The 60,948-nt window shown below is 41.2% G+C and overlaps 2 protein-coding genes and 1 long non-coding RNA gene across 5 annotated transcripts; all 3 read left to right on the top strand.

Moving 5' to 3' along the window:
* The first annotated feature begins 4,169 nt into the window (after positions 1-4,169).
* Positions 4,170-33,997, top strand: LOC127414174 (calcitonin gene-related peptide 2-like). Of its 2 annotated transcripts, none has more exons than XM_051652099.1 (3): positions 4,170-5,890; positions 32,988-33,173; positions 33,484-33,997. In XM_051652099.1, exons 1-2 carry the CDS (start codon positions 5,673-5,675, stop codon positions 33,145-33,147), a joined length of 378 nt encoding a protein of 125 aa, XP_051508059.1. In that variant the 5' UTR covers positions 4,170-5,672; the 3' UTR covers positions 33,148-33,173; positions 33,484-33,997. The 2 variants fall into 2 exon arrangements, with proteins under 2 accessions (XP_051508059.1, XP_051507975.1); XM_051652015.1 differs by lacking the exons at positions 32,988-33,173; positions 33,484-33,997 and adding an exon at positions 5,992-8,104 and having other exon boundaries at positions 4,170-4,938; positions 5,671-5,890.
* LOC127415741 (uncharacterized) lies at positions 8,232-13,289 on the top strand. Its single transcript, XR_007892991.1, has 3 exons — positions 8,232-9,089; positions 9,205-9,486; positions 9,627-13,289. It is a non-coding gene; the product is annotated as an uncharacterized LOC127415741 (long non-coding RNA).
* Positions 28,897-32,973, top strand: LOC127415549 (calcitonin-1-like). Of its 2 annotated transcripts, XM_051654353.1 has the most exons (5): positions 28,897-28,956; positions 30,089-30,321; positions 30,983-31,074; positions 31,517-31,651; positions 32,254-32,971. In XM_051654353.1, exons 3-5 carry the CDS (start codon positions 30,989-30,991, stop codon positions 32,441-32,443), a joined length of 411 nt encoding a protein of 136 aa, XP_051510313.1. In that variant the 5' UTR covers positions 28,897-28,956; positions 30,089-30,321; positions 30,983-30,988; the 3' UTR covers positions 32,444-32,971. The 2 variants fall into 2 exon arrangements, with proteins under 2 accessions (XP_051510313.1, XP_051510364.1); XM_051654404.1 differs by lacking the exon at positions 28,897-28,956 and having other exon boundaries at positions 30,271-30,321; positions 32,254-32,973.
* Positions 33,998-60,948: the final 26,951 nt, after the last annotated feature.

Here is a 60,948-nt window from a genome sequence, read left to right as displayed (position 1 = left end):
GAAGGAAACCCCACTGAACAAAATGTTGAACTTGACGTGACACAAACTATCTTGTTCCCACAAAAGCAAAATCAAGTATCAGTGTTTGAAGCAGCCTCTACATGAGCAGAAACTTCTGGTAGCCTTGCATCTCCCCTCAAAATATGTTCTGATACTTCACCCACCAGTGGGAAAGCTCATTTCTGTCTGTCACCCAACAATTTAAGCACACCTGAAATGCAGAGGGTAGTAGTTGAGCATGTAGTTAAAAGCAATGATCTGTCATCTTAGTATTATAGCAGCCTAAGGCTCAGGCCTTTCTCTGGCAGAACACCCTGTCCAAGTGCAGAGGTTGATCATGGCACTTGGTGTTCCAGTATTGATTTTACCTAACTGATCCTGCATTCTCAGCCATACATGTGGTTAGAAAGATGGTAGGAAGCCTTTTGCCTCCAGCAGTAAATGTCGTAAAGCATTTAGGGCCTCATTCTAGCCCTAGTGAATACCTAACCCTTCTTGGTTCAGCTTATGCTACTGTTGAAGATGATGACAAGTTTTTTGCCAAGTTTCTTGACACTAACCAAAATTGTGGTGAGAAGCCTTCAGTTTACCTACACAGACTGCAAACTGCTTTGAGTACAGTCGTTAAGAAAGGTGGCATAGCTAGCAGTGACTTGAATAGGCAGTTGTTAAAGCAGTTTTGCAGAGGTTGCTGGAACAACAGCCTAATTGCAACCCTACAACTTGAGCAAAAGAAGAGGGATCGTCCTTCTTTTTCTGAACTTTTACTCCTTTTGTGCACTGAGGAAGATAGACAAGCTGCAAGTCAAACAGAATGAGACAGCATATTGGTATTTCCAAGAACAAAGCATAGTCTAGCTTGCATATGGTAGACAATATTTTTGCTGATGTGAAAGATATGCAGATTTTTACTCCAGAGTCATCTGTTGCTGTTTCAATGAAAATGAAAAAACAGCTGGCAGATCTTCAGGCTCAGGTGGCCAATTTGAAGCATCTCCAAAAGCTGTTCCCAAAGCCAAATCAAACAAACCAACAGAAGCTGAGAAGAAACCTGTACAGCATTTTCTATAGAAGGCCAACAAAAAGCCTAGTCCGTGGTACTGCTTTAACTGTGGCGAGGATGGACACATTGCCTCGTCTTGTTGTAATAAATCTGACCTGGTACTTGTGGAGGCTAAGCGAAAAGAGCTTAGGGAGAAACAAAAACTCTGGGAGGAGCACAACAGTTCTGACACTGCCCCTCATTTATACTAGTGTCTGTTTCTGTTAAGGGACAGACAGGAACAGTGAGTGATCTGAAAAGTTCCAAACTCAACTCAAAATGTAAAGCTGATTGTAAAGTTCATGCTGCAGAAACACGTGGAAAAGAGCTGAAGAGGTTAGTTGGAGAAAAATGTACTGATTCATGGTTTCTGGTATTAAATGTACTGGGTTGCTTGACACAGGGTCCCAGGTTACAACCCTGTCTCTGTCATTTAAAAAAGACCATTTGGTAGAACAACCAATTCAGCCCATCTCCCAGTTGCTTGATGTCAAAGGTGCAAATGGCCAAGCGGTTCCATACCTAGGGTATGTTGAGGTCAGTATAACCTTACCTAAGGATTTTATTAGAACAGAGTTAGAAGTATCAACTTTAGCTCTTGTTGTTCCAGATGTATGTACGAACAGTGAAATACCACTTCTCATAGGAACTAACTTGAGCACTGTAGCTCTAACAGAGGGAAGATCAAGTCAGCTGGCCTTGGGTATAATTAAAGTCTCAAGGCGCTGGAGCTGAGAACTAAACAAAGTTCCACAGGGCACCTTGGCTTGATGATGCTTAGAGGTAAAACCAATGAGGTTCTACCTGCAGGTCAGCGAATTGCACTTGAGTGTTTTGCGAGAGCAAATGTTGTACACACAGAGTATGAAGTTTTGCTTGATCAGCCGACAACATCAGTCTTACCTTTTTTTTTTAAAGCTGTCTGATCACTCTTCCTAAGCAGCAGCCATACAATGTTCCTGTTTGGGTAAGAAACTAAACTGATCATGATATCACACTACCACAAAATTGTGTCATTGCAGAGCTGAACATACCTCAAAGTGTGTTCAAAAACTCTTCTTCTTATGACTTCCTTGGTACTAATGTGGCTGCTGTAGTGTGTTTCCATTCACCTAGCACAGCTACGTACATGTTCTAATCTTGAGATTGATTTTGGTGATTCACCCTAGTCGGAGGAGTGGAAGAATCAAATTGTGACAAAGATCAATGCTTACTCTGATGTCTTTGCCCTTCATGACCTTGATATTGGTCATGCAACTAAGGTGTAGCACATATTAAGCTAAAGGATGAAACCCCCTTTGAGCAGAAGTCAAGACCCATTCATTCTTGTGATTTTGAAGCAGTAAGAAAGCATCTGCAAACACTTCTCAATGTGGGTGTAATCTGTGAGTCTGAATCCCCTTTTTCTTCACCTATAGTGGTAGTCATAAAAAGAATGGTGATGTCAGATTATGTGTTGACTACCGTAAACTGAACTCCCAGACTATCAAGGATGCTTACGTGTTGCCTAATCTTGAAGAGGCTTTTTCCACTCTTACTGGTTCCAAATAGTTCTCGGTAATGGACCTGAAATCAGATTATTACCAAGTTGAAATGGAGGAATGTGATAAAGCCAAGACAGCTTTTGTGTGTCCCCTAGGTTGCCTCATGGGTTCACGAATGCACCAAATGTTTCTTGACGATTTGATTGTGTTCTCCAAGTCTTTGGAGGAATATGAAGCCCAGTTATTGCATGTTCTTGACCGTCTAAGGGAAAATGGCCTGAAATTGTCACCTGAAATTGTCACCAGATAAGTGTAGGTTTTTCCAATCACGGGTGCAGTATCTGAGGCATGTAGTCTCTCGACATGGTGTAGAGATGGACCCAGAAAATGTTACTTTTTTTAAAGACTTGGCCAAAACCTTATAACTTGAAAGAGCTTTGTTCGTTCTTGGGGTTTTCAGGTTATTACAGACGTTTCGTCAAGGATTATTCCAAGATAGAGAAGCCATTGAATAACCTCACAGCAGGATATCCACCTTACAGAAAAGGTTGCCAAGTAGTCAGTAGTAGTAAGTATTTTACCCCAAATGCCTCATTTTCAGGCCGCTGGACTCCTGCTTGTTAGGAGGCATTTGACACTATCATAGAAAAGCTGACCACGTCTCCTGTATTGGCATTTGCTGATCCTAGCTTACCCTATGAGCTCCATACAGATGCCAGCGCTACTGGTCTCGGTGCTGTACACTATCAGCAGCAAGATGGTCAGAACAGGGTGATAGCTTACGCAAGTAGGAGATTGTCTCAAAGTGAAGCACGGTATCCAGCTCACAAGCTGGAGTTTCTTGCTTTAAAGTGGGCTGTTGTTGACAAATCTCAGGACTATCTATATGGAAATACTTTCACAGTTGTCACAGATAACAACCCGTTGACATACATACTCACTTCAGCGAAACTCAATGCAGCAGGTTACCGTTGGTTGGCGGCATTGTTGACTTTTAGTTTTAACATCAGGTACAGGGCTGGAGCACGGACCCAGGATGCTGATGGGTTATCTAGGGTTCCTCACAGTGTATTGATAAATGACTAAGCTTTCCTGGAAGAGAGTGAGAGAATAGAGCAGTTCACTTCCCATCACAGTGCCAGATTGTGTAAACTTGCCTGTTGGTGCTGTTACTGCAGCTTGTAGCATATACCTTTTGCAAGGGGAGCAAGATAACTTACCTCCCATAACCTTGGTCGAGTCCCTTGCTCTTACCTGTAGATCTGTACAGTGATGAGTCACTAAATATTAGTGTGATGATGCCACTTTTAGTGAAGAGGAGTTGGTCAAACAGCAGCAAGCTGATCCTGTAATTTCTCATGTTCTTCAATACATGAAAGCTGGGAGTCAGGTACCAAGTGATGTGAGTGCTGATTCTCTAAACCTGAAGCTTATGCTCAAGGAATGAAAACGTCTTGTGATGAGAGGTGATCTCCTTTACAGGAAATGCCTGTGTGATGATCAAACCATTTATCAATTAGTACTCCCTGAGTCTCTGAGGCCTATGGTTCTTAATTATCTGCATGATGATATGGGACACATGGGTATTGAATGAACTGTTGACTTGGTATGCTCAAGGTTTTATTGGACAAAAATGGTTGTTAATGTGGAGAATAAAATAAAAACTTGTGGGCGATGTGTTAGGAGGAAAACACAACCCGAAAAATCAGCCGCGCTTGTGAATATCTGTACATCCAGGCCAATGGAATTGGTTTGTATGGATTTTATTTTATTAGAGCCTGATAGACACAGTACTAAAGATATATTGGTCATAACCGATCATTTTACGAGATATGCTGTGGCTATACCGACCAAAGATCAAAAGGGTACCACAGTGGCAAAGGGTCTTTGGGATAATTTTCTTGTCCATTATGGTTTCCCAGAGCGCCTGCACAGTGAGCAGGGGCAGGATTTTGAGTCCCACACCATAAAAGAGCTTTGTGCATTGGCTGATATCACAAAAGCCAGAACAAGTCTTTATTACCCAAGAGGCAATCCAGTGGAGCATTTTAACCATATGCTTCTTAACATGCTAGGTACTCTGGGCGAAAAAGACAAAACACATTGGCGAGACTTTGTTAACCCTTACCAGCCGGAGCGTTCAAATTTGGGAGCAATTATTCCCCTGGTTCCTGTCTCAGTATCTTCGCCGTCCAATCACCGATTTTATTTCTGAAAACTGCCAGATGCTCATGACAATATAAGCTAAAAGCACATATGATTGGATAAGGGGTTACTGGGCGAGAATATTAAATGTATCGTCATCAGCGTCATCCTCAATTTGCCTGAGCGGAGCCAGAGAGGATACGCCGCGAGATTACCTCCAGTGTTGGACTTACTGCTTCAAATTGAAAACTGAGGTGAACTTTCGAGGTAAGACAAGTTATTTAACATGTGTTGTCAATATTATCTATTGAAAGTCAAAACGTTTTAGTTACGAAGCATTTATTTGTAGGAGTAACGCTAGTTATTTCTGGAAAAAATGACATGACCGTCGGCGTTCATCGGACAGGCAGCTAGCCTCTATTTTTAAGCAAATTTCTGTGAAAATTGCTAAATAAACATTAGCTAGCAATACTATGTATATTTTTAGCTAAATATTAATAACTTTTTTGGCCAATTTTGTCGCTTGTGGAAGATAGTCAAACCTTTTAGTTACGAAGCATTTATTTGCGCTAGCTAATTTTTTTCTGGAAAAATTGACGTGACCGTCATCGGTGAGCCTATTCTTTTTATATAAATGGTTTTTTGGCAGTTTCTGTGAAACTTGCTAAATAAACATTAGTTAGCAATGCTATGTACATTTTTAACTAAATATCAATAACTTTTTTTGCCAATTTTGTTGCTTGTGAAAAATCCGCCTGAAGTAATGTGAGGCAGAGAGCAGATGTTGTTCAGACCTTTTTTTTAACTTTTTTTTTTTTTTACTTTTTTTTATGTTCAGACCTGCCTGCTTGTTGATTTTCCCATGTAATGGGAAAGTGTGAGAGGGCTGTCTGCAGTTGGACATTCTGATCAGCCTGCAAGCCTTTGATGACTATTCAGTGTATGGATTTGTGAAGAACACACTGCTGGCTACCAATTGTGTACTTTTTTCTGTTGTAGAGATGGATAGAGACTACGGCTCCCTGCTCAGCACCCTCAAGAGGAGGAGGCAGCTGACTGCTGATGAGCTTAGGTTCATAGCAGAGGAGGACATGGCTCATGAGGGCATGAGCACACAGGAGGAAGATCTGCTGGACCAGGAACTACTGCAGGAAGATCCAGACCATGAGGAGATGGAGGATGAGATGGAACCTGATCCCCAGCCAAGACCATCAACTGGGTATATATGAATGTGTATGTATTGTTTGTTTCTATTTCTCATATGACTGATACACACAGTAACACTAACACTGTTACTCTTATTATTTTGGGTATGGCTAGCCATTCTCGCACAGGTCCCAAGTCAGCAAGAAAGCGTAAATGCTTCCCTGACTCTGTTTCTTATCCCTCGTACTCTGACATCGATTCACAGGCACCAAAACCTCTTCCATTTAAGCCTAGCCATCCATTCGGTATTGACTTAGGTAGCGTGCGTCAGCCTGTGCGGTCAACCTCCAATATGATGTTGCGAGAAATTTACTTTTTCATGCTGTTTTTTACTCAGGCTGTAGTTGCTGAGATATGCAGCTTTTCAAACCATCAGGGGTGGGAGCTCGTCCTAAACTGTCCATCATATTCCAGCTACCAAGGAGCTTGGATGGAGGTGACCTCTGATGAATTTTACAAATTTCTTGTGTTGCTCATTTACATGGGGTTTTCAATTCTCCCTGATTCCCATTGTCATTGGGGAACCAAGTCACTTCAGGGCTCGTGGGCGAGGGGATTTATATCGCGTGACCGCTACAAGGCACTTTTAGCAGCTCTACATGTTGTAGACCCTACCACAGAGGATAATCAGGATCGCCTTAGGAAGTTGCGTTATCTTATGGACCACCTCAAACAAAAATGCCAGCAGCTCTTTCAGCCTAACCAAAATCTCGCAAAAGATGAACGTATGGTCAAGTCTAAATCTCGGTCAGGATTTAAACAATACATGAAGGGCAAGCCTACTCAGTGGGGTTTTAAATTATGGGTAATTGCAACATCAGACTCGGGGTATACTCTCGACTTTAATGGTTACACAGGTAGTCATGATGGGTGTGTCACTGACTTGGCCACCAAAGTAGTTGAATCATTACTGCAGCCAAGACCAGGGCCACAATGTTTGGTTTTACAACTTTTACACGTCCCCAGCACTTATGGTTAAGTTGTTAGAAATGGGAACTAATGCCTGTGGGACATGCAGGGTGAATCATAAACTGTTTCCTGCAGAATTTAAAGACATCAAAAGATGGGAACACAAGACAGCTCGTGGGGATATGAGGTGGTGTCGGATTGAGGGGAATATACTTGTAATTCAGTGGAAGGACACACGTGCAGTTACATGCCTCTCCAATTTCCACAATGCGAATGGCTCAACCGAAATTACTAGGTTTGTAAAAAATGATGGCGACTGAACAAAAGAAATAGCCCTCCAGCCCACTGTCATCAGCGATTATAACAAAAACATGGGCGGTGTTGATAGGTCAGACCAAATGATAAAATCTTACGACGTCCTACAAAAAGCTCAGTAGTGGTGGAAGACTCTTTTTTTCCACTTCATAGACATTGCCGTCATCAATATTTTCATATTGTTTAAGGAATGGCAATACATTCATGAGGCACCAGTGGATGAGCGTAGACCGGTGAACTTAACCCAGATAGATTTCAGAGAAAACCTGGCTCGTCAGCTGGGAGGTATCGATATTCATGCAAGTTTCCCTTTGCATACATTAAAGCCTGTAGTCCCTCCTTCGTCATTACTCCACACAGCCCATGTCCCTAAATTTGAAGAGTCCTCTAAGAGATGTTGGCTATGCTATCGGAAAAATAAAACTAAAACTAAAACTGTTTTGTGAAGAGGCCTAGGTTGGGCTGTGTTTACTGGTGTTGTCGTCCTTCCCCTCCTCTCTTTTCTCCCTTTCTTCTCTCCACAGGTATTGCAGTTGATAGTATTTATGAATTTATATATATTCTGTTCCTGCACTCTTTATTAAAAATGTATTTACTGTAGATAGTTCGAAAGTTTGATTTTTGTATGTTTTGCTGTGTAATTCATATGTAATTCTAATGTTCAAATTAAATCAAGTGTGTGTTTTATTGAACACATAAAATGTATATTTCAGTGTTTGTGTCCTTCAATTTCAGATGCAGTCTCAATTTATTATTACAGGTGCTCAAAAGGAGTATTTGAGGAGTGGTCATGTGAAATGTATTTTAACATTCTAAATGTTTGTTTTATTCCGTTTTTCCACTAATCACTAGAATGGTCATAACTTTTAAACAGTAGACTATATTTCTAATCTGTCTGCTTATTCTACATTGCCCATAAAATTATGTATATTTCATACACTCTAAGTTTCCCTCTAGCTTGTAATTAAAATGGTTGAAAATGGAGTTGTCTGATGAAGTATGGTGACCGGAGAAGATTTTTGTAAAAATTGCTGTGTGAAATCTTATTGATAAAGGATGAATAGCCTCAAATAATCATACATATATTTATATAATTTGAAAGCACTAGTTCTTCTCTTCAATATGGTATATACAGTTCAGGTGTTTGATGTTACAGTTTTTTACGTTCGCTATGAAATTTTTTCAATACTTTTAACAATTTTCCTAAACTCTTAACACAGTTAGCACAACATCCATCTGTGTAGGCTATACAATTAACATATTTCTTGTTGCTTTGACACAAAATGCATACAGTTAACACATTTAAAATGCTTGAACTTCTTTTACACACATGCTCAACTAAGACCAAATCAATGGATTTTTACTGCCAAATTTACAAATGCTTTCACACTGTATGTCAGAACAGATAACATCATGTTCTAAACATAAGTTATAGGCTAAAGTCAAAGTGAACAGCTGTTCATATTGTGAATTGAAACACAAATATATCCCCTGTTTTGTATTCCATTGCTACTGAGAAACAGCTGACTGAAGTTATGCAAATAAATCACAGCTGATTCCCATCTAGGAAACACACTCAGGTGTTGAGGTTCTTTCAATCGCATGACCATATGGTATACAGTAAAAGAGGACCTCTTTGGGCTGATCTTGTGTGGAAAAGGAACAACATAGAGCAACACAAAGAAAGTAAGAAAAATGCCTGCACGAGGGAGAGGAAGATGAGCACCAGGACAAGGGAGAGGAAGACAAGTACCAGGACAAGGGAGAGGAATGCCTGGACGAGGACAAGGTAGAGGGAGAGGAGTTAGAATGCGTGGTGGCGCTCAAAGAAGGGCCAGAGCTAGGGTAACTGATGAAATAAGAGCTACTATCATAGACCATGTCATAAACCACAGGCTATCGTACAGAGAGGCTGGTGAACGAGTACAGCCAAATCTCAGCCGGGACACAGTGGCATCCATTGTCCAGATTTTTCGAGAAACCAACAGGTAGGATATTGTATAAGGGCTTCTACTACTGCAAAGTGTAAATAATTTTACCATGTATTACAGTGACTGTATGCGTTTGGTCTCTAATATGTAACTGTATTTTGTCTCTCTAAAGATTCAAAGTCTACCTCCCTCAGGGGGCAGAGGAAAGCTCCTAAATGGAGAACAGGAACTTGTTATTGTCAACATGGTGATTGCTGACAATGAAATAAAACTGAAGGACATTCAGTCCAGAGTTGTAGAGGACAACCTCATCTTTGGGAACATTGCAGCAATCAGCATAACATCCATTTCTCAGACTCTAGCTAAACACAGAGTCCGAATGAAACAACTATACAAAGTTCCTTTTGAAAGAAACGGTGAGTGCATCAAAGAACTCCGTCGCCAATACGTCCAGGTAAGGTTATGCAATACAGTCATTACTGTACTATACATAGTGTGTTTTGCAGTAAACTACTCTATAAACCTGGAGTACAGTAGGACATACAGTAGGTATACAGCAAAGCATTTATACATACTGTGTCTGATTACTTTCAGAGAGTCATGGATTTGGAGGCCAATCAAGTCCCACATGAAATGATCTAGGTTGACGAGGCTGGCTTCAATTTGGCGAAAAGGCGTCGGCGCAGAAGAAACATAATTGGCAAAAGGACCACAGTTACCGTGCCGGGCCAGAGAGGAGCCAACATCACCATGTGCGCCGCAATCTCCAACAACGGTGCACTCCTGCATAAATGTGAGATTGGCCCCTACAACACCGACCGCCTTCTCCTGTTTTTAGAAGACCTGCATGAAAGACTGGTGCCAGAGATAGAAAGGGGACAGGTGGGAGACCACTTGCCAATATATGTGATCACATGGGACAGTGTGGCATTCCACCATTCCCGTGCAGTCACAGCTTGGTTTGACGCCCATCTGAGGATGATGTCCCTTTTCCTTGCCCCTTACTCCCCTTTCCTCAACCCCACTGAGGATTTTTTCTCAGCCTGGAGATGGAAGGTTTTTGACCATCTTCCACAGGAACAAATGTCCCTCCTGGATGCAATGGATGCTGCATGCCAAGACATCACAGCTGAACACTGCCAGGGGTGGATAAGGCATGCCAAAAGATTTTTCCCAAGATGCCTTGCCAGAGAAGATATCAGGTGTGATGTGGATGAGAACATGTGGCCAAATACAGAAGACCGGGCAGATTAGATTCCTTTTTTTCTTTTTTTTTATTCTTCTGTGGCTTTTTCTGTTTGTATATTTTGTATTTTCACATAATAAATGGCAGCTTTATTGCAAATTTTTGTTATCTTGCAGTAATGTCCTGTTGCAAATAAAGCCTTTACTGCAGCAATTGTCTTCTTTTTTTCATAAACGATACATTCTATAAAGCTACTCTGAGATGGGTCATTCATTTTTGTATTGAATTTCTGCAGCAAAAGAAACAAAATGCATGCATTTACTATATACAACAAAACAAAAATGTAGAGAGGCTTCAAAAGAAACTGCAGGTGCAAAACACAATCTATGATCAATACAATATACTGTCTATTGTATAAGGGCAGACCTGACACATAAAATAATACAGTTTCTGTAATTCCATCTGATGTTAGTGTTTTTATGACATTGTGCTATGATTGACTAAATGTTCCTGTTGGAAGAGAACATGTGTTAGTGTTTTGGAATAATTATTTGATTTTGAGACATGTTTGCAGTGTTTTGGTAGACATAGTGTATTGTGTTAGTGTATTATTGTATTTTGAAAATTAGTGTTGGAGTTTAGTTTACAATGTGTGAGTTTGAGCATGAAATTAACCGTTTTGCCAATTGTGTGTTGTAGGTGTGTTGGTGCATTAAGAGTTTAGGAAAATTGTTAAAAGTATTGAAAAAATTGTCATAGCGTTCGTAAAAAACTGTATATGAATATGAATATAATATTAATTTAGATATAAATATCATATTCTGGCACAGAATGGAATTTTCAGAATTTTGGGCTCAGGCTTTAAAGGGTTAAGCCTATCACTCATGCATTTAACTGCACAAGGAATGGGTCAACAGGGTTTAGTCCCTATGAACTGATGTTCAGTAGGCAACCTAGGTTACCATTAGATATTGCTTTAAATTTGCCTGTTCGGGAGAATGAATCTCATTCTCACTCGCAGTATGTGAGAAATCTGAAATCTAGGCTGAAAGAGAGTTACAAAACTGCCATTGAGAATGCCCAGAAGGTAGCTAAAAGGAACAAAGTGCGCTATGATAAACATGACAGAGAGTCCACTCTTGAAATGGGATCGTGTTTTAAATCTTCGGTTGCACAGTAAGAATAAGTTGGCAAATATATGGAAGTTTACTGTGTATACAGTAGTGAAGAGAATGGGAAATCTACCCATTTATGTAGTCCATCCTGTTGGTGAGCAGGGTTCAACTGGAACCCTTCACAGGGATTTGTTGCTTCCCTGTGGTTATCTCTCTGAAGAGGAAGTAGATGTTCCTAAGTCAAAGTCTGTGCATAGGCCTAGGACCAGACAAACCCCTTTTCCAGTAGAAGAGGAAGAAAATATTTCCTCAGATGATGAGTATACTCTTCTTCCTGTAAGTCCTTCAGTTTCCAATGAGAAAAGGTTTACAAAGACCTATGACATCCCAAAAAACAAAGGCACACTTTTTACTCTTCCTGTTGTGAATCAGTCCAATCCTCAGGAAGAGCTTTCTGCTCTTGATTCCTTAAGGTTGTTGAGTGTAGGAGATGACAATTTTTAATGAAAGTGTTGAAATTAGGAATAGGAAGTCTGTTGACCCGGTTGAACAGTCTTCTAGTGAAGAGAATGACTTGTCATTTTGTGCAGAGAAAGCAAATCATTCTTTAGACAATTATGATGTGCCAATGCTGGATTTAGGAGATCCAGGTAATGAATGTAAATGAGTCACAAGTAAATTAAAGTGTAAAAGACCATGTCCATGATGATGTTGTCAGAAGGTCTACAAGGTCACGAAGACCACCTGCTCATTTTCATTATCCTGAGTTGGGAAAACATTTGTCCATACTGTGCTGGAGAGTTTCAACAACACTCTTGGTTTGTTGGGCGGTTATGATAAACCCAAGATTTGGCATATTTAGTTAATGTATTTGGTTCGTTAGTCAAAGCATGAAGGAATTCAAGCTGATTTAAAGAGGGAGGGTGTAACCCATATAAAAAAAAAAATTAAAATATTTAATCAGTTTGTGTTATTTCATATTTGACCAATTGGGGGCGCTTCTGTGTGGTGCATTTGCGTGGAAGCTTTTTTTTTTACTGTTGATCCTGAGAGAGAGAACACTGTGGTGGAGAATGAGTTAAAAAAAAAATCTAAGTAAAAGTGCCATCCATGTAACTTATGCTAAGATCTACCTTGGTTAATGTATTGTTTGGATGTTTCATGTACCATTTCCAGCGGAGAAGCATATTTAAAGGAGTTTTGTTGTGAGCTCCGATTGGTTTTTTATATGAGTGTGAAACCATTTTGGGGAATGAGATGACGAGCCTGTCCACCACAAACTCCACACCCAAGATGGCGTCTTGAAGAAGTGAGGCCGACTGCTTCAAGAGTCACAACATCATTTGAACAACGTAATTTGTGTTTCAAGCAAGGTAATACAGATAAGCCTGTTTGGAACTCACTTTTATTTTCCTTTATTTTCGTAACAGGATAAAAAAGGAAACGTTACTAAAGAACATTTCAAAGACTTTCCTATTGAAAGGACATTGTTATATTTTTCGATTTCAGTCAAGGAAAATTGGAGGGGAAAACATTAATTTTTGTTTATTTATTTAATTTTAAGTCAATGCCCAAACAAAGAATTGTTTATGATAATTATTGTGACATATTTCTAGTTCATGCAGAGGCAAATGTTCTGTTGTGAAATAAATGTCAAAGGTTCCGTACTATACTACTTCTCTTGTATGGTCTGCTCTCCTGCCCCACGAACTTAGAGAAATTGATGTATAGCAGCTTATTCTACATCAGAGGATAGGCACTACATTGTGTATTATTTGAGCTGTTAAGTTGTTTAACTCATTGTTTTTTTGCAGCTGACTAAATCTAAATTTTGACAGACTGAGTAAATCTGTATGAGTTTTTGCTATACTGCACAAATACTGTCCAGAATAAATGTTTTTTTTTTTTCACATGAGATGCCCTTATCTGTCTATCAACAAAGTAAATATCAAAAACCTGCATACAATGTTCCTAGTTTCCATAATAAATATGTGAAGACCTACAACAGTATAACACTTTCAAATTGTTGTATAGTGCACCACAATCACTGAAATAAATGGAAATAAATAAATAATCAATAATTAAAGGAATAAATAAATAGTCTTATCCACTTTATCATTAAACAGAACCTCATAAACATGATAGTGCCTTCAGAGTGGCATAACCCTTTTATCTTAATTGCAACCTATAAAAATTGCATAGCTTGTATTCATAAACTATGTCTTGTGGGAAATGCTGTTTTGAGAGCAAGGCCATAACCATGTCTTTCAAACCATTGGGGTTGTTGAGGTCTAAAAGTAATGGTCCTTTTTGGTCCTTAAAATAGTAAAGGTGCTGAACGCAATAATTTCTGGAACTTCTAAACATCATAAAGGCCCAAAATGTAATAATTTTTGGTTAAAAATATACAGTTTACTGTTTGAAGTTCACACAGTACACTTAATTAAAATATAATTATATAACAGACAATGACTTCATGACTTCATGAAAAAGAGCAAAACAAAAACCATACAAGAACTGAGTGTACAAGTTGAAGCTCTGACCAATGTCATTAACTCCCTGAAACAAGCAAAAACAATCTGAACATGCATGTCACTCTTTCAAGTCCTGTCACACGATGCCACAATGCTATGGGATCATCTTGACAGAGGAACAACAATGCACAGTGAGAAAAATACTCTATGAAGAATTACTGGCATTTGCACATAATGATGAAGATATGGGCTACATTCCAAACTTACAAATGACCATCAATTTCACAGATGATATTCCTGTTCAGAGATCATACACCTTAGATCCGAAGCACCTGTATGAAGAAGTAAAAGAATACATACAGGATCTTCTTGCAAAAGGGTGGACTGTCAAGTCCAAATCACCTTATTCAGCAGTGATCTGTGTCCATAAAAAGGATGGGATGCTACAACTTTGCATCAACTACAGGTTGTTGAACAAGAAAACAGTTCCTGACAGACACCCCCTTCCTAGAATTCAAGACTGCACAGATTCCCTGGGTAGATACATTTGGTTCTCGATCTTGGACCATGGCAAAGCCTACCACCAAGGTTTCATAGCTGAGGGATCATGACACATAACAGCCTTCATTACTCCATGGGGTCTCCTATGAATGGGGACGGATTCCCTTTGGTTTGACCAATGTGTCTGCTGCATTTCAAAGAAATATGGAGGAAATGTTGGATACACTGAGAGATGAAGGCTGCATCCCATAGCTGGATGACGTCCTGTGCTCTGCTAAAACATTTGAAGGACATGTTGAAGGACTGCGGGAAGTATTACAAGTCCTCCAGTGACATGGCGTAAAACTGAGGCCGACCAAGTATGAGATGTTTTAGAAGGTAGTGCGGTATGTTGGACGACTAGTCTCTGCCGACCGAGTTTGTATTGATCCAAAAGACCTAGATTGCATGCATTAAGAACCAAGACACCTACCACTGTTGGGGAGATTCACAAGATGCTGGGTTTTCTGAGCTACTATCGTTTGTATGTCCAGGACTTTTCTCAAATTGCCAAGCCAATCTATGACCTATCGCAAGTGAAGAAGAGCACAACAGAAACAGTCCACGGAAGAACAAAGAAGGGAGGAGGGAAAAGTGTCCAGTTACCATCTCGGACCCCAGTAGAGTGGACTGAGGAACACCAAAGAACCATGTGTTGACTGATTGATGCAATAACCTTGTCAGTTCTTACTTTAACCTGCCTATTACACTCCATACAGATGGCAGAAGGGAAGACTAAGAGTTATTGGATGTGGGTCGAGAACTCTGACCTCTGCCAAACAAAATTACAGACTAATATGAAACTGGAGTCCCTCGCACTGAAGTGGGCTGTCTGTGAGAAGTTTAGAGACTACTTGTTCTTTGTACCCCACTTCACAGCCTACACAGATAACAACCCTCTGATGTACACCACAAGCACAGTTCCCTATCTGTCACTCACTCGACGTTGGTGTGCACGAGACTTGGGAGCACGAGACACCTCTGGTCTTTGATAAAAGGCCAATGAAAATTGGCGAGTGGTATTTGCATGCCACTCCCCCGAACATACGGGTATAAAAGGAGCTGGTATGCAACCACTCATTCAGATTTTCTCTTTGGAGCTGAACGGTCATGCTCGCTGAGCTGAATACTACTGTTCATTCACCTGCTGGATCTGACGGCGCATTTCAGCGGCTTCTCCCTCCTCTGCACTGGTGCACTGCAGAGAATGCCCCTGGGCGCTTCGGCAGAAAAACTAGAGAGTATATTTTCTGAAAGAGCATTTTTCCCCTCTAAAAGAGTATATATTTCTCTAAAAGAGCGCACACATGGAACGTCTTTTTAAAGATGCTTTTCCGATTGTGTGTTATTCCTGGTTGTGCTCGTTATCTCTCGCCTTCTAACGGTCACGATCACTGTCTTTTGTGTCTGGGCACTGCTCACGTGGAGACAGCGTTCGTGGATGGTCACGTTCTCATTGCGAGAATATGTCCATGGCAACGTTGCGGTCGTGGCTCGCCTTCGTAAGAAAGCGAGCCACCCCAGAGGCTCCCGCCTCGGTCCTTTTACCCACGGGTTTGAGGCCAGTGCGGCTAGCACTGGGGGCGATTTGGGGACCCCAATGGGACCGCCTCCGCCGGATATCCCCCCGCGGACCTCCCATTCCCCAGCACGCTCGTCTGCCCCGATCGGGCTTCCGTGTGAGTCCGCCGGCTTGTCTCACGGCGAGTTCGACCTCTTATTCGGAGCCCGCGAAAGTGATGAGCTCTCGAGCGCAGCATCGGAGAGCGGGCTCGTCCAGTCGGAAGCCTCAGCTGGGCTCCTCCCTTCGGGGTCGATCGCCCAGTCACAGGCTGACGCGGAGATGACGACATGCTTTCCCGGACAGCCGCGAGCGTCGGTTAGAGTGGATTTCACCGCTCTTCCCTGAACCCTCGCGGCTCTGTAATTGGTTCCTGGGCTCACGGCGCCGCTCAAAGCCACGCCCCGCCCCGTTCCTTTCTTCCCAGAAGTGCATGAAGAGCTGACAAGGTCGCGGGAGGCACTTTTTACTGCCCGGTCCTGATCTTTTCAGCTTCCCCGCTCTCACTACCCTCGATGGTGGGGCGGCCAAGGGTTATTCGGCAAACCCCCGGTGGATAAAGGCGCTCGCGGTGCACCTATGCCCGCAGAGCGCCGCCACCTGGTGCAGGTGCCTAAAGCCCCCGTCCAAGGCCTGTAGGTTTACGTCATCTCTAACGGTCAAAGCCTACGTTGCTGCTGGACAAGCCGCCTCCGCCCTGCACGCCATGGCTCTCCTGCAAGTCTGCCAAGGTGCTAAAGGAACTGCACGAGGGTAGTTCCGCCCCGGGATTGATGCAGGAACTGCGCTCGGCAACCGACCTCGCTCTCCGAGCGACGGAGGTCACGGCGCGGTCTCTCGGGCGGACGATGGCCACACTAGTGGTCCAGGAGCGCCACCTTTGGCTCAATCTGGTCGAGATGGGTGAGGCCGACAGGACACGATTCCTTGCTGCCCCCATTTCCCAGGCGGGCCTATTCGGCGACACCGTTGAGGACTTTGCCCAGCAGTTCTCGATGGTAGAGCAGTAGATGGATGCTAGCCGGCTTATCCTGCCCCGGCGCGGCTCAAGATCCCGCACCCCATCTACTCATCGCCGAGGGCATCCCCCTGCGGTGACTGCACCGGCTCCACCGCAGCCCGCCCCTTCGGCCCGGCCCCGACGTGGAGCCCACCGCAGGAAGCCGACGCCACCCGTCTCACAGCCGGCACCGAAGAACCCACGGAGGTCTTCGAAGTGCCCCTGAGACGGGCGACCCAGGGACAAAGAAACCTGCTGCTCTGGAGCTGGTAAGCAGATCTTCGTCTTTTTGTTACCTTTTGCATTTAATTGCGCTGCATGCCCAAGTGGCTGCAGTACTCAAGAGCTCAGCAAGAGTGGTTTCCTTGTTCCCTGGGTCACATATCCGGTGTGTACGGCTGGCATCATGACCACCGTCCACCACTCCATTTGGCAAGTTGGCGCTCCAGCGGTGGTCTCCCGCCCTGAGCGCCCAGCTGTGGCACAGATCCGCCCCCGATGTGACAGTCTCCATGGGTCACGAGGACAGGCCTCTTCCTCCCCCGTCCCAGGCTGTTCCGGGGGTGGTCACAAGGAGCCAGGTAAGTGCTTTGATGTCTTCTGACTCAGCATGGCCACGATGTGGTGTGGCACCTCGAGCTCCGCCCCGCCGCGAGGCCCCACGTGCCGGTACATCCGATGACGTTGTCCCTTTGGTCCCCCTTGCGCGGAACTTGGACGCATGGCTTGCGCTTTCCAGTCCGTCACGAGGGCTGGTCCGGACCGTCCGACTCGGCTGCGCGATTCACTTCGCCGGGCATCTGCCCAGGTCCAGCGGTGTCCACTTCACCTTGGTGAAAGATGGAAACGCTGCTACCTTGCGCGGAGATCGCTACCCTCCTACGGAAGGACGCGATAGATCCTGTCCCTCCAGCCAAGATGAAGAAAGGGTTTTTCAGCCCCTACTTCATTGTACCGAAAAAAGGCGGTGGGTTGCGGCCAATCTTGGACCTGCGAGTACTGAACCGGGCTTTACACAGACTCCCGTTCAAGATGCTGACGCAAAGACGCATTCTAGCGAGCATCCGGCATCAAGATTGGTTCGTGGCGGTAGACCCGAAGGATGCGTACTTTCACGTCTCGATCCTTCCTCGACACAGACCCTTCCTGCGGTTCGCGTTCGAGGGTCAGGCGTATCAGTACAAAGTCCTCCCTTTCGGCCTGTCCCTGTCTCCTCGCGTCTTTACGAAGATCGCAGAGGCTGCCCTTGCCCCGTTAAGGGAGGTGGGCATTCGCATTCTCAACTATCTCGACGAATGGCTAATCTTAGCTCACTCTCGAGACGTGTTATGCGCACACAGGGACCTGGTGCTCTCACACCTCAGCCGACTAGGGCTTCAGGTCAACTGGGAAAAGAGCAAGCTCCTCCCGGTTCAGAGCATCTCTTTTCTCGGTTTGGAGTTGGACTCAGTCTCCTTGACGGCGCACCTTACGAACGAGCGCGCCCAGTCGGTGCTGGTCTGTTTGAAGGCGTTCAAACAGAAAACAGCAGTTCCACTGAAACTTTTTCAGAGGCTCCTGGGGCATATGGCATCCTCAGCGGTGGCCACCCCGCTCGGGTTGATGCATATGAGGCCGCTTCAGCACTGGCTCCAGACTCGAGTCCCTAGATGGGCATGGTGCCACGGGACACACCGCGTGGCCATTACGTCGGTCTGTCACCGTCTTTTCAGTCCTTGGACTGACCTCTCGTTTCTACGAGCAGGTGTTCCCCTAAAACTGGTCTCCAGGCACGTCGTGGTCACGACAGTCACCTCCAAAATGGGCTGGGGCGCTGTTGGCAACGGGCATGCAGCCGCCGGCCTCTAGACGGGTCCGCGGCTGCGTTGGCACATCAACTGCCTCGAGTTACTGACAATTCTGCTCGCCCTGCGGAGGTTCCGGCCGTTGATCCAGGGCAAGCACGTGCTAGTTCGGACAGACAGCACGGCAGCGGTAGCATATGTCAACCGCCAAGGCGGTCTGCGCTCCCGTTGTATGTCACAACTTGCCCGCCGTCTCCTCCAACGGAGTTAGCAGCACCAAGTCGCTGCAAGCCACTCATATCCCGGGCAACCTCAACACTTCGGCAGACGCGCCGTAACAGCAGGTTACCCTCAAGGGAGAGTGGAGACTCCACCTTCAGGTGGTCCAGCTGATTTGGAGTCGATTCGGTCAGGCACAGGTGCACCTGTTCGCCTACCAAGAATCCTCCCACTGCCCGCACTGGTACGCCCTCACCGAGGCCTTCCTCGGCATAGACGCGCTGGCACACAGCTGGTCCCCTGGCATTCGCAAATATGCGTTTTCCCCCAGTGAGCCTGCTCGCACAGACCCTGTGCAAGGTCAGGGAGGACGAGGAGAAGGTCGACCTGGTAAGCACCCTACTGGCCCGCCTAGACGTGGTGCTCGGACCTCATGCTCCTCTTGACAGCTCCCCCCAGGCAAATTCCCCTGAGGAAGGACCTTCTTTCTCAGGGAAGGGGCACCATCCGGCACCCGCGCCCAGACCTCTGGAATCTCCATGTCTGGCCCCTGGACGGGACACGGAAGACCTAAGCTGTCTCCCACCTGCGGTGGTAGACACGTTCACTCAGGCCAGGGCTCCCTCTACGAGGCGCCTGTATGCCTTTAAGTGGCGTCTGTTCGCTAAGTGGTGTTCTTCCCGTCAGGAAGACCCCCAGAGGTGCGCAATCAGATCAGTGCTTTCCTCCCTGCAAGAGAGGTTGGAAGGGAGGCTGTCCCCTTCCACCTTGAAGGTGTACGTTGCTGCCATAGCAGCACACCACGACGCAGTCGACGGTAAGTCCTTAGGGAAGCGTGATCTGATATCAGGTTCCTAAGAGGCGCCAGGAGGCTGAATCCCTCCAGGCCGCGCCTTGTTCCCTCATCGGACCTCTGTAGTTTTTCAGGGTCTACAGAGAGCCCCCTTTGAGCCTTGCAGTCAGCCGGGCTTAAGGCACTCTCCTTGAAGACTGCCCTCCTGACTGCGCTCACTTCCATCAAGAGGGTAGGTGACCTGCAAGCGTTCTCTGTCAGCGAAACGTGCCTGGAGTTCGGTCCGGGCTATTCTCACGTGATCCTGAGACCCCCGACCGGGCTATGTGCCCAAGGTTCCCACCACTCCTTTTAGGGACCAGGTGGTGAACCTGCAAGCACTGACCCAGGAGGAGGCAGACCCAGCCCTGTCGTTGCTGTGCCCTGTGCGCGCTTTACGCATCTATTTGGATTGCACGCAGAGCTTTAGAATCTCTGAGCAGCTCTTTGTCTGCTTTGGTGCACAGCGGAAAGGAAGCACTGTCTCCAAGCAGAGGATCGCCCACTGGCTCATTGATGCCATAACTATGGCATATCTCGCCCAAAACATGCCGCCCCCGGTAGGGCTACGAGCCCATTCTACCCGTGGTGTAGCGGCTTCTTGGGCCCTGGCCAGAGGTGCCTCTCTAACAGACATTTGCAGAGCAGCGGGCTGGGCAACACCCAACACCTTTGCGAGGTTCTACAACCTCCGGGTGGAACCGGTTTCATCCCAGGTAGTGGCATGCAACACAAGCGGATAAGCCCGGGATAGCTGGCCGGGTGTATCGCTTGCACATAGCGCCTTCCAACCTCCTTTTGAGCTGAAGACGTGCGCTGTTAATTCCCAGTAGTGTTCACAAAAGTTGTTCCCTGGTTGACTTCCTCCGAGCCCTGTGGCAGTCGAGTTTTCGGAGAGACTCGCTGCCGGCCCAGTACACGCGCTAACTAAGAGCCCGGTTCTGGGGTAGGTGCTCCGCATGTGGCGGTTCCCTGTAAGGCTAACCCCATGCGATCTATATCTTCCACTAGTTCGTTCCCCTACTGGCAAACTGCGTCTTCCTTGGGCAGAGCCCCTCAGTCTCCATGTTGTAGTAACTCCTCCCCCATTGGGCAGGATCTACCTTGAAGGCTCTCCACATGGTTGGAAAGACCATGTGATGTATTCTTCCACTTAAATATCCCCCTCTCTCTTGGGGCGAGGTGTGGTCTCCGCGGTGTCCTCCCCTTGGGAGGGACACCCCACGACTAGACCTGGTGGCCCAGTCAGATAGTCCCCCTCTTTTTTAGGGAGTGGAAAAAGAGAAGGGGAAAGAGGCCACGACTGCGTTAAGCCTGTCTCTATCTCTGGGTAGTCGACTTGTCCCCAAAAAGGGCCGTTCGACACTCATAACTGTGTTGGGGGAGGTTATGTGTCAACCTGGTGCGCTGGCTATGAGGCACACAGCAAGTCTGCCCACCACACACCGCCAGTTCACGTAACACAGTTCAGCCTTGTGGCGTTTTGTATAGGGACCCCTAGTGTCACTACATCGACACCAACGTCGAGTGAGTGACAGATAGGGAACGTCATGGTTACTGGTGTAACCTCCGTTCCCTGATGGAGGGAATGAGATGTTGGTCCCTCCTGCCACAACGCTGAACTACCCGCTGAAATGGCCGGACCTTATATCGGCTCCTCAGCGTAAAACCTGAATGAGTGGTTGCATACCAGCTCCTTTTATACCCGTATGTTCGGGGGAGTGGCATGCAAATACCACTCGCCAATTTTCATTGGCCTTTTATCAAAGACCAGAGGTGTCTCGGGCTCCCAAGAGTGACCCCTAGTGTCACTACATCGACACCAACGTCTCGTTCCCTCCATCAGGGAACGGAGGTTACACCAGTAACCATGACGCTAAACTCAATGCAGTGGGCTACAGATGGGTCGGAGAGGTCTCAGACTTCAGATTTGACATCAAGTATCGACCTAGAAAGGTTAATGTAGACACCGACACTTGATCCACTTGATATAAATAAATACTGTACATCACGGAATGCATGGAAGAACAATCCAGTGAAGCAGTCAAGGCCATCTGGGAAGTGAGTAGAGCTGCCGAGCAACAAGATGTTGCCTGGGTCGCAGTCCTCAACCTGTCACAGAAGAACTCACCTGAATACAGTACCTGGGAATGCCTGGAACAGATAGACCTTGATGAGTTGAGAAAAGCTCAAAGAACAGACCCCGCTATTGCAGAAATCATCAAGCTGAATGCGTCCAATGGAACCCTCACAAGTAATAAGACAAGGAGAAGAAGGTGCAGTCAAAAAGCTGATGCACAAATGGTGAAATTTGCACTTGGATAGAGGACTCTTGTGTCATAAAACAACACACAAATGTCTGTTCATTTTGCCTGCAAAATACAAACAAACAGTCTTCAAGCACCTGCAGGACAACATGGGCCATGTTGGCATAGTAAGGGTCCTCAGCCTTGCAAGATTCTTCTGGCCATTCATGAAAAGGGACATAGAGGCCTACGTCACTAGACAGTGTCCATGTATAAAGCAGAAGAAGTCAGTCTTACACACAAGGGCTCCAATGGGCAGCATAACCACCAGTTCACCCTTTGAGCTTGTGTCTATTGATTATTTGCATCTGGAATGTAGCAGAGGTGGCTATAAGTACATTCTTGTCATTGTAGATCATTTTACAATGTTTGCTTAATCCTATGGGACCAAAAATAAGTCAGGAGAAACTGCGGCAGAGTGGATCTTCAATTACTCTATCCCCGGTTTGTTTTTTTCCAGCCAAATTACACCACGACCAAGGTTGAGAGTTTGAAAACAAACTCTTTAAGACACTGCAATAGTTTGCTGGAATGGGACAATCTAGAACTTCCCACATTATCTACAGAGCAATTCAGCTGAACGATTTAACAGGACGTTGTTACAGATGCTGAGGACATTGAAAGAAAAGGAAAACAGTGACACAAAGCAACAGGTTACTCACCCTTTTACTTTCTGTACAGACATCATCCACGACTGCCAAATGACCTGTTGTTCCAACTAGAGAGGGAAGTAAAACTCCAAGAGGTTATGCAGAGAAATGGGCTGAGAGAATGACAGAGGCATTCCGAATTGATTCTGAAAACTAGCAAAAACTAAAGTGCATGTGGGAAGAAGTACTACAGTATGACCAGCACTTGGAAGGAGTTTTCCTTCAGCCTGGCGACCGAGTACTCGTGAGAAATCTAAGTGAGAGGGGAGTACCAGGAAAATTTAGGTCATACTGGGAGAAGACTGTCTACACTGTGACAGTCCATTGTACAGAATGGTAGCAGAGACAGACAGTTCAAAACCTAGAGTCTTACACCGAAATCTTTTGCATCAGGTCAATGACCTACCTGTTGATGTTCCAACAACAGCACCTAAAATAAACAGCATAAACTGTTTTTTAAGCATAAACAGACAAAACAACAAGACAAACAAGCACAAGACAGTGACACTGATGGAGATGAAAGTGATGGGCATTACTGATGAACCTGAAGAGAGACAAGAACTGGAGTATCTTGTAACAGAGCAAGAACTGTCAGAAGTTGAGAGTAATCAGGCTCATGGACCAGCCAGCTCTGAACGAGAAGGGAGTTCAAGGAGACCTACCTTGACCCCCAATACTGACAGTCACACAGGCCAGGTTAGGAGATCCACACGTGATAGACAGCCAGCCCAGAGGATTACGTATCATACTTTACCTCAGCATACAGTGCAGCCATTACATACATTAAACAGTTTAGGACCTTATGGGATGGGTCAGATACAATTTTGAGGAACGTCACCTTGCCACTTTCCATCTCACCTCATTGCACCTACCACATTCCACCGCCATTTCAAACAGTTCTACATACACTACTTATACCTGTGATTGGGTACTGAAAAAGATACATTGAGTTTGAGTTTCCATAATGAATGTAATGTTATGTCAGGAGCCATTTTTATTTTGTCAGTGTAATTGCTATATTTTTCAAGGATTCTTTACCATTGCAGCCACAAGGGGGTGCTTTTTACAGACGTTAGGGCACGCAAACCCTCAGCCCTCAGATACTGACAAGCCAGGCCTGAGGGAAGCCACGAATTTGACCTCATCTTTATTTCTCCTGATTATTCAGGTATGATAAATGTAAAAGTCTGAAAATACAACACTTTTCATGTAAAAACATGTTAAGCTTTATTTACTTTGGATTTTATGTCAAAGAATTCGTTAGTTTAAAAAACATGTCAAGTGTTCTAGATCTGTGTTCCCCCCGTTGTAATGAGTGTAATTGTCTGTTAAAAAAAGTAATTCCATATTGAATAGGCCAAGTTTTTGTTTATAACCCGTAAAACGTCTCCACATGTGTTTAAAATGTATATGAATAATACATTTCAGGTACGTTTTACAAGTTTTTTTTTTTTTTTGTAAAAAAATAAATGTTATGTTTAATGTCCGTCTGCAGTGCTAATAGTGTTAATGTTATCTGGTGACATGAAATGTTAAATTGTTTTACACACTGAACACATTACATTAAGTATTTTTTTTTACTGAAATCTTTAATCAAATCAAATCAAATCAAACTAAATCAAATTAAAGGGCTAACTCTGTGGTTTATCGTTTATCTTTAGTACACTGAGTGAATTATAAAACATAACCCTCAGAAAATGGTGATATCTTAATAGTAAAAGAGTATACAGTCAAAAATGGATTATTGTTTTATTGTTTTATTTTATAAACAGTATGTATATGTGTTTATGTGTGATAACAAATGTGATTATTATTCATAAAATGACGAAATTGTAAAGAAAGTGATAGTAAATGTAAGTGAACTGTAAAGAAACAGATATTCAGTAATTATGAAATATGCTTTTATTGTAAAGAAGACATATTTTTCACATTAAGAGAAAGATAAAGAAAAATTAAGTGGGATTGTAAAGATGCTGACAAGACATGCCTGAGCAAAGCCACTAATATTGCCTCATCTTTATTTTTCCTGATTATTCAGGCAAATTTTATCTGCCACTCAGGTCCAATGTCTGGGACCTGTAACATCTTGTCAGTTATTCGGTAAAATAAGAAGCTCATTTGTCACCTGATGAGAACACAGGAGCCCACCTCAGCGAATGAATGATTTTTTCTGTCAAGTTGGATCCATTATCCTGCTGCTGTAATCATAAACTCTGCAGGGAGTCCCAACGGTCAAGTGATTAACAAACTCCTGCTGACAGAAGTGGATGTGCGCTTGGTCTCCCTCATCCTGGCCAGCAATTATGTTAATGAAGCTCACATCTGAAAATCACTGGAAAAATTGGCAAGTGTGGCACTGGAGTTAGGAGATTGTTGTCCAAAGTCTGTATTAATTAAAGTCCTAAAGAAAATACAACCCCAATTCTGAGAAAGTTGAGACAGTATGGAAAATGTTCATAAAAAGGAGAATTTATAGTAAAAAAAGGACTTAAATATTGATCTGTTTCTCACCCACACTTGTCATATCACTTCTGAAGACATTGATTTAACCACTGGAGTCTTATGGATTACTTTTATGCTGACTTCTGTGATTTTTGGAGTTTAAAAGTTTTTGACACCCATTCACTTGCATTGTATGGACCAACAGAACTGAGAAATTCTTCTAAAAATCTTCATTTGAGTTCAGCAGATGAAAGAAAGTCATACACATCTGGGATGGCATAAGGGTAAGTAAACAATGAGAGAATTTTCATTTTTGGTGAACTATTTCTTGAAGTAATCCCATATTAATCTTTTCATGAATCACATGATCTGCTTAACATGTCTACAGATCCCCTTGTTATCTTAAAAGTAGTGGGATATTCCATGTTGTTGATGCTCCATCCATTGGTGTCTTGGGCCTTGTTATCCTATGAGTTTTCTACTGAGCCATTCCATTGGCATGGCTAGATAAATTCAACAGGTCTCAGAGGATTTCAATGTTTGTGATATATAATTAGGACATCTGCAACATGCAATATGTACACAAAAGAAACATCTTATTATGGATGTGGTACTGGAGCTGAGGAAAAATTAGTGAACAGATTCATCAGTACAAGTAAGTGATAAGGATAAACAGCACCTTATGAAATTAATAACTTTCCTGTAATTCTGTTTAAAGATGAGGTCTGAAATGTAATTAGTAATAGAGGCCACATTGTATCAGAAATAGCTTTTTGCATGCTGCATTCTTTAATGTTGCACATAAGCAGTTTTGAGTAGACCCAGCTCATGCCCATCAGAGGTGTCTCAGCTATTCTTTTTTTAGTCCTGTGACTTGGTAGCATGCCAGTCCAAGTCAAATGATGCCATTGATTTTTAATGTAGTCTAAATAAAAGGATGGTGTGTGTGTGTGTTGAGTAAAGCACACAGATGAGATTATGATGAACTCTAACTTGCTAAGGAGGGTTGATTAATGAGCAACACTCAGTGATTAAATCTCATTTCCTTAATGTCTAGGGATGAACTGTGCTGGCTCCTCTCTGACCATTTAGTGCTACCCTTTGTCTCAAAGAGGTTTGTGAATTGTGTTTGGTTTTCCTCTCAGAGCCATTATAAATCTCACCTAATCCCTGTGCTGTTCCCTCTGCAGGTGTTCAAACAGCCATGTTGTCCAAAAAAGCTACAGATGTTTGATGTGTCAAAACTTTACTGCACCATGATTATAGCTGCAGTGTTCTATGTTGTTTCTCACTGTATGAATTTCACTTGAAATCTTGACAGTTTTGAAATAAATCTCAGGCAGGTGCATACAGTAGGTAGATGCAGCTCATGAGCAGAGAGACAAATGTAATCCAAAGGGCATCGCCTTCTGCTTTGAAACAAAATGATTATCTGTCTTTTGCAATAACTTACACTAGGCTGAGTTGAATGAGTGATGTTAAAGCATGACCAAATTTGAAAGGTTACAGTATTGACTCAAAAGTTCCATGCAGGAAATAAAAATTTGCCGGCTAACTTTGTTTGCTTACTCACTGATCTATGGACGTGGTAAGTCTCAGCAAAGTGTTCCGCTAACGGAAATGACCCTTCATTAGACTGAAGGAGTCCATCAAGCTCGCAAGTGCAGTTTGCGTCTGTAGTGGAGCTATAAGTAGGGGTCCCTGGTCCTGTCAGGTCGCCCAGATTTACTGATTCCGTCATTGGCGTGGCTTTGGGTTCGATTGCACTAAAAGGCTCATCCAGACTAATGGGGTTCCTATGTGACACAAACACAGTCTCTCAGTGGAGATGGTTTATTAGACCAATAAAGAAGTGGAGTCAGATGATGCCTCAAGACAAAGAGTTCAGTAATTGGGACTGAGATAGAAGGCTTGTTATGGTCATAAACTCTTTGATTTGGACAAAGGGTCACACCAACACGGAAATCCAAATAAGGACAAGAGCAATGATGCTATTGATCACCCACATTATTACAGGATACACAGTGAAAATGGTATTTGAGTTTGTTCCCAGCTTTTAAACTGTGACTACTCTAAGATCACCCATCAGCATTTGTCTTGCACATAATTTGAAAGTGATTAACCCTATGTTTACTTTAAGCATGTTTTCTTTATAATGCAACTGTGTTAACAGTTTGTATGTGTGGATGTGCTCTAATTCCAGTTTCCTGAACAATGATCACAAGCATAATACCAGAAAATTATAGCCTAATTAAAGCATTAAGCAGTAGGGCTGGGCGATAGGACGATGTAGGCCTAATCGGATGTCGACGATGTCTTACAAAGATCACGATGCTGATTCTGAATAGACATGATCGACAATATTGGGAAATGGCAAAACCATGGATCTGAGAAGTCGGCAAATATATTAAACAGTGACCAGGGTATGAAACTAGCATCCACCACCAGCCAAATGCGACGAGGCTGAATCCAGTTCGCCGGCTTCTTGTCCAAATTTATTTCATGTGTGGGTAATTTTGCTCATCTACCCGCAACAGGCGGGCGACCTGCTGCAAGATGTTTCGGAATGACACATGACAAGAAATGCTGTTAGTCAAAAAGACATGCACTTGAAGAAACGCTCTTTATTATATTTTTAAGAACAGACAAAAGAAAAGCCGTCAATAGTTATGTTTCCATCAACACTTTTTTATGCGCATTTTAGGATATCGCATAAAGTCTGCTGGATGGAAACACCAAGATGCAAATAAAATCTCCAAAATGTGGATACATTTTTTATTCGATAAGAAGAAATGTGGATGAACTATGATGGAAACACATTTACCGAATAAACCCCTATTGAATTTAACAGGAATACAAGATGCGCATCAAAAAATTAATGTGACTGAATAATTCATTCATAACTGGATGAACCAGTGGACCAATCATGCAACTGAATTTTTGCCCTAGTCATTCTGAAATACCATCACGTGCAAATTCCCAGATGTCTAATGCAGAAGTAAGTGCAAGTTCCATGCACTAGGCGTTAAGGACATACTTTTATGCCCTTACCCAAACCCCTTATCTTAACCAGTCAGTAGAGTGTGTAAACATGATAGGAAGCTGTTGTGTGTGACAGAAGCAAGTAATTGTTGCGTATTAGATGGAAACGATGTCCAGTGACGTCATTGGCTGTAGTGAAAGTCGTGGGAATTGAAACAAGTGCAGTTCCACAATATCATACGAATTAGCCCAATTTAGAAAAGTCGTACGAATCCTGACGATTTCGCCGTGAGAGTGTGTTGGAAATACCGGTGTCCTAAAAATCCAAAGCCTGCATTGAGTTTGCAGAGCAGATAAGTTAAACACAAACTTGCTATTTTTCCTGAAGAGCAGGTTTATTGATACCTTTAAAGAATATCTTTTAGATCCACATGGCAAAGTCATGATGGAGGAACGCACACGCACACACACACACACACACACACACACACACACACACACACACACACAGTGCTCCCAGAACTGTGTGAGGCACTGTCATTTCCAGTGATGAAACGAGTTATTAAAGTGTTTTGTCTGCGCATCCTAAACCGCGAGTATTTTATTAATAAAAGACTCACGCTACAATTTCCCCGGAAGTTAAGATTTTCTTTTTTTGAACGCAAGGGATGGAAACGCGGATTTATCCGCACATTGTTTTTGTGATATTCTGATTTTTCGCATAAATTAAATTCACAACTTGGATGGAAACATAGCTACTGCTTGTGTCTGATTCGCTGTTTGTTCAGAAGTGTGCAGCGCGAGCTGGAATAGGTCTCGTGGAACAAGCGCATGTAAAGAGTTTTCACACTTTTTTCTCCATTTCATTAATCTGAAAACTGTTTGCAAGAATACTGTCGTCTATGAGAATGCTGCAAATGATCTCTGATCATCTCAGGAGGTGCTGTGACTTTAGTTCACTTTATTTCCACGCGGTTAGCATGCATTGTGAACTCCACTCTGCAGGTTCAGTAGCCTAATATGTATTAAATATTGTTTCTTTGTATTAAAGAAACAAGACGAAAGTGAATAAATCATAAAGTAATACAAGACACGTTCACCTTGAACCTAAAATTGAGTATTATTTTCTTTTCTTTTGGCAGCATTAACCGTATTACCAACACGAAATACAAACACAAATTCCATAAGAACACACATTTGGCAGCATTATTTTGGGAACACAAGGGAATTTATTAGGCTTATTTGTTTTGATTATCATTGTCTTTACATTTATGATTGTCTTTAGTTCTTAATTTAGTTGACGGATGCTTGCGTGATGGCAAATGCGGCCGTTGGAGACGGTAAATGTTTGGATTTGGGTTAAATAGATTTGTTGATCACTTCGTTATTTTAATGCTTTTTTCGTTTAAAGTGCTATTTGAATTTAGAAATGTCTTTTGTTTAAGTTTGTGGTGTTTCAATAAATGAATTACATTTTTAAAGCAAATTCAATGAAGCAAAAAAATTCACTGACCCTGGGCAGGGGGATTGGTGATGTAATCGGATGTCACGATATTTTTTAAGGCAATTATTGCTAAAATATTTTGTACATATCGCCCAGCCCTATTAGGTGGGAATAAAATCATACAAAGTCAATATGTATAATAGAGATACTGATAATTATAATTAACTCATGAAGAAGATAGATACACAGACAGACATTTAGAAAGAGATAGATAGACAGACAGACAGACAGACAGATAGATAGTCATTCATTCCAAATAATTAAGTGCAAATTGTTACAACAGTAAAACAATTCATAGACTTCCTTTTAACAGTTTCCTCTGATAAATGAGTTCTGTACTATTCAAATTTTGTTCCAAACGATACTGAATTTTGCTGATCACTGGTGAATTTTTATGAATGGAGCAGTTTGTGACTGAGGAATGACGTCATTGGTGTGACACACTCTTTATCATTTTCCAGAACCGGAGGACAAGCTGATTGGTTGGATGTGGGAGCAGAGAGCTCTGGTTGGCTGTTGGAGAATCATTAAACACCCACACTGTCAATAGTGAGACCCAAATGTTGGGTATATAGGCAGGTGTATTGTAGCTTGATGCAACAGACTCAAAATTTCATCAAGTTGAAATATCCCCTCTATTTTGGGACAGCTCTTTTCTATTCTCTCTCTCTTGCACGGAGCTTATCACCTTAAGGTAAGTAAAAACTATTTATGACATAATAGATGTGCCATACTTTTTACAAATCTTAATGGGTAAAAATTACCGTTGATGTGTGAAACTAAATAAAACTTTAGGGAGCGCTTAATGGTATATATATAGTAGATTACTGTTTGGCTTTGTGATTGCACAAAAAGCATGCTGTATGGATTTTTCAAGGAGACTTGGAAAGCTCTTCAGTCCTGGCTGGGGGTGCAGAGACAGCAGCTCATTACACTAATGCACAGGGTCCTGCTGAAGGGATATCAGCAGACTAATATCTTTAATGCTGCAGTTATAGCATAGAGCACGACAGTTGGAGATGTCTGCACCAACCACGCAAACTCTGGTTTAACTCTGCATAACAACGTGCAGAGAACAAGTGCTTTCCAAAGTATTAACTTTTTTTTCTTTTTCTTCTTTTTTTAATCATGTTTAAACTGAATTATTAAAATGGTGTGCCAATGATATTAAGCAGACACAAAAGAAAATTGAGGTAAATGTTGGAAGGAAAAGAAGAAGCTAAAATTGCTGGAGTACAAGTTGAAAACGAAATGCACTTTCAAATTTTTAACTGTAAAGGCTTGACCATGACATTTAAAATGTCCCTTTGTCACACTGAACTTAACTTATCTAATTGCAAAATGTCTCGCTACAGGGGACCATGGTTATGTTGAAGATCTCTGCTTTTCTTGTTGCCTACGCTCTGATTCTTTGCCAGATGTACAGCTCTAACGCAGCTCCTGCCAGGTGAGGTTTTCAAAGAAATGTAACGTGATGTTGATAAATATGATGAGCTTAAAGGGACGCATTTTTGTCCTGATAATTCCAAAATATATATCTATGTAAGTGAAATTGGTACTTTGTTAAAGTAATTTAAACAGAGGCAAGAGAGCATATGTTTTCATTAGAGGTTGCGGCATCATGCACTATTAGTCCTCTGATTACATCAGATGAATCCAAGCCAAACCCACTCTGCTTACAACAGTATTGATTGGGTGATATATTTTAACTTGGCAACCGGACAGCTTTTAAGTGCCACACTCTTAGTAGATTGTTTTGATTATGTTAAGGATTTGTTGTAGCAAGCAAAAAGCGCTTTTATCATAGACAAGATAAGACCTCTCACGAACCATTTGTAGAGTTCTCTGTACAGTAAGACATGATAATCATGAGGACATTGGGGTTGCAGGCCTGCACTGGAATCATCACTAGATCGAATTACACTTACCGACTATGAAGCAAGAAGATTGCTTAATGCGATTGTCAAAGAATTTGTGCAAATGACAGCAGAGGACATGGAGCAACAACCTAATGAAGAAAACAGGTAAAAATCTTGCTATATGCTTTTCCTGTAAAAATCTTTCAAAAGGTTATCTGTTTAATAGTTTAGCGAGTGTGCACTGATTTGTTTCTCTCACATTCAAGAAAATAAGCCTGAAATGCCTCCAACATGAAAGCAATACCTCCTTAATGTCAAGTGTACTTTAACTTGTTTTATATGAAAGGTATGTGAAGAATTATTTGTTAGATTAGTGCTGTAGAGTTCTCTGCCAGTTGACTCTCTGCATGAAACTTTGTTTCATATATATTAAAGATTTATGAAAGAATGACTGTTCTGTCAATGCCTGTTTGCTCTTAATGCACGAGAAAGAGTAAATCAAATGGCATGGACGAAAGCATGATTTGTTAACTTGTAAGGAGATGCCTGCATGATTTACACAGTGCTTTGAGTATCATCAAAGTAAAGGTATGAAAAGTGAACCTGAAAAGCATGATTTGTTTTATGGGACATACCGTAGGTCCGTAACCTTGTGAGCAAGCATGTCAACATGCATTATGTCATTCATCTCTATTCTGTATGTGAGCAGAAAGAATTCCCTTGCATGTGTCTATGAGTTTTTCTGCATGTGGTCTCTTTTCTCACAGCCTGGGTAGACCAGTGTCCAAGCGCTGCTCCAGTCTCAGCACTTGTGTGCTGGGGAAACTGTCTCAGGAGCTGCACAAACTGCAGACGTATCCACGCACCAATGTAGGAGCAGGCACACCGGGCAAGAAGCGCAGCCTGGAGGAAAGCGATGCCTTTGCTGAATATGGAGACATGCTCAGTCGTATCTAATCAGCGACTGCTGTAACCCATGCTTGGCCTGATGTGCAAGTGCATGTGGAATGCTTGCCTGATTGCCTTGAAAGAACTTTATTTCTACTTTCTTTGGCAGAGTAACGAATTTCACACAGACTCTGTTCCACTAATTTCATATAGTCACTGGATCTATTTAGGTTGTATAACTGATTCATGAAATCGAGGGGATAACAATAAGCATTTTTTAACACACCGCAAAAATTCCAGTCTTGTGTGATTTTAAATTTGTTCCTGATCTAATAAAGATATTTTTAGAGTGAGATTTTTTGTCTATTGATTGTTTCATGTTCAGAAATACAAGCATTTTTCAATTTGACCTATTAAATGTAATCAGGCTTAAGTACCCATTTTAGGTAAGATATATTACTGTTGCCACTTTGCTAAATATACATAATATATTAAATATGTGCATTTATATCATGAGACTACAATATTATATATACATATATAAATATATATATATTTTTTAATGTGGGTATACCTTTATAAATTCCTGATCACTTTTTACTCTTTACTCCAGTGTTACAACACAGAAGAGAGCCTGTAACACGGCCACATGTGTGACCCATCGCCTGGCAGACTTCCTGAGCCGCTCAGGAGGAATTGGAAGCAGCAAATTTGTCCCCACTAATGTGGGTTCCCAAGCATTTGGCAGACGAAAGAGACTCAGTCAGGAGTAGACAACCAAATGGGCCTCCGGGATCTGGTGCGTGAACATTTCTCTCAAAGGCTCTCATGTCTTTTCTAGTGTCGGATTCATGTTATTTTTAGTGAATTACCATAATAATTACATGATTGGAATAATTGCGAAATTACATACATGTACGTACATTTGAATGATGTACATGTAACAGAATTACAGAACCATATTCATGTACACGCTATGTACTATATGATCTGTATATGGTATGTAAATTATATGATCATAATACTGAGGAAGATACACCAAACAGAGAGACAGTATGTTGCTCGAGTAATAATGTCGAAAACATGCATAATAACTTCTATTTTGACAGGTCACCAGTCTACACATCCACAGTTCTTCTTTGATTGCAGTCAAAAAAAGTCCACATTAAGAACCCTGGGAATGGAAACTCCTCACTTTCATCAGAATGGACTCCAGTTGATAGGACTGTACGTTTCCATCCAGCCAGACATAACTGCTTATTTTTTGCTCTTCAATGAAAAAAAAAAAAAAAGAAAAGAGAAAGATAGACATGATCAGTAACCATAATTATTTTTCTACTCATTTGGATGGGAGAAAGAGCATTGCTTCATTCTTTCCTCTCAGCAGAGAGCACATTCAGTATGTACAGTCTGGTTTGGCCCTTGTTCCTCTAATGTGTCTCAGCACATTACGGTATTTTGGGGATCATATTAAAGCAGTGCCTCGTAAAAAGGCTTCCCTGAATATGAATGTGTCTTGTGCCTTGATGTAACACACTTTACATGCCGCTGTTGTACAGTATGTTTTAATTAAAGGAGGGAGGGACAACCACTGAATTACAAATTGTAACAATTGTGAATTTGAGCAAGATTAAAATGTATTTTAGATACATAAGGTTTGAGTTATTTGATTTATTGACTGACTGGTAGTTTTAGGAATTGGTCTGCAAAGTCTTACACACACTCCCTCACACGTGATCCATTTTGCCTTTTTGATACAATCAGAATTAAATGTTAACCATAAAGACTAAATGATTCTACAGTTATGATTCTACAGTTGTTCAGAATGCCCATTTAACAGGTCAGAATGTCATTTTATTTTTTAATTCTTGAACCGCAAAGATTTTTTGTGCCTTAATCCTATGAAATAAAAAGATGTCTCCCACTCAGCACAGATATAGACGTCTAATTGGATAAAAAGTCCAGTTTGGAAACCAAAGCAGTCTAATTTGGCCTAATCAATGACATATTGATTCATGAAAACAATGTTGAATCCAACCGAAAGCATATAATGGCAAATCAACAAAATGATGTGACTTTATCTACATTTTGATAACAGCAGTAACTACTGCAGCATACAAGATTTACAAGTGTTTTATGAACAGTGTTTAATGAAAATAGAAAATAATGAAATGAAAATAGGGAAAACATGATCAAAATCTTCCAGCTTTTTTATCTGCCTGTTTAAGAAATAACTGACATTTTGTAACATTGCATTGCGTTCTAGACCCACAGACACAAAGCTATATACTTGATTTAGTTTATTTATTTATTTATTTATTTTTATTGGGCCCTCTGTGCATATTAAAGTGACAGCAGCCATTCTGTGTAAACCCTTCTGGGAGCCGTGTCATCATTCTGTTTTTCAGTGGCTAATTATTAATCTGGTCTTTAACTCCCAACATTTACGACCCAGGGGAACTTGTTTACAGTCAAATCAATCTCCTAAAATACAAAAAATTGCATTAAAAATGTTTGGGTGTCTTTTAGTGGCAAGAGACCTGTTATAGCTAATTAAAGTTCAACACACACATCCCTAATTCTATAAGCGGAAGGATGTCTTTGAATAAGTATATTGAATTATTAGCCTCTATTCCTGCAATTCAACAATGTGAGTGAACAAAACTGTTTTAATATACTTAATTTAAGCAATGGCATTTCATGGGCTTGTAAATGAGTATAAAAGAGCAAAATGTAAATAATTCATTTTTATTCATATAAACTTATAAATGGGGCTGATTCTAATCACTAAAACCACTAATCCAGGTTTCCCATCAAAACCTTCTCAACAATTCTGATGGCATTTCACCAAGTGCTTTTTTGTGTCCTCATACAGTTCAAATGGATCCCATCCAGTAAGATGCTTTGTTAATTAACCTCTATGCCCTCATAGTAGTAGTGACTCATTTCATATTGCAGTGCCTTCACAGCCTGCCCCATTCCTCTCTGCAAATAAGGATAATGTACTGTAACTTCTCATGCCTCTGAGAGTGTAACAGTGGCTGACAATTACAGGCAGACGAAGACGAGATGATGTGAAGAACCAAAGTGCAGTTTAATACAAATGTGAAATCCAAAAACAGTAAATCCAAACATGAACAAAATATTAACATAAACTTGACTAGACTTGACTTGACTTGACATGAAACGAGGTTACACCAACAATGTTACGTTAACAATACCTGACCAGAGGCAATGGCAAACATGAGGGCTTAAATACACAGACATGGGTAACAAGTAAACAAGACAACCAATCACAAGACTGAATGAATAATAAGACAATGAACCATGAACCAATGACATAACAAGACTGATAATGAGATAAGACAATGAACCAATGAAAACAAGACACATGAATACGGAGGGAAACAGGATATCACATGACCAGGAACATATGAGGAAACAGGAAATCACATGACAGGAACAGGAACAGGAACTAAACTTAAAATTAAGACATGTAAACAAGAAAAAAACACATAAACGTGACATATCCCCCCAACTAGGGGCCCCAAAACATAACCACAAAGTTCACTGTGAGGGAGCTGGGGGGGGGGGGGGCTGCGTGGTGACTTGACGTGGCTACATGATATGACGTGGTAACATGGTACGGCAGGATCCTGACTTGGCCATGGTAAGCATGGGTGCTGACTCGTTGGCTGTGGCAGGTGTGAGTGCTGGCTCGTAGAGCGGAGACGGGCCTGGACCATGGAGCTGAGGCGGGCCTGGACCATGGAGCAAAGGCTTGCTTGTGACATGGCATGGAGCAGTCTGGGGCTTAGCTGAGACATGGCATGGAGCAGGCTGAGGCGTTGCTGTGACATGGCATGGAGCAGGCTGAGGCGTGGCTGTGACATGGCATGGAGCTGACTCTGGCGTGGAGCTGACTCAGGCGTGGCTGTGACATGGCATGGAGCAGACTCAGGGGTGGCTGTGACGTGGCATGGAGCAGACTCAGGGGTGGCTGTGACATGGCATGGAGCAGACTCAGGCGTGGCTGTGACATGGCATGGAGCAGACTCAGGTGTGGCTGTGACATGGCATGGAGCAGGCTGAAATGTGGCTGTGAAATGGCATGCAGCAGACTCAGGTGTGGCTGTGACATGGCATGGAGCAGACTCAGGCGTGGCTGTGACTTGACGTGGCTACATGATATGACGTGGTAACATAGTACGGCAGGATCCTGACTTGGCCATGGTAGGCATGGGTGCTGACTCGTTGGCTGTGGCAGGCATGAGCGCTGGCTCGTAGATCGGAGACGGGCCTGGACCATGGAGCTGAGGTGGGCCTGGACCATGGAGAAAAGGCTTGCTTGTGACATGGCATGGAGCAGTCTGGGGCTTAGCTGAGACATGGCATGGAGCAGGCTGAGGCGTTGCTGTGACATGGCATGGAGCAGGCTGAGGCGTGGCTGTGACATGGCATGGAGCTGACTCTGGCGTGGAGCTGACTCTGGCGTGGCTGTGACATGGCATGGAGCAGACTCAGGGGTGGCTGTGACGTGGCATGGAGCAGACTCAGGCGTGGCTGTGACATGGCATGGAGCAGACTCAGGCGTGGCTGTGACATGGCATGGAGCTGAATCTGGCGTGTCTGTGACATGGCATGGAGCAGACTCAGGTGTGGCTGTGACATGGCATGGAGCAGGCCGAAATGTGGCTGTGACATGGCATGCAGCAGACTCAGGCGTGGCTGTGACATGGGATGGAGCAGACTCTGGCGTGGCTGTGACATGGCATGGAGCTGACTCTGGCGTGGCTCTGACATGGCATGGAGCAGACTCTGGCGTGGCTCTGACATGGCATGGAGCAGACTCTGGCGTGGCTGTGACATGGCATGGAGCTGAATCTGACGTGTCTGTGACATGGCATGGAGCAGACTCAGGTGTGGCTGTGACATGGCATGGAGCTGAATCTGGCGTGTCTGTGACATGGCATGGAGCAGACTCAGGTGTGGCTGTGACATGGCATGGAGCAGGCCGAAATGTGGCTGTGAAATGGCATGCAGCAGACTCAGGTGTGGCTGTGACATGGTATGGAGCTGACTCTGGCATGGCTCTGACATGGCATGGAGCAGACTCTGGCGTGGCTGTGACATGGCATGGAGCTGACTCTGTCGTGGCTGTGACATGGCATGGAGCAGACTCAGGTGTGGCTGTGACATGGCATGGAGCAGGCCAAAATGTGGCTGTGACATGGCATGCAGCAGACTCAGGCGTGGCTGTGACATGGCATGGAGCAGACTCAGGCGTGGCTGTGATATGGCATGGAGCTGACTCTGGCGTGGCTGTGACATGGCATGGAGCTGACTGGCGTGGCTGTGACATGGCATGGAGCTGACTCTGGCGTGGCTCTGACATGGCATGGAGCAGACTCTGGCGTGGCTCTGACATGGCATGGAGCAGACTCTGGCGTGGCTCTGACATGCATGGAGCAGACTCAGGCGTGGCTGTGACATGGCATGGAGCAGACTCAGGTGTGGCTGTGACATGGCATGGAGCAGACTCAGGCGTGGCTGTGACATGGCATGGAGCAGACTCAGGCTTGGCTGTGACATGGCAGGGAGCTGACTCTGGCGTGGCTGTGACATGGCAGGGAGCTGACTCTGGCGTGGCTGTGACATGGCAGGGAGCTGACTCTGGCGTGGCTGTGACATGGCAGGGAGCTGACTCTGGCGTGGCTGTGACATGGCATGGGGCTGACTCTGGCGTGTCTGTGACATGGCATGGAGCAGACTCAGGCGTGGCTGTGACATGGCATGGAGCAGGCCGAAGTGTGGCTGTGACATGGCATGGAGCACCATGCTCGGCGACCATGACGTGGGACCCTGGCTTGGCGACCATGATGTGGGACCCTGTCTCGGCAACCATGACGTGGGACCCGGGCTCGGCGGCCATGATGTGGGACCCGGGCTCGGCGGCCATGACGTGGGACTCGGGCTCGGCATCCGCCTCCCCCACAGTGAACGTAGAACCACTTATCTGCATGGCAAGGTCGATATACTGAGCCAGATTGAGGGGACTGCGACTGCCAGGCATCAAGGAGGAAACCGGCTCACTCAATCCCACCCGAAAAAAATGTCCTTGTGCAGAGTGGCCAGAGTGCAGAAGTCCTCCACATAATTTTCCAAGATCAATTCCCCTGGTGAAGATGCAGGATTTGAACCGCTGAGTTCATCATGCGAGGGTCAAGTATTCTGTAACGGTGGCTGGCAATGACAATGACAGGCAGACGAAGACGAGATGATGTGAAGAACCCAAGTGCAGTTTAACACAAACGTGAAATCCAAAAACAGTAAATCCAAATGTGAACAAAACATTAACATGAACTTGACTAGACTAGACTTGACGAAACTTGACTTGACTTGAAACGAGGTTACATCAACAATGTTACATTAACAATACCTGACAAGAGACAATGGCAAACATTAGGGCTTAAATACACAGACATGGGTAACAAGCAAACAAGACAACCAATCACAAGACAAATAATAAGACAATGAACCATGAACTAATGACAAAACAAGACAGATAATGAAATAAGACAATGAACCAAAGAAAACAAGACACATGAACATGGAGGGGAACAGGATATCACAAGACCAGGAACACATGAGGGAACAGGAAATCACATGACATGAACTAAACTTAAAAATAAGACATGAAAACAAGAACAAAACACATAAACATGACAGAGAGGCAGAGTCTCACTGAGAGCCAACCAGTCAATTAATCTTTATCGGCAAACTTTAAAGCTATTACTTCTATCACTATACAAATTACATTTTAATTACATTTAACATGTAATGTAACAGAAAAGAAAATGCAACAATTGTTGGCTGGAAAACATAAGAATTGTCAGCCTACAGTTCATGGCCTTGTATGTGCATAGAATTGAATTCATTCTTCTTATTGTGTCAAATAATGATGTCTTTTATCAGCAATAAATGTGCATGGATAGTTCTGTTTATGGCAAGAAAACAATAAAACAAAGCTCTGCAGGTATTTGCTAATTGAGCCGCATAATTAAGTTGGAGGAAGTGCGATGATTTTGCCATACTAAGATGCCATTAGCTAAATGGATTACAAGCCTCCGGCGCTGTGCGTCCAACTTAAAAGAAATTGAATGATCTAAATGAAATATATCAACACATGGAACTAAATAAAGCAGCCAGTGCTTTAGAGTCTGGATTAGAAACTTCATTGGCAGTTAGCCAACGAATCTCCCTATGACAAATACCATTTAAATATGCTGTCTAAAATAGAAAGCAATCTAAATTTAAAATAAATAAAAAAATACATTTATAGAATGAAGTAGGAAAAATTTTTACAACCAGGACCCAGTCTGTTAAAGGAATGTTCCAGATTCCATACAATTGAAGCTTAATTGACAGCATTTCTGGCATAATGTTATCACAAAAAATTATTTTAACCTGTCCCTCTTAATAAAATAAAAAAAGAAGAAACTAATTTTGTGGTTACAGTAAGGTATGGAATTGAATATACTTTATTGTCCCCATGGGGTTATTCGGTTTGGACCCAATGTTTGTTACTTCCAAGAGCAAGTGAATGGGGCCAGTCCATAAACATTAAAATACACAGTACATATTATAAGTGCCTAAGAATAATTGTGATTTTTGCCTTTTGTTTAAAATAAACGAGAGACGAGTTGAAATCATTTTTTTGTGGCAATGAACATTATGCCAAAAATACTGTTGACTGAGCTTAACTTTTATTGAACCATTTCTTTAATTACTGTTTAAAAGTATCTGTCCAAACAACTCAACATGCAGACCACATCAAATAACAGGATAAACATACGTAACATAACAAGTTCAAAATCTTTTTGTTATTACTAATAGGAATTTTTGGTAACACTTTCTATGAAACCCACATTTATAATGCATTTAAAGGCATTATAAATGTATTATACTGCATTTATAATGTCTCATAATACACCTTATATTAAGTTATAACTTCTCATATTATAATTACAGTTATATTACATTATACATATTCATAGTTATACTTTAGAGTATAACACAAGCAACATCCAATTTTAATGCAGCAGAATTTAGCCAAGAACATTGGCTACATGCGTGATCAACATACATTTTTGAGTTTCTGATATATTTTAACCTTATAGCTTTACAATTATTTTTTGTGATATCTAAAAATTTACATTGAATGTGTGTTATTTTGTATTTTGTGTATGTGTATGCATATAACTACCAGCATGACTTGTAATGTCTTATAACCACTTAAAAATATCTTATGGATGTTCATAAGAAGACATTGCTTTTGTCACTTTACGTAAAGCATACCTACTGTATTATATATATTACAAATATATATATAATACATTATAACTTTTGCAGATAAAATTAAGTGTTGCTCATGTTATAATGCATTATACTCTTGTCTAAGTTATAACTATGAATACGTAACAATTATAATGTATGTATTATAACAATTATAATGTATTATAATTGTGGTTACAATTATTTATGAGAAGTTATAACATATTATAAGGTGTTTAATGAGACATTACTAAAGCATAATAATGCCTTTACAATGCATTATAAATATGAGCTTCATATTTCAAGTGTTACCGGTTTTTTTTTTAATTAGGACTGTTCTGTTTCAATATAACAAGAAATAACTTGCTCCTAGGTCATCTCAAATGAATAATTTTCATTAAGGGAGAGCAGTATGGGCGTTTCTGTATGTTGTCACTACTGGATGTGCTTTACTGTAAAAAGCAATTGCTTTGATTGAAGGCAAAGTGACGCACATCCACTAATGACATCAATGGCAGAATATAAAAACATGATATTTACCAAGCCTCTCACTCTGAGTGGAACAAGAAAAGCCCAAAGAAAAAAAATCAATTCTTTCCACATCACTCTCTTGTAGACTCTGTTTATGGAAGATGAAATGGCAATTTTGGCTTCAAACCAGATGAAAGATGGTTGTCTGTATTCTCAGAGGAGATCCTATTCTACTACAGTCGAACAATGGAAATGTATAGCCTGGCTTCAAATTAATAATCTGTTCTCTAACAAGTGGGAGAGAACACAAAAAAATTATGTTTCAAAAAACATACCTGACATCTTCACACCTGTCATGATGATAAATGTTTGTTTTCATGCTGTGAAATGAGTTCAAATGATTCTGTTCAAATGAGTTCATATGAGAATATGATTAAGCAATGTTAAGAACAGGCCAAATTGTAACTTTTTAAACACTTAAAATGGCAAAAATTGTAGTTTATTTATTAGGTAGTGCCGCTCAACAAAGTCCTGACCAGCTACATACAGTACATGATTATCTACACTTTGATGAGTATGATGTTCTGCTTGTGATTCACTGGAGCATGAAGTCCCACAAACCAGAGACTGCTCAATGTACTAATGGTAAGACATAAAAGCACTAAGTGACATCAGCCAGTCTGCACATTGTCTTCTGGTGTCATTGCTTTCTGTTGGTATAGTGACGCGAGGTGCGTGGTTGAAAACCTGAACCGTGAAATCGGTGAAGTGATTCCCACTTTCTTCCTCATCCTTGGCAGTTTGCATTCGATTATCAATAAGCCGTGAAATTGAGGTTACATAAAGATGAATGAGCAAAGTGTGAGCCATGATCATAATTTGCTTGTGAAGGAGGGAAGTGAGCCAAATCAAAATCTCAATCTCCTATCAAAACTCCAATGTTAACGGCCCATTCTTGCTGTAAAACTACTCAGGCCATGGAAATCATTCATCACTTAGATACAGAGCCAACTGTGATAATTTTTTGAGATATCACCTGGAATTAAAACATTGCTCTGGGGAACAAATAATTGCTTAACATTTGGGACCCACTTTATATTAGGTGGCCTTAACTACTATGTACTTATTATGTACATATAGTTGCATTATAATTACATTTAAAGTACTTGCATTTAATTACATTTGTAGTTACACTGTTAACTTTACCCCTAACCCAACCCTTTCCCCAAAACCTAACTCTAACCCCTAATCCTAACCCTAATCCTACCCTTACTCCTAAACCTACCCATACTGCACACACCAAATGATGACAGTTTAAGCTTGTGTGAGCTCCGACTGGAGACGACATTTTCTGCACCAATGCCAGCCTCTGCAATCCACTGTATGTGTCTGTGATGAGGAGGAGGGCATGGCCGGACCATGATGACACACGCCTGGCGCTGAGTTGTAATCAGCAGGAGAGAGATAAGGAGGAGCCAGGACGCCAGTTCAAGAGAGAGAGAGAGAGAGAGACGCATGTGTTGTGTGTGTGCATCTTTGTTTTGTTTGCGGCAAAGTACTTTATGTTATGTTTGAGTTATGTTCTGTCATTAAAGTTTATGTTGTTGTTCAGCCAGTTCCCGTGTCCTCCTTACCCATGCTGTGAAACTCGTTACAGTGTCACTTGTGAAGATGACTTAGAGACATGGATAAACGTCGCTATGCCTCTAACAAGGGTTCTCCAGTCTGAGAAGCACTCAAACCTCTGATCTCCTAATCATTCTCTGGCTCCACAAGCTCAAATGATTCACCCTTAGTGATGTCCTTGGGAATAGGATGCTGGAGGAATTTTGGACCACAAAACCAATTAGTGTGAGGTAGAACAGTCGCTGGAATGAATCTGGTACTGAGGTCTGCCAGGTTCTAGTCTGAACCAACATGATGCCACTGTTCTGGCTTTGTGGAACTTCTGATTTGCACTGATTTGCGATTCTATGTGTATGTTAACAACATACACATAGAATTGTCATGATGAATTGTAGATGTATCTTAGCAAAATTCTACTGTCAGTGTAGAATTTTACTGCAATTAGTTCCAGGTCCAGCTCCTCTGTAACCAGTTCTGCCAGCTCAACAGCAACAACTGCAGCACACAGCTCTAGACATGGCACTGTGTGAGCCGGGTATGGCGCCAACTTTGTCTTGGCCATGACACACCCAATGTGACAATGACCGTCTATGGCTATGACCCCAAGATGGGCAACAGCTGCTATGGCCAATGTGGAAGCATCAGCAAAAATAACTACCTTTCTCTTCAAAGTGTATAAAAAGAGACTGGTACATAGGGTCTGCGAATCTGTACTTCTTTGAGATATGTTAAAGAATCTGTCCAAGATTTCCACTGGGTCTCTCTATCAGCTGGAAGCGGCATGTCCCAGTCATACATCCCTGATGACAGCTCTCTAACTAAGGCCTTACCCTGCATGGTAACAGGGGCAATGAACCCAAGAGGATCATAGAGACTGTTAACTGCTTAAAGTATACCCCGTCGTGTGAATAGTCTAACATCTGGAGACACTTGAAACGTGAAACAGTCAGTGTCTAAATTCGAACTAACCCCTAAGCTGTGTTGGAGAGGTAGAGGATGCACACTGAAATCCAGATCCTTCAGGTCATTTTCTCTGTCAGATGGAGGGAATGCTTCTATGACTTGATGGTTGTTTGAGAAGATCTTATAGAGCTTGATGTTCAACTCTGCATTGGATATAGAGGTAAGTCCATCATCCACATAAAAATTTATTTGGTCAAATTGTCTGGCCTCCCTACCATGCTCCTTTTCACTGAGCTCAGCTGCCCATCTCATCCCGAATATTGCCACAGCTGGTGATGGGCTGTTCCCAAAAACATGGACTGTCATTTGGAACTCTGTGATTTCTTTGGGTAGATCATTATCTTTGAACCACAGGAATCTCAGATAGTTTTGGTGATCTTCTCTAACCTTGACGCTGTAGAACATCTGCTCTACATCAGCTGTAACCGCCACTTCCTCCTTAGGAAAGTGCAACAGGACCCTTGTTAGTATCTTGTTATTTAAATCTGGTCCACAGAGAAGAGTTCAATTCAAAGAGATTCCTTCAAACTGAGCACTAGAATGGAAGACAATCCTGAACTTCCCAAGTTTCAGAGGGTGATACACACCAAATATAGGTAAGTACCAGCATTCTTCATCAGGCTGCAATGGTGGAGCTAATTCCGCATGACTACTGTCGAACATATTTTGCATGAATTCCACAAAGTGTTTAGCCATCTCTGGCTTTCTTTGAAGAGTGTGCTGCAAGGCGTTGAGACGCTTCAGTGCTTGGTCTCAGTTGTTCGGCAGTGGGCTGCGAGGCAAGTGAAATGGCAAGGGAGCCACCATCTGGTTTGTCTCATCCATATACATTTCTCTGTTCATAACATCAAGGAAGATTTCATCTTCAACAGGTAAAGTAAGATTGTCATCGTCATGGGTTCATTGAAAAACTTTGTCACCCAGGTGTTCTGTATAGGAGCTTGTGGCTGCACAGCAAGGCAGACTTGACTGGCATGGCTGAATGGGAGTGCCAAAGTGTTCTTTGGATTCCTTTAGAGCAGGGTGGGAAAAAAGAGGTGTGTCTATTTTGCAGTATGTTTGTCCTGAAAACATTAACAGTCTCAGGCTTGTGTGCACCTCCCAGGCACACTTCTCCTACAATGACCCAGCCTAAGTCCAGACGCTGTACATATGGCATGTTACCAGGTCCATTATACTGCTCTCGAACCTTATGCACGCTCAGAATGTCTCTTCCTAGAAAGAGAAGAATGGGAGCACTTGCGTCATAGGGTGGAATTTTGTTAGCCACTGGTTTGAGATGAGGAAAATATTGAGCTATTCCAGGCGTTGGAATTTCGTCTCTATCTTTAGGCAACATGTTACATTCAAAGAGCGTGGGAAGTGACACCTGGGTTTTTCCATCAAGTGAACTTACAATGAAATTGTCTGCTCTTCTTCCCATTGTCTTTGTCGTGCCACACGTCCGAAGAGTATAGGGGAAGGAATCTCCGCTGATGCTAAACAGCTTGAAAAAGTCTGACCTAGCTAGGGACAGGTTACTCTGGTCATCCAGCACTGCATGCATCCTCTCAGCTTTTTCAGGACAGTTAGATGGATAAACATCAACCAAACAGATTTTTGAGCACGACTTAGGCCTGGGAGCTTTAACACAGATTTCTGTGCACTTGGATATAACCTCAAGCTCCCCGCCTTGCTCTTGCTTAGTTACTGGAGCTTCCTCTGCCCATGGAGCAGGGCCTGGGTGCAATGCAGAGACATGGCTATCAGTGTTACACTCTCTACATTTGACAGTTGCCCTACATTCTTTTGCCATATGTTTGGAGGAACCGCAGCATCAGAAGAAGATAGACTGTTCTTTGAGGAACTTTTTACTTTCATCCAGAGCCGTGACACTTTGACAATAGATGTGGCTTGCTGTGGACTGGACACTGCTTATTGGGTTTGAAAGTATTCTGTTCTAGTGGCTTGGCTTTAGAACTTGGAACTGTGGCTAACACTTCTGTTTTTCTTACTAACACAGATATTTTGTTGCTGACCCAATGACATTTCATGTCTAGAATGACTCTGTGTAGACAAGGTAAAACTGGGGTCATTTCTTATTTTTGCTTGGTTGCATATGAATTGCACAAAGATGTGGAAAGGAGGGAAAGAGACATGATAGTCCTCCTTATACTTGGCTCCAAGAGTGGTCCATCTTTCTTACAGATTAAAAGGAAGTTTTTCAATTTTGGGATTGACTCCCCTCGCTGTGTCAATAATCGTTAAACCAGGTAAGTGTCCACCTGACTTAGCAGATTCTAGTTCCAAAAGTGTGTCTCCCAGTTCCCTAAGCCTTTGACTATCTCTGTTAGAAATTTTTGTGAACTCTTTTGGGTTCCCGTAACACTCTTCTAATCATTGCCAAAGCATTTGGACTCCTGCTATGGGATAGTGTGCATGGACTAACCTGATACATTTGGCTTGCGTAGATGACTCTGGGCTGAGCCATTTTGTGAGAAGGTCGAGCTCTTCTCTGGCTGTTAAGTCGAGATCTTTGGTGACATCTTGAAAAGAGGATTTCCAGGCCCAGTAGTTCTCAGGATGATCATTGAACTTCATGGGCCCAGAACTCACCATCTCTTTCCTTACCATGTAAGTAACTAAATCAGGTGTGTATGGAAGGCCAACCATGGGAGCTTTAAATCTGGGAGTAGGATATGCTTGGAAAGCGGGGCGATATATATGTAATATATGTCTCTCTGGTTTTCCACTCTCTCATGTTTGATTTGCAATTCCTTTATTACATATGATGGATATGCATGTGGACATGCATCTGTTGGGGTTCAGTGTTCCTCAATGACGACTGTAGAAGTGGTATATCAGTAAGCTGTTGCTGCTGCCGATGTTATTCAATTGTATGCCTCTGAACATACTCCTTGGTATGCTGAGTGCGAACTGAGTGTGTCACACCTTCCAATTCGTCCAGATTTCCATCCTCAATGTCAGCTGCTGCCTCATAAACAGCTGCTTCAGCAGACGTTGTAATTGCTTCTTTTTGAGATTGTAACAAGAACAGATCTGCTTCCAACTCTGGTTTTTTCTTCATCTTAGCAGCCTCTCTCTCTGCATAAGAAGCCTTAGCTCGAGCTGCCTCTGCTTTAGCTCACGTCTGGGTCACTGCCACAATGGCTGATGACTTGCTTGACGTCTGAGATGACTTGGAGCTGGAAGCTTGAGATCTAATTTCAAAGGCTTAGGATGTATCTTTCTCATCGCTGAGTGACTCCATGACTTCAGAAGAGTGTACGATGCAATGAGACGATGACAATGTGGTTCCACTGTCTTCACCCACCATGTCAATGTCCTTTTACTATTCTGTTCTCACCAATTGCGTTGCTTATGCAATAGCTTAACATATAGCGAACAAGAAGAACTCCAGAAAGCAGTCTTTGTGACTTAAATGACTTTTAATGTAAAACTAAAAGCAAAGAGAAAAATGTGCAAACAAAATGTTCATATGCACAACATATACAGTTGGACAATACAGCTTGCCATTGTACATAGTTCAATGCATCATGAATTGTAACAATAAACTTTCTGATGACTTAAATTGTACATTGATTGTAACATAGTTTCGAACATTCTTTTAAGCATTATACAAACCATGAAATAAGTATTCAAATGAAATATGAATTTGTACTGATTAGGAGTCAATCTAACCTGTTTTTATAGTGCTAGCACATGACAACATTAGCAAAGTGAAAATAGGGTGTAACCTATAATCAAATGTGGTAATAATCGCAGTTTAACTACTCCTTATACACATAGAATTACTATTCAAAACAAATAAAGCACTTACAGACATATATATTCAAGGCCCAAATGCTGAAACCAACCACAGATATTAATTGCATGTTTTTCTTGTTTGCTTTCACTGAGGCAAACCAAAAGTGAAGGCGGAGCAGGAATAGAAATATGCAACAGCACACCACCTATCTGGGCTTTATGGCAGAGTGGCCAGACGGAAGCCCCTCCTCAGTGCAAGACACAAAAAAGCACATAAAGACTCTCAGACTGTGAGAAACAAGATTCTCTGGTCTGATGAAATGAAGATTGAACTATTTGGCCTCAATTCCAAGTGTCATGTCTGGAGGAAACCAGGCACCACTCATCACCTGCGCAATACCATCCCAACTGTGAAGCATGGTGGTGGTAGCATCATGCTGTGGGGGTGTTTTTCAGTGGCAGGGACTGGGGGACTGGTCAGGGTTGAAGGAAAGCTGAACGCAGCAAAATACAGAGACATCCTTAATGAAAACCTGGTCCAGAGTGCTCAGACTGGGCCAAATGTTCACCTTCTAACAGGACAATGACCCAAGACAACGCAAGAGTGGCTTAGGGACAACTGTCCTTGAGTGGCCCAGCCAGAGCCCAGACTTGAACCCAATCGAACATCTCTGGAGAGACCTGAAAATGGCTGTTCACCGACGGTCCCCATCCAACCTGACAGAGCTTGAGAGGATCTGCAGAGAAGAATGGAAGACATTCCCCAAATTTTAACCCAATCGAACATCTCTGGAGAGACCTGAAAATGGCTGTTCACCGACGGTCCCCATCCAACCTGACAGAGCTTGAGAGGATCTGCAGAGAAGAATGGAAGACATTCCCCAAATCCAGGTGTGCAAAGCTTGTCGCATCCAGGGTTGGGAGGGTTACTTTTGAAATGTATTCCACTACAGATTACAGAATACATGCTGTAAAATTTAATTTGTAACGCATTCCGTTAGATTACTCAAGGTCAGTAACGTATTCTAAATACTTTGGATTACTTCAGCATTGGTACATTTTTTCACTTGTTTTGACTATAAAAACTCTGCCAGTACAGTCAGACAAAATGCACATGTTAAAAATACATTCTCTGAAAAACCTAAATATCTTATGCAGTGTTGTTTCTAAAACAAGATAAATCAAATTTATCTTGTTTTAAGGATTTTTAGAAATTTTTTCAGGAAAACAATACAAAAATTATCATCAAGAATACGATTTTTGCCCTAATATCAAAGATCTTACTAGAAAAAAAGAAATTATGATCCAACGTGAATTTTCTTGATAAAAAAATATGATCGTGCCTGGTAACATGTGCATGTAAAATGGCTAGAAATAGCATTTTAGCTTAATGTAAAGCTGACAATTTACACAAGGTTTATTTCTATTTCTTCTGCTCCAAACTTACTTCAAACTTACTTCTCTGAATGTAACACATCATAAGAAAGTGTTTCACCGTTGTTCAAATGCACTTTGGATCGCATCATTTATATGTATAAATGTTTTCCATCTGAAAGGACTAAATATTAAATGAAACAAATGACAATAAAATGCAAAGTAATCTCTTCAGTAATCAAAATACTTTTTGAATGTAACTGTATTCTAATTACCAATGATTTAAATTGTAACTGTAGTGGAATACAGTTACTTATATTTTGTATTTTAAATACGTAATCCAGTTACATTTATTCCGTTACTCCCCAACCCTGGTCGCATCATACCCAAAAAAGATTCAGAAAGTATTCAGACCTCTTCATTTTTTCACATTTTGTTATTTTGCAGCCTTATGCTAAATGCTTGAAATTATTATAATTTTTTTCACATCAGTCTGCACTCTTTGAGGCTGTAATCGCTGGCAAAGATGCTTGAAGTACTGAGTTAAGGGTCTGAATACTTATGTCAATGTGATATTTCAGTTTTTTCTTTTTAATACATTTGCAAAGTTATCAAAAATCTGGTTTTTGCTTTGTCATTATGAGGAATGGATTGTAGATTTTTTTTTTTTTTAAAGCATTTTAGCATAAGTCTGCAAAATAACAAAATGTGAAAAAAAAAATGAAGAGGTCTGAATACTTTCTGAATGCACTATATATATATAAACTCTGCAAGAACTCTGTGGAAAAATGTGCACTGTATCTGATTTGAGCATGACGACCCACAAGCCATTAGCCCACCACTGTTTCTATTATATATTTGATAAGCATCTTCCTGGGTCGTCTTTTAAGCCATACATTCATCCCAAGATCAATAGTGTGCACTTGCATTAGAGACACATGTACCACACAAGTGGACTGACCATAAGGAAGCAGCCACAAAGAGCTGGCGGCATTGTCAGATCAATAATGAATAATCTTTTAAAGCATTATGCTTCTCTGAGCATGATTCACACTACATTTAACCCTTTCATGAGTAGGTTCTAAATTCCCCTGAATGCCCCACAGAGTGAGTTATTTTCACGCATACTACATTATGTTCATGAGAATGCAAGTTTAATTTTAAATTACAAAGAAAATGGTTTAGTACCAGTTTCTTCTTGGCAAGTTAGTAGGCCTAATTTTCTGTCAGACTGCCAGGGTTTAAAAAAAAAAAAACAATAGTTAAACTCTAAACTAAACATTCATCCAGAACTGATATGAAAGTGATATGAGGTGAAATGTACAGATATGTACAAATGTCTTTAGCTGTTTGTGCTGAAGCAGTGGATCTACTGAAATTAAATGAGTATATGCCTCAGCATTTGAAGTGTTGAAGCGTAAATATTTAAACACAACCTGCACTGTCTGAATAACTCACAATTATAGGAAAACTGAACAAGTCCATCATAAAATTAATAAACAGATTTTTTTAGTTAATCAATAAACAGAGGTTCTATACCCTACCATTTAACACAGTCTGATCCTAAAACTATTCCAGCAAACACAGAACAGACCGTAGGTTCTTCCTACATTTTGGCAAATGGGTCATTGACAAATATGTTGTAAAAAGTGACAAAAACAAGAATCTTTTAAATAATTAAAATGCATGTAGTCACAGCACAATCTTGTGTTCATGTTGGTTCATGACTTTTTTTAATGACTTTACACAGTTTAATGTAAATATATTTTTAAAGTTTTACTAAGGTTTTTATAGGGTTTCTCTATTTACCTGAACAAAATGCAACTTTTCATTAAAATGTCAAAATACCAGATGTTTTTTTTTATTTTTTTTTTAACTCACACTTAGTCATGAGTCCTGTCTGTCTATTTATTATTATTGTTATTCATTTTTTGGGGCTAACTGCATGTAGGTTACACCATCTGACTTTCATTTGATGGACAAAAGTTATTTAACTATTAAAAATACTTTAAAACGAAACTGTTTCACTGTTTAAATAAAAAGACATTTCAGATTTTAATTTGATATTTATTTAGCCTATTTTCTTTTCTTTTTTTTTTATTCTTACAATACTGTGCAAAAGTTTATTTTTCAACTTAAGATGTTTCACAAAAAATTTGTCTTAAGATTATTTATATCTTCAGCTTTAGTGTGTCAATAAGAAAAATACATTTTAGACTCCCAAACATTACTTTTGCAAATAGAAAAGATTAGAATAGAAGAACAGGGAGCCCTGCAACAGATGTCATGGCACCCACAGAGCCCCCCACTGAACATCCTGTCAGTCTGAGATTACATAAAGAGACAGAAACAATTGAGACAGCCTAAATAGACAGAAGAACTCTGGCAAATTCTCCAAGAAGCTTGGAACATCCTATCTGCCAACAACCAAGAAAAACAGATGTGTCTAGATATACCTAGGAGAATTGGGGCTGTTTTAAAGGCAAAGTTGGTCACACCAAATATTGATTTATCTTTTTTATGTTTACTGGACTTTGTATGATGTTAATTGATAAATGAAAACTATTTATGTCATTATTTTTGAAGACATCCTCACTATGCAACATTTTTCACAAGTGCCTAAAACTTTTGCACAGTACTGTACTTTCTCCAGACAGTTAATCAACTTACACATGTTTAACTGAAGCCCAAGATAAAACGTTATGTTATTTTGAACAACTTAATTGATCCAGAACAAAATATAGTGTCACTCCATAGGGACAGGCCCATTCTCACCATTCTTGCAATAAGTGTTTTGTACACTGATTATGATATAAACATTCTGTCATGATGCGTTAGATTTCTGTCTGATGGTAGGGTACAACGGGGATAAAGGCCCCTCGGGTTAAAAGGCACCTTTGATTTTTTTTTTCTCCCAAAACACTAAATAGCATCAAAAACTACCACAGCTTTTTCCTAAACACCTGTTAGTCTCTATACAATGCAAAATTTTCCTGATTCATGAGATAATTGTGTGTAATTTTAAAGTTTGATTTCGAGGTAATTTGATCTAATATTTAATCATTTTTAAAATGGGGCAAATTTATGTAGCTCATGAATATCCTGGAATTTACCACATTTATTTTGAGACAAAATATATTTATATATATTTTTCATTTGTCATTTTCAACTAGTGAAAGTATAGTAATCGGGGTAAAAAGCCCCGCTGATGCAGGGGCCAAAGGCCCCCATTAAACACATTGTTTTTCTTAAGTGGGGGGAATAGATTTGATATAAAGAATGTTCATACTGACTGATCCAATCACAATGGAGATTAATTTGTTTATAGAATACTCCATATGTAATGAGATGTCAAATGTGATTGAAATGAACAAGAAATTATGCACTCTTTTCTGAAGTGGGTATTTTGAATAAGCAATATCTTAATTTGTTACTAAAAAAAAAAAAAGCATTTTGCTGTCTCAAAAGTATCGACCAATTGTGCCTATTGCCCCGATATCTACATTATATAACTATAAACCCCCTGGGGGTGTTTTGAGGGATCCTCTTACCACAAGTGGGGTAAAAGGCTCACTCGCAACTTAAAAGAAAAATTCTTCAAAAAAACCTTCTGTTGTTATTTCTTTTTGCTAAAATTACACTGCTCCATCAATATTCAATAAATATAAATCTATTTCTTGAGTCTTGATACATTTTCCTTTCCTTTAGCCCCATTGTACCCCTGTTGCTATTTAAAGAATAGACAGACCAGTCATTCTGAAAATTCTTTTTCAATTAATTTCTCTACAATTTTAGTACATAGTTCAACAGAATGAAAAAGGCACGCTTTTATGCAAGTTCTATGTAACACTGCCACCGCATGGCCAAATCAGGATCTACCATGTAATGTTCAATTAAAATATATATAGTAAAACGTCAAGTAGTCAAATCAGTCATCAACATACTGTAAGCGCCAACACAGCAAAAATATCGAGACAAGTCTTTAACAGCGAGGTTGACGAGTTCTACTCTAGCTATGTAGTACAGTAGTCTTTGGCATACTTTACTCAGCAATGGAGAGGAGGCTTTGTAAAGATCCATTAAAAATCACTCGAGGATGAAATCAAACAAACCAAACAAAAGACCTACACTATCTATACACAGAGATATAAACTGTAGGCTACAATCTGATTAAAAAATGTTTATTTTTTTATTTTTATTTTTTACATAAATCCTCATCTAGTCGTGTTACTTAGTATATAGTCACATGTGCTATATCTCAGTAACTGTACGTTTTTTAGTCAAAAGCCCATAGCAAAACCGTTTGTTTTTATCTAAAAGCGATTTTAGATAACGTAATTTAGGATTCATTTGGTAAATTCTACCCTCTAAACTTAAATTTCAATATAATATAAAAGGGACCACAATGAAACCATACTGGGATTCATTAACAGAGGTGTATTATAATGAGGGTAGATTTGAACCTAAAATAAAAATATACAGGAAAAAATATTCATAATTGTCAGTAAGGGCCCTTTGTCAAGTTGTCACATTGTAATCGAATACATTTTTACATACTTATGTTTTATGTGTTGTAATTGTATACAATTTATTAAATAAAAATTTTGTTGGTTCGTTATATGTTAACGTTTCATTTTTGCTGTTTCATGAATTGTGTTTTGTTTCATAATTGTTTAACTAAAAAAAATAATGAAATAGCCTACACCTTTTAAATAAAAATATGTTTTTTGGTTTTCCTGTTTACCAAAATGCTGGGTTGAGTCTACTGGGTTACGTTTTCACTTTTTTCAAGTGTAGATAGTATTTCATATTTCATCTTCTTAAATCAGTGTCAATTAACAGCAGGTTCTCGATGTGACAACCCCATATACAGTGGCGTGACAATATGTCCTGCCTTGGGGGCATGTTGTCACAAAATTTAACTGTATCTTTTTTCCTGGGCAATAACACTGAAAAATATCCATAGCTTTTTTCAATTCAAGACTTTGAGGCATGTGTCTTTACTGAAATTCACAAATTTACACACACGCTGGTGCAGCTATTATTATGAGGACTCTCCATAGACATAATTACTTTTATACTCAACAAACTATAGATTCTATCCCCTAACCCTAAACCTAACCCTCACAAAAAACTTTCTGCATTTTTACATGTTCAAAAAAACATTGTTTAGTATGTTTTTTAAGCAATTTGAATTATGGGGACACTAGAAATGTAATCATAAACCACACCAGTTACCAGTTTGTAACCTAAAAAATGTTCCACATAAACCATTCAAACACCCCAGATGTGGCCAGGGCAATAAATTGCAATGTCCATACTATGAGATGCCTCAGACAGCACTACAGGGAGACAGGAAGGACAGCTGATCGTCCTCACAGTGGCAGACCAAGTGTAACAACACCTGCACAGGATCGGTACATCTGAATATCACACCTGCGGGACAGGTACAGGATGGCAGCAACAACTGCCCGAGTTACACCAGGAACGCACAATCCTTCCATCAGTGCTCAGACTGTCCGCGATAGGCTAAGAGAGGCTGGACTGAGGGCTTGTAGGCCTGTTGTAAGGCAGGTCCTTACCAGACATCACTAGCAACAATGTCGCCTATGGGCACAAATCCACCTTTGCTGGACCAGACAGGACTGGGAAAAAGTGCTCTTCACTGACGAGTCATTTTTTTGTCTCACCAGGGTGATGGTCGGACTCGTATTTACACCGAGGCCTGTACTCTGGAGCAGGATCGATTTGGAGGTGGAAGGTCCGTCATGGTCTGGGGCGGTGTGTCACAGCATTATCAGACTGAGCTTGTTATCATTGCAGGCAATCTCAATGCTGTGCGTTACAGGGAAGACATCCTCCTCCCTCATGTGGTACCCTTCCTGCAGGCTCATCAATGTCTGTGTTCTGCCATGGCCAGCAAAGAGCCTGGATCTCAATCCCATTGAGCACGTCTGGGACCTGTTGGATCAGAGGGTGAGGGCTTGGGCCATTCCCCCCAGAAATGTCCGGGAACTTGCAAGTGCCGTGGTGGAAGAGTGGGGTAACATCTCACAGTAAGAACTGGCAAATCTGGTGCAGTCCATGAGGAGGAGATGCACTGCAGTACTTAATGCAGCTGGTGGCCACACCAGATACTGACTGTTACTTTTGATTTTGACACCCCCTTTGTTCAGGGACGCATTATTCCATTTCTGTTAGTCACATGTCAGTGAAACTTGTTCAGTTTATGTCTTTGTTGAATCTTTTTATGTTCATACAAATAATTACACATGTTAAGTTTGCTGAAAACAAAAGCAGTTGAAAGTGAGAGGATGTTTCTTTTTTTGCTGTGTTTGATTCCATTCAAGGAAAATATGTTATAAAGCCTTAATTGATTTTGCCTAAAGAATCTTTACTTTATCCTCTTAAGGAACAGATTACCCAAAAATGAAAATTCCTTCATCATTTACTCACCCTCATGTCATCTCAGATGTGTATGACTTTCCTTCTTCTGCTGAACACAAACAAAGATTTTTAGAATATTTCATCTCTGTAGGTCCATACAATGCAAGTGAATGGTGGCCAAAATTTTGAAGCTCCAAAATCACACAAGTCATCATAAAAGTAATCCATAAGACTCCAGTGGTTACATCCATATCTTCAGAAGTGATATGATAGGTGTGGATGAGAAACAGATCATGTTCACATTCTTCTTCATTTGTTTTTGTTGATTCACATTCTTCATGCATATCACCCCTACTGGGCAGGGAGAAGAATTTCAGGCAAAAAAGAAATGATTTAAATATTGATCTGTTTCTCACCCACACCTATCATATCACGCCAGAAAATATGGATTAAAACACTGGAGCCGTATGGATTACTTTTATGATGCCTTTATGTGCTTTTTGGAGCGTAAAACTTTTGGCACCCATTCCCTTGCATTGTAAGGAACTACAGAGCTGAGATATTCTTCTAAAAATCATAATTTGTGTTCAGGAGAAGAAAGAAAGTCATACACATCTGGGATGGCATGATGGTGAGTAAATGGTGAGAGAATTTTCATTTTTGGGTGAACTGTCCATTTAATGACTAGATTTATTTTTATTACTTATTTTTAAAATAAGAACCAGTTGTCCATATTTGATCATGACTATCTTAACTGTAATGCAAATATTTTCCTCTAGATGGTAGTAAACATCAATTTTTTTTACACTAGACACTGAAATGTAAAGTCTCTTTCAAAATTACATTTGGTCTCCACTCTGCTGTAAGGTTTTCCTTGATTGCTTATGCTCTCAAACAGAGCTATATTAGCTCATATTATGATTACCATTGAAAATAGGTCATACAATCTCAAATTTTCTTACAATATTCTCAATCATACAGGGTTCCCATTCCCTTTGACCAATGATCTTTCCATGATGTTTAATCTCTAAGACTGCACTCACAAAAAATAAAAACATAAATTAAAAAAAATATCAAATTAGCTGATGAAACATTTTAGAACTGAGAATAACTAGAACAATTAATATTTACTATAATTGTTAATTTTTTTTATATTTTTTTTATTATTATTAATTTTCATTCTTTCACAGGCCTGGAAATTACAATTTTTTAATTCCCTGATATTTCCTAGTTTTCAATAGCTGTGGGAAACCCGAACATGAAGATGGAAGCTGTCTTGATAACCTGATTTGGAAAATTAAGCAGTTGGCAATTTTGAATTTTGGTCACATTAAATCTACTATTGAACCAACCTAACATTCGCACTTCTCTACTTTCTTAATGTGTGACTCCATTAAGGAGATGCAACCTTGGACTAAAAACGGTTCAAGGAATGAAAAGGAAAAGCAAAAACGAAATACATTTTTTGCAGAATTTAACCAAAATCTGGAACAAAGGCCCTTTCAATTGTTCAGGAATAAAAACATTATTTTTAAATGCTGGTAACTGGTTAATTACCGGTTAATTTCATTTGGATAATTTTTTTAATGAAACCAAAGACTAAATGGTTTTTCAAAAAATGGGGGTTCACTCTCTTTAGCAGAACATAATAAGCATGTGCTTTGATTCTGAAGGAAACCGCTGCATCACACATTTCTTTGCCTATTATGGATGTAGCTGTGAATGCAGCCTTCCGTGACATCCTCAAGACCTTTTTACCAACTATATAAAATTAGGACATACTGTATACATGCATGATTAATCCAGATGCAAGGAAAAATATTGAGGTAAAAAGTACATTTCTCAGTTGTTTCAGTGTCTTCACTGAATTATTGTTAGAAATGATGCATAAATACAGATTTGATGCTGCCAACTTTTGACTGAGAAGCAGATTATAACAAATAATTAAAATAATTAAACAATAATTAAATAATTTAAATAATTTGGCCTGGATAATATGACGTTTAGTCCAAACGTGCCCACACAGTGTGTGCGTATATGCAGGATAGAGAGATTTAGGCTATTAATTGATTTTAGATGGCCAGATGTATATTAGAAATATTTCTAATATTTATAAGGATATATTTAATATAAAAAATTAATTTGAAAATATGTTATTTTATATATGCTACTGCATACTACGCTTGTTATGATTTCTATCCTGAGAATTCCCCCACATGGGGAAAAAAATTATTGCTTATATAATTAAATAATTCGCTTGTTTTGGGAAAGGCAAGTCCCTTATTTTGACCTTGTGTTTTTGTCAGATCTGGCAACACTGCAATCTGGTATATCACCCACCCTTAGCACAGAATACTTTCATTTAAAAAAAAACAATGTTATTAACCATTTTACATTTCATTAATGGTTGTATTACTGTTTTACCTTATACAACCGGTTACAAATTGGAAATGAGGCTGCAGAACATTTGAACCAGAACGAAAAAAAAAATACTGTTTCTGCTCAAAATGAACTGAAATGAAAAACATTTTGTTTTTAGTCCCTGGATGCAACTGCCAGTTATTTGTCCACTCACTGAACCACTTACTGGTGGGACCATCATTAAAAAGCATCACTAAATATGTATGTGTAGAACTCTTCATGTAAAACCAATACTAGTATTTACTGTCCTCATCATCTGTAAGAGACTTTAGTACATTTAAAAATGTGCTACATATTAAGCAGAACATTGTGGCTTATGTATGCACGTATGCATATAAATGTGTTTACATTGCTCCATGACTGAAGAAATTGCAGCTGACAGAGAGGCCCCTGGAGCACAACTTAAGGAAAGTCTTATTATGCTTCTAGACAAGTTCCTAATAGTCTGGGCTCCGTCTCATTAGCTCCATGCATCACGGATGTCTGTGTTGATAATGAGTTGATTGTGCTGCTTTGACTAGTGACCTGTGGGATAATGTGTCTTGTAATCAGATAGACATTAAGTCTGAGTTGAGATTTCTGGTGAGCCCTTTGCACAAACTTTGACATAGCTGACTGATCAAACTGCTGGACAGACTCTTGAGATAAGGCTGAAATTGACTATGAAATTAATTCGTATTTGATTAGAGAAATCATGCTTCTCGGGCTCAAGGAGAAGTTTGCAGTAGTCTACCAAAATTTTACACCAGTTTCCCAATCCAAGACCATCAGTAATGAGGCTGGCCTGATGTTACCTTCCCTCAACCTCAGCCAGACCAAAGAGCTGCAAAGATCACATGTACTCAGTATTGTCTTCCAGCCACACTTATAACATCAAACACCCACTATCTCTGGAGAGACAGGGGCAGCATCGCAATGCCTAGCTGCTCTCCTTGTATGGCTAACTAGCACCAGGAACTACCAGAGCCACCTCTGCCCACTATAGTGTTTCTCCTCTCCAAAGAAAACTGTCACTAAACACACAGATGTACACTTGTATAGCTCTCACAAAGCTTTACTTGTTCTAAGAACTGTAGATCCAATGAACACTAAAAGAAAAGGTGGCCATAAACACAAGTTTGCACAATATTAGCCTATATGGTCAGCAGACGCTCAGAGACCCTGAGATAATTGCAACGTTTCTTTACAGCAATTTAACAAGACCTATTTTTTTTTATTACAAATTGTAGAAATCTACACATAACAGTAGCTGACACTCTGAACTGAATCACAAGAATAGTTTTGGTGCATAATGAATGTTACAACCAGCCAAATTCACACAAAAGTCACCTCAAAGCAAAAACATCTACATCAAGGGGCAGTATTTGTCCCCTGGATTATATTATTTTGGGGTATTTTTGTTTTACCTTAATGAGATAATTAGTTTTTTACCTCTACAAAATGCAAATTTGTTTCATCTGTATATGTCAAACAATTTATTTATACAAATTCTCAAGATTGACTGAAGAATGTTAAGACCTATTTCAGATGTTTCAATAAAAAAGGTCTAGGTTACTGTAATGCAACCCCAGTTTACTGAAAGGAGGGAACGATACATTACTTACGTCGAATGAAAACTAGGGGTCGCTCCTGGGCCCTGATCTCTCTGAATAGTTTTCAATCACGACAATTCTGATTGGCAGATGTTTTTGAGGTCCCACCTACCAAGCTCAGCGAGCATATAAAAGCTGGGAGAAAGACGGGCTCATCAGGACCTACATCGACTGAACAGGCGAGAGGATCTCAAGCACCTTTTCAGCGGCAATCAGTATTGTGGCAGGAATAGGTAACGTCTCATTCCGGGGTTACATTACAGTAACCTAGATGTTCCCTTTCAAGTCTGTCACTCGATGTTACTTATGTCGAATGACGGCTAGGGGTCAATATAGAACAACGCCACAATACTGATATGGCTGTTCTTGCTCCCCATCATGTGGTAGCAAGCTCGCAGACAGCCCGTTTCCCCACCTGAGGGGGGAAGAGTCCGAGACAGTGAGTGACACAGAGTGACACTGCCATAGATGAGGTTTAGCCAGTCTTTCTATAGAACTCATGTCAGGTGAGGTGATGAACTGTTGGAGGGAGGACTGAATCACAGTCTTTCAATCCTGGTTATGAAAGGTGCCTCCTTCTGGGGCACCTTAATCCAAGCTAAGGAAGAGTTGAAACTTCTCATATGAAATCTAGGAAAAATTTGCTAGATAAATAAATGCCCTAACTGCTCAGGGACCCACTGTCCCGTATATATAAGATTTCTGCTCTCATTTACAGTCAATCTTTAGCAATCCTTCCCATCTAACTGCTCCAGGGAGTATACCAACAAGTGCAATAAATGTACGGGTTTCATTTTAAGGCTTGTGCAGACCTCTACATTGGATGCGACCACATTCCCCCATGGTGATTTATATAAGCCACCTACTGGAGTTCTGGATGAAAAGCTTTCAGAGCCAAAAATACTGTCAATAATTCTAGGCAATTTATTTGCCACACATGCTTCGCATCTTCCTAGATGCTGTATACATCCGTAGTAACCACCTTGCGTCTTGTTACTTGCCCCAGAGTAATGCCTGCTGATAAAACGCGGCTTTGTTCCACTGTGAAAGCCCGGCCAAACAACGATGTGTCACCAGCATGCGTAATTTGCTGTGGTGCCATGCCCACCATGGCACTCTCGCATTCACCCTGCACTGAAAGCGTCTCATGTGCAGTAAACCCATTGGTGTGGTTGCTATGGCAGCGTCCATCAACCCGAGAGCCTTCTGAAATGATATCAGAAGAATATTTTTCTCCAACTTGAAAGTTTGCAAGTGGTGGATTATAGAGCGAATGCGCGTGTCCGTTAGACGCACCCGCGATATGCTCTAATCAATTATCAGTCAGTACGAGTATGCTTTTTTTTCCCAATTGACTCTCATACCCAGCTGCTGCAGATGTGCAAGCAAGATATCTCTGTGCTTGCAACATTGCACCTCTAACTGTGCTACAATTAGCCAGTCATCCAGATCATTCAGAATGCACATTCCTTGCATTCTGATAGGGGCAAGCGCTGCATATGCACATATGGGAGCAAAGGATAATCTAAACAGGAAGACCTTGAACTGCTATGAGATCCCCTCGAAGGCAAATCTGTGTCGAGGGGAAATCTGAATGTGAACTTATGCGCCTTTCAAGTTCTCGCGGATGTGTGCGTGAGAATCTGTTTTTGCGTAATC

This window comes from Myxocyprinus asiaticus, chromosome 1 (genome assembly GCF_019703515.2).
Source record: "Myxocyprinus asiaticus isolate MX2 ecotype Aquarium Trade chromosome 1, UBuf_Myxa_2, whole genome shotgun sequence".
NCBI lineage: Eukaryota > Metazoa > Chordata > Actinopteri > Cypriniformes > Catostomidae > Myxocyprinus > Myxocyprinus asiaticus.
This window is presented reverse-complemented; position numbering and strand designations above follow the sequence as displayed.

Excerpts from the sequence above, each read along its gene's own strand:
- LOC127414174 (XM_051652015.1), top strand. The coding sequence starts at position 5,673 with ATGGATAGAGACTACGGCTCCCTGCTCAGCACCCTCAAGAGGAGGAGG. Across the intron at positions 5,891-5,991 it reads CAGCCAAGACCATCAACTGG|CCATTCTCGCACAGGTCCCA; the intron begins GTATATATGAAT and ends GGGTATGGCTAG.
- LOC127415549 (XM_051654404.1), top strand. The coding sequence starts at position 30,989 with ATGGTTATGTTGAAGATCTCTGCTTTTCTTGTTGCCTACGCTCTGATT. Across the intron at positions 31,075-31,516 it reads TCTAACGCAGCTCCTGCCAG|GCCTGCACTGGAATCATCAC; the intron begins GTGAGGTTTTCA and ends TTGGGGTTGCAG. Across the intron at positions 31,652-32,253 it reads CAACCTAATGAAGAAAACAG|CCTGGGTAGACCAGTGTCCA; the intron begins GTAAAAATCTTG and ends CTTTTCTCACAG.